The sequence below is a fragment of the Pollicipes pollicipes genome, unplaced genomic scaffold (genome assembly GCF_011947565.3).
Source record: "Pollicipes pollicipes isolate AB1234 unplaced genomic scaffold, Ppol_2.1 Scaffold_4295;HRSCAF=5057_pilon_pilon_pilon, whole genome shotgun sequence".
NCBI lineage: Eukaryota > Metazoa > Arthropoda > Thecostraca > Pollicipedomorpha > Pollicipedidae > Pollicipes > Pollicipes pollicipes.
In genome coordinates this window covers 6272386-6344238 of record NW_023596461.1, presented here as the reverse complement: position 1 = coordinate 6344238, position 71853 = coordinate 6272386, and the positions used below count along the sequence as shown (strand labels likewise).

At 52.7% G+C, this 71853-nt stretch overlaps 2 protein-coding genes across 2 annotated transcripts; one reads left to right on the top strand and one right to left on the bottom strand.

Moving 5' to 3' along the window:
* Nucleotides 1-7830: 7830 nt before the first annotated feature.
* LOC119096810 (enhancer of split mbeta protein) lies at nucleotides 7831-8914 on the bottom strand. The gene is made up of 2 exons (XM_037219755.1): nucleotides 8791-8914; nucleotides 7831-8646 (listed from the first exon to the last, which is right to left on the bottom strand). Exons 1-2 carry the CDS (start codon nucleotides 8857-8859, stop codon nucleotides 8017-8019), a joined length of 699 nt encoding a protein of 232 aa, XP_037075650.1. The 5' UTR covers nucleotides 8860-8914; the 3' UTR covers nucleotides 7831-8016.
* A 57042-nt stretch (nucleotides 8915-65956) lies between these two features.
* Nucleotides 65957-66898, top strand: LOC119097025 (uncharacterized). The gene is made up of 2 exons (XM_037220038.1): nucleotides 65957-66080; nucleotides 66315-66898. Exons 1-2 carry the CDS (start codon nucleotides 66024-66026, stop codon nucleotides 66681-66683), a joined length of 426 nt encoding a protein of 141 aa, XP_037075933.1. The 5' UTR covers nucleotides 65957-66023; the 3' UTR covers nucleotides 66684-66898.
* The last annotated feature ends 4955 nt before the right edge of the window (nucleotides 66899-71853 follow it).

Genomic DNA, 71853 nt, shown 5'->3' with positions numbered 1-71853 from the left:
GTCAATTTGTTCCGTATTTGTCTTTGCTCAACGTGCAATCTTATGCCCAGAGTTTGCTCTTTGACCCAGCCAAAAATTGATATCAGGCATTGTTAAAAGGCCCAGTCTCTGAAACAAGGGAGGCAGAAGCATGTAACGCTGGATCGAGAACGATGGGTCGCAACGACATGAAATGAATGGTTCGCTAGCGAATGGAATGGAACACAATCCTCGCAGTTGCATTTGTGGCATGCGGCTGGCATGTCAGCGTCTAGATCAGACTAACCTGCTTTCGGTTTACAACACCCTTGATACCATCTCCCCAAAACAACATATGTGGTATTTGTCACCTAAAAAATAGTGTGCATGTTCATTGTACATTATGTATATATATATATATATATATATATATATATATATATATATATATATATACATAATGTACAATGAACATGCACACTATTTATATATATATATATATATATATATATATATAACCGCATCAGCAACTACAGCTTTATATCATCTCCATGATATAGCAGAAAAAGAAATAAAAAATTTGAGGAAACGAGGTGCCCAGAGGACGATAAATCTTACTTATATTTGGTGAAGCAAGTGAAACGAGCATTCACTTGTCCGCGTTCTCCATACTACGGGAAAATGTAAGTAAACATTTGTACTTTCCCACACCGCATCCCTATGCTTCTTGGGGCTATGAGCCGGGCCCCACTGCTGATGCATCAAAGCTTCCTCAGAGGTCACTTTCGAAACTGTGTTATTTTGCTCATGTTGATTCAAAAGCATTCAAATTGTAAAAAAATAGCGTGAAAGGCAAGGTAGGGCTACCGTTTTTTTTTTAGTTTTGAAGTTGTGCTGGTAAACGCCGGATGGCATTGGCCAACATGTGCATTCAAAAGTGGTTTTCAAGACCCGATTTAGTACAAAAGAGCGAGGCTAATTTATACGGGGAATTTTCGAAAAACTCATGACTAGCAATAACGAAAAACGCAATGAATGGCTCGTGGCTTATACATCAAATAATGCACCGGCTTCAAAAATGGCATGCCAGTGATGTTCAGAAACTCACATGTACCGGTACGCATAGGTGCTTCGCAGCTTCGCTGACACGTGTACCATCATGTACCACAAGTATGTATCCGTAATATAAAAAAAACAATTTATACTTCTGATACGTAATTGCAATCATAATTACATCACATATAATTCTTATTGCATGTAGTGCAATGATAAATATCATGTCAATGCATTGAACTATGATTATGAAGAATTGTCTTTATGGATATAGCCAAATTTGGTGATTTCATATTACTGTTTGATTGTGTATTATCGTTGTTACGTACTACGATGACCAATTAAAAAAGGGTGCCCAAAAACATAAATGCTACACCGTGTTCGTCAGCTTTGTGCGCTGTATCATGATAGAACACAGCTTCGTCATTCGGACGCCTTAAACCGAACTCAGCTAGGAACAGAAACAGCACGTCATGCACACACATCAACGCGATCTCGTAATGCGTGCATCTCGCGGTCGACCGCTTCCGCCGCCTTGTTTGTCGGTGGGCGCCGCCGCGGCCGCGGGCGCGGGTCGGCCGGCGGTCGGGGGCGGCGCCTCTGAGGACGCCCGGCCCCCGCGGGCCAGTCGCCGCGGCGGCGGCGGCGGCACCGTGGGCGGGCGCCGCCGGTCGCCGCGCCGCGCCGACCAATTGCGCCCAATTGCGCCGCGTAACCGCGCGTTATTCGCGCCACCGACCGGCGAAAACCAACATTAGGGACGACGACGGCGCGCCGCTTGCTGGCGGCGGCGGCCGCAAAGGGTGACCTGGCCGGATGCTGGGCGCCGGCAGAGGTGTAATCTGGGCCTGCCGCCGGCCGCGCCGCGCCACGCTGCACCCTGTCGCAGGCAGCGAACGGCGTCCCGTGGGCAGGCGGCGAGCTTGGTGTCGGCCTGCTTTGGGACGTTCGCAGGCACGCGGGTGGGGTCGCGGGGCCGCAGGCACGGAAGAGCTCATGCAATAGGTTTGTCATACGAGAGCTGCTGGCCGCAGGGCGTTCTTGGATGCATTCTGGTGACCCGCGCCAGTTGGCAGATAAACGAGGGAAATTTTTTCTGGGGTCACCTTGGATGAGTCTCTAAATCCTCTCGGCGCCCTGTTTGAAAGCGTCAGGTTTGGTAACACTGGTGATCGGAATGCGTCTGTCAACACTAAAATGTTTTGTTCGGTGTCATGCGTCATGGGTTAAATAAATATGCGGCGGAATTTTGAAGCATTCCGCTCTTGTGTTTTTGTGCTGTGCCATCTTCTCTGTGATGCACACTGTCGATGCTGCAGCATCATGCAATGCATATTTATTACGCTCACAAGCTGGAAAGGTTCCTTATCGGATGGAGAGGATCCTAAATTTTCAGATGGATGAAATGTGCGCCTAATGTGCCCAAGTCTTCAAATGAATAGAGAAATTAACCTGTAGTGATAGCACGTTATCACCACTTCGCAACAACATATACCTTCAAGATACGAAACGGGCTCAACGCATTGTATAAACCATCCCTACCGAGCACTGAGCGCTGTCGCTTCGCTGTTGAACTCATTCCTCCCGAAGCACGCATGAGTGCTACACCAGTTTCTATCGATCGTGGAATTTTGATGGCAACAATTCATCCCCATTTCAGTTTCAAGATATGCTTTCCATTGCCCTGATCTGGTCTTGAAACAATCCACATCAATGATGGCAACGGTCAATGGCCGTTTTGCATAAATGTTAAAAATAACTGCTGATGTGCAGCTACACCATGGTAAGTTCAGTTATACCCGCATAGCTGTATGCCTAGCCTTCTGAGCCATTTGTGGACGGAGTGAAATATTCTTAAACACCTTACAAGCACGAAAATAATTAGGCACTACCTGGAAGCTGGGCGAAGGTGGCTATAAACTTGTTTACTTTCTATGATGCAGGAGCTATTATTTCAGTCAACGGATCTAGCAAGAGGTCAATACTGATCAGCTTTTGTACTTCACGAAAATTGCAATGTGCCAAAACACGGCAGTGGCGTTCGTAGATATAGCTCAGCAAGGCGGCATTGTTGGATAAGTGTTGCATTTCATTTTTTATCATTTGATAATGCGAAAGCTCCTGATTCTCCCCAAGAGAAACACGTTGGGATTTAGCAAACTATGCATGCATGTCATTCATGTCTTTGCATAACAGCAGAAGGATCGGAAATCCATTGAATGACAATATTGGTCCCTTTTGGCGACCTTGTAGGTGCTCTCAGCCATACTAAGGGGCTTGAGACAAACAGCACGTGCCAAATCTCTCGCAGAGGCGCCTCAGGCAGGGCAAGTGTCCCAGCATCCTCCACCACCACCAGGGTAGTCCCATCGGTTTGGGACTGGGTCAGCGGCGGGGCCATGCTGGGCTTGTGCAGGCTCACCGATAGGCCAATAGTTACATGTCAGGCGCTATGCTTTCTCGCACTCGGTAGCAGTTCTCAACATGTGGGCTTGACAACCATTCAGTTATAATACATATAATACTCCGATAACACACGCCCACTTGGGCAGGAGTGTATACTGCAATTCGCAGTGAGCGAGGACTCAGCCCAAAATCTTCACTAAAAATATTTCGAGCGCCGTAGGCATGCCAAATTTCTCACACAGCACCCTGCTAACATCGTATGATTTTGGTCTCAGTTTGCTGATTTTTACGCGTCTGCAGCGATTGATATGGTCAGCATTTATTCACACGCGAATTCATACACGTGATTAGCACTCCACCACTAGTGATTCGCCCCCCCCCCCCTTCAGCGATGTTGGTGACCCCCTCCCTCCGTCAATTGCGTTCCCGCGCCTTGCTCTGATGTCCATGTGTCTGCTGCAGGTTAAGTTGCAACACGTCCAGAGGAGAAATCGATGGCGCTGTAACCTGCACTGGGCCGCTCGGCGCCAAGCAGCAACACTGGTGCAATGGAGCAAAGCTCACGCCGGACCTATAAATCCAAAGCCCGCTGCTTTTCTATCGGGAGAGATCTGTCGCAATGCACCAGAGGTATCCCGATAATCTCGCGGCCTATCTTCGCAAAAAAGCGCGAGCTCTACCGCGACACGGCATCCCTCGTGCTGCGCTCGTGGGACTGTCGGCCACTTTTGCCAGACAGCCGGCCTGCACGCGGAGGTCGCAGGGCCAGATCTTACCTTCCGGGACACGGCGACGGCTTTCCGTCTGAGATAAGGGAGTCGGCGACCCCAGGGGCTCGGCGTGGCGATCTTGGCCGGTAGAGTCACACGACCTTCACCCCGGAGACAGCGGGTGGCTGCAGCACGACGCCTCCGTCACCACAGCCCGCTTCCCCCGAGCCTGCGTGGAACGAGTGCTGGAGTGCGAAAGCTTCGCATCAAATGAAGTGAGAATTGCGGCGGCAGCGACGTAATAGTTGTAAAGAAATGCTTGAAAAACGTATGCGTGCATTTGATTGCAAAGGACACTATCCACCATGAGCACTACCTGTACTACCGGGAGCGCGCTCACGCAACTGGTTGGCTTATTAATTTTTCAACGATGAGCTGTTTCAAAATATTTACGCACATATATAATCTGAAAAATCACGACACGCCGCTACGGGAGTTGAGCATCTTTAACCATATATTTATTTTCAATCACATGTTTCACTCGCATTGTCTGAGAAAAACATCACGGACTGAGGACCGCTCAAAGACGTTCAAAACCGTTCAAAAACTTGCTTTCTATCGCGAACGAAATCAGTGTTATAAAGAACACTTTAGCCAATGAGAAGCATGTCACCAACCATATAATTTTCACTCATAGTGCAATCAGACGTGTTTGATTGGGTTAGTAATACCAGCTTTCTCAAAATCCTTCTGAACAACTCTGGATGTTAAATTCAAGCAGTGGTTCTGACGGGAAAATGCGTACTATGTAATATTTGCAGCACACCACTTCACCGAAATAGTTGTGTACTAAATGGTAGGCGATCTGTTCACGCTGTCGTCAGGGAATCAGATATTATCATACATCATATCAGCTCAGCATCGCGCCAATTCAACTCGACGTTGTACTGTGGCTTTTAATTCTCTCCTATGGCGTGCAGCACAATGACTTTCTTCAAAGAGACCTTGACTTTGGGAAACATTATTTACGTTAGTTGTTCAGTGCATTTTGCGAGGAACATTAGTCACATACATAAGACAGAAGTAATAGCCTTATTCCTCGGAGAAAAGCAGGAGAATGGAGTGCTCAGTTTGTTCTCATGCAAGGCTGTGTTTACGTATCAGGCACATACCAGCAACATATCACGTGGTCTACTGGCGTATATACTCAAACTTCCACAATATCTCTCTCGCTACCTGTCGTACGCCACCCGCTGTGTCAATCTCGAACATTCATTTCTTCTGGCATTGTTCATGTCAATAAACGACAGAGTACGTTCTGGCCGCCATACTTCAGATGCTCTACGGCTCGGACCGTTGGTATTCGCAGTCAGTTTTTTTTTCTTTACCGTTAACGAGGTGGACGTAAAATTCCTTTGCGCAGTCGTTCAAACTGCGATACATATAACACTCGAATATCTTGTAGGCGCCAAGATCACCCATTACAGAAATTAACTATTAAAACATGATGACAAAAGGAAGCTGAGCGCCATGCCAAAACGCCTACAACGTGCCTTATGCTAAACAAATATTGCAATTAATTTACTTACCATGCCTTGTCAGTGCTGCTGTTGCACACTCAGTGCCTCTTTTAGACACGACTGGTCCTGAGGTTTCACCGCAGTATATTTTTGAAACATGCCCCAAAGGTGGCACAATCCTTTACAAAACGCAAAACAACGGGAATATTGACACTTTTATCCTGTTTTCCTCACTAAAACCCAACTCGTCGTTATGGCCGTAAGTTCTTCCATGTCCAGGAGAAACACTACTGTGATATCGAAATGTAGTGTTTTTGCTCAGAGGGTTCATATCAAAACGAACAAAAAATGAAAGGCTTTTAGCAAATGATGTGACTATTAATCTTAAAAATGCTAAACATACGTTCAACATTAATAATCGTAAAGAACGTGCCCCTGACACAGAACTAATGTCCAAAAGGCGACGGTAAAACATGCATCAACTTTCTTCTACATAATTAATAAGCCACACGCGGTTTCGGAAGGCCAGATTTTAACAATAATGTGCCCAGTGTTGGTACCTAAAGCTAAAGAAGCAGATCGGTTAAACTGACGTCAGCCTTAGTATACCTACAATAAAGGTCAGGCACCTTCAACACGTTGTGTAGTATATCTTCGAAGAACATTTTTAATAATGCCTTTCATCATTCCAGACTGCGCTGTTTTGATAAGACAAAAACTGCATCAATTCCGCATGAATACGAAATGAATATTCATGAACGCGCAGCAACTAGTAAAGACTCAACAAATGATCACACTAAATAAAACATGAGGCTCAGCGCTCCGTCTGAACCATATGAAATTGCCAGAAACTCCGGGTAATTCAGGTAGGCAATATAACGTGCAATTGCACGGTTTAGTGCACTGCAATTTACAGTATGCAACATCATCTAAACTAGCATTAAACCTCAGGTCCTTAAATACCCCTCTCATCGTTTGATCAAGATATCATCTGTGCCTAATGAGCACATGCGTTCCTTGCGCTTGCACTTCTTGCCTGATCACGCATCTGCATGGCACGCACCAACACACTTCGTCACGAGCAAGATCGCCACGAAATCCGTGCGCGACAACAAAAACAAATCGATGAAAAGATTCGCCGCAACCGCCGTCAAACGCATCCGGACGCGCGAGCCCCCGGCGCCTCCCCGCCCTCCATTATGCCGCCCGTCCCCCCTCCCCCCCGCCTGCGGTGGCGGCGGCCGCTCCCCGCGTGCGCGGCGGCGCGCCGCGCGCCCACCCGTCCCCAGCCAGCCGGCACCCGTGCGCCCGTCCCCAGCCGGCGGCGTGCGGCGCCCCTTCAAGACGGGCCGCCAGCCGCGGGCCACCTCATTAATATGAGCCTCTCGTGCGGGAACGTGCCGGGCGCCGGCGCCGAGCGTGGGAAGCGGCCGACTCGCCCGTTCTCAAGCCTTGGTTGTGACAAAAAACGGCTGCTCATATCTCAACTGTCAACACAACTCTTGGCATTACCGGGGCGCTAAGGCTCACCTCGCCAGCGTCTCGAGTCGTAATTTCGACCATCTCCGCGAATGTTAAACCCTCGAGTAGCCTCTACCGCGGACCTGCCTGGCGGGTGGCCGGCCCGTTGTCTAGCCGCGCGCCAGACCGGTTTTCCCGGCGCCCGTGGTAGAGGCTAAATGAGATTGTGTTTTGTTATCGCTAGCACGTGCGCGCCAATAGCTGCTTGGAGCCTAATGGTCCCCACCTGCCCGATTTTCTCACGGTTTGGACGGTGACGTCATCAATCCTTGAGACGTGAAACCCAAGGAGTAGATGATTCAGCGCGGCAGGAGCGGCGATCTTACGCCGTCCAGTGAGGGAACTTGGACCTAATGAGCGAGGGCGCGGGGGGCGATGCCAGCGCGACATGTAATTGCCTTCGAAAGCGATGAAATGCCCTTTCCCAGCGTGGGCAGGGGCAGATTAAGCGGCGGGTCAGGAAGGGTCAGCGGGTGGAGGTAATTAGGCCCACCCTGGGAGCATCGGGTGCTCATTTCCGACACGCCGCGCGGGCCAACCGCCGCCGCGGGAGACCGCGCCCCACGTGTCCCCCGGAGGCACAATTGAAGCACGTGCCCTCCATCCCTGTCACCGTCGCTTCGAGCGCAGCTACCAAATCCGCACCAGTCCACAAATACGTGTAACATCGAGACCATTTATTATTGGTCCCCAACGTGAACAAATATCACAGCTAAATAAGGCCACCGATCTGTACAACAGCCGCATAGGGGTGACAAAAACACATGAGCCTGGCGCACACTTAACATCGCGAAACTGCCAGCTCCACACAGTAATGACGGATCGCCCACCGGCGCGCCGTGGCCGGCTCACCACGGCCGCCACACCTTGTCCTCATCAGCGGACGCCGGCTCGGAGCGCGGCGAGGCGCGCGAGCTGACCTCCGACCCCGAGGGTGAGAGGTCGGAGTAGCTGGTCGGCGGAGACATCTCGCAGTGCACGCGCATCGGACGGTGCAGCGGGTGCGTGGCCGGGTGCGCCGTCGGGTGTCCGGCCGGGTGCCCGGGCGGCGTCAGCGGCGGCGTGATGAGGCGCGGCGCGCCGGCCGCGGGCGCCGGCGCTGGGAAGCCGCCGCTGTGGATGGCAGCCACCTTCTCCATGGCTTGCATGTACTTGGAGACGTGGCTCATAAGGCGGGACGAGACGCCGACGTCGGCCGCGGGCCCCGACGCCGCCAGGAACGTGCTGACCTGCGAGGCGCAGTGCGTGAAGCCGGCCATATACCGCTCGTGCAGCACGTTGGGGTTTAGCACGCCCAGCAGGTGGTTCTGCTTGAGCTTGCGCAGGTGGCGCACCGTCAGCTCCAGCACGTCCGCCTTCTCCAGCTTGGTGACGTTCTCGCCCTCGTTGGCCAGCGCGTTGACCATCAGGTCTTTCAGCTCGTCGAGGTACTTGTTGATGCGCGCGCGACGCTTGCGCTCCAGCATCGGCTTCATTACCTGCAGAGGGGCAGCCACGGGTTATCTCAAGTCAAACGTCGCAACCCCGCAAATGGCACGCGGCACCACACTGTCAGCGAAGGCCCGGTGGCCTCTGACGGACAAGGATGTAACAAGTGCTAGAACCACTGGAGTGCTATTTACCTTGCGATACTGGTACGTCCTGGACAGCGGCTGCTCCTGTTCTACTTCGATCGGCGTATTCGGCGCCATGACCCCCGTCGCTCAATGACAAGTTCTCCACGCCCAAACTCTCCCCACGCCTCACGTCAGCCAAATAACGAGCACTGGCGCACGGCTACCCATATATGTAACCTCGCGCGGCGAGACGAGCGAGCGTGCCGAGCCGGCGTGCCGAGGGGGCGGAGCCAGTTTGGCCGCGTGCCGACGGAGCGTGGGAAAGATTGAGTTCCCACATAATCTTGTGTATGCCTCGAGGCGGGCATGCCGCCGCGGCCGCGGCGGCAGCCTTCAGTGGTGGCGGCCCCCGCCGAGCATTCTGCAGCGAAATGTCGAAAGACAGACGATTGCAGCGACGCACAGAAACCAACCGCGCACCAACGGATAGGCCGTACAGTCTCCTACACGTAGGACTGCATCCCAGCGACGTGAATGGCCAGAGCACGGTGACAGCGACTTCAGACAACGGCGCTCGCTCGGTGGGGACCGCCGCCGGCGAGTAATTGCTGAGCACACGCTGGCGGCGGCGGGCGGCCAGCCGACGTGGGAACGCTGGCCGCGGATGCCTTCACACCGGGCGGATCTGATTAGCGGCCGGCGGGCGGGCGGCTAATGCGGCCCGACCGGCTCACGAGCGGGGCCCGGCCCGCCGCCGCCGCCGCCGCCGCGGCACGACGGCCGCCTATCGCCGCCGCCATCTCACGCAAGGCGCGCGCGCGGCGGCGGCGGCAGCGGCGGCGGCGCACGCGCGCGCGCGCGCCGGGCGGGCGGGCGGAGGCAGGTCGCCGGCAGGGTCGCGCCCGGCCGGCTGCGGCGGGCGGGGCGCGCGCTGCTGACGTTGGATGAGTCGATCGGTGCAGATTACCGCCGCCGCGCAACAATGGAGATAAATGAATGGGGGCGCCTAATTAAAACGGGGCGCCGGAAGCGGCCAGGGGCGGCGGCCGGTTCCCACGTTCGCAGCGTCACGGACCGCGCGCGCCATTGAGTCATTGTGCCGGCGGCGAGCGCGGTCGCTTGACGCCGAATTAACGGCCAGGTCGCGCCATTTGAGGGAGGCGGCCGCACGCGGTCGGCAGCGCTCCGCCAATTACGAGCGCACGCACAGCGGGTGGCGGCGACGGCGCGGCAGCATGCATTGTTGCAGATTGCGGGCTGGCGCGGCGCGGCCCATTACCGGGCGCTCGTGCATCGCACGTTCGTGCGGGGCGGGCCCCCCGTGGCGCCTCGCCCGAGCCACTGACGCGTCGCCGCCTCCGTGTCGGGTCGCGAACACGGACCGCGCTCTGCGGGGGAGGGCGGGGCACGCGCGACTGTGGCGGGGGCGGCGGACGGTGCGTGCGTGGGAAGACGGGGCGGGCTGGCCGGCCGGGGACGGGTGCTGCCTCTCACGCCCCTGTCCGGCTCCCACTTCCGTGAAAGGTAGTGCGGGCTGCTGATTTCTAAGAGGTCATGGTGGACAGAACGTGTTTCCAGGACGGGTTTGTCCTGGGAACTATTGCAGCCTATTCCCCTAATAATTTCAAGCTTGCAATGGTTGAACGCTCAAACCTGACGCATTGCTGTGGCGATCATGCAGAATGCTATGGAATCAATCATGCTAAATGTTAAAATGTTGAAAGAGAATATTCCAAGTGCTCACGCTGCATTTGTGAGAGTATTGGAAGACTCGGTCTCTGATGTTTCTTGAGTCTCCTGATCTCCGAGACTTTGAATTATTTGCATGTCCTGGTTTGGACCACACTACGAGACCTCGCTAACGAAAGATGTAAGCCACGTGCTGCATCATTTTTCTCAACCAGCCTCCAAGTTTTAATTTTGAAAAGATCTTCTCCTTCAGACTCTTACACCCCATAATACTTATTGGGGTTAAGTGGGCCTTCAAAGCGAGCTGGCGCTATCACCATTCCGATCCGGTCCCAGCGCGGTTGGTCGCACGTTTTCGGCTGGAAGTACAGCGCGTGACAGCTGGGCATGGTAAGTATTTCAGGTCAAACTTGCGTGATTGTGTGTGCGAGCAAAATGGAGCTTACATGTTGATAATATCATTACATTTTTGCCGGACGTTCTTGCCTCATTTACCCCTTGTGAGCTTGATATGCATAAATAATGCATATATGCGTCATGACATTTTACACGTGAGGATCGAGCATGTGTACGTCATCCAGACCGCCGGTTGAATGGAGGACACCTGCACGATGACAGTTTTTGGGTTTCTTATGCTCTTATCGTGGAAACTGTACGGGCTTTGCCAAAAATGCTGGGCAGTGTAATGGGTAGTATATGATCGGAAAGAACACGATTAAAAAAAAAATGTCAAGTGGCGATGGATGTAATAATAAGGCAAGAAAAATGTCATGGCGGAGCGCAAAACGAAGGACTGCGTGTTACTTCTGTGAATGTTTTGTTCGCAGCTGCATCAGGTTCCGCTGATGGGCAGGCCCGTAATATATCTATTGCAAAAATCGTACAAAGGCATGACAGGATGGGCAGTGCCAACTTTAACTGGCATAGCAGAGACCATCAGAAATGCATGCAATGTATTGTCACCGTAGCGACACTGTCTGCCTGACCCACAACCTCAACTTGTAAATGTGGTTGCGCAATTATGATTAGCAATGATTGAATTGATTAAAAATATATGTACGTTGTAGATGAAGTGTATATGCTTGATTCTCACCGCGGTGTGTATGTTTGATTCTCACCGCGGTGTGTATGTTTGATTCTCACCGCGGTGTGTATGTATGCATCGTTTGCCGCCCGTATTGCCTGTATTTTTAGTCTCACTGCGGTAAATATGTGTTTGACTCTCATTTACGTTTGATCCGGTCACCACTAGACTTTTTAAACGCTGGTTATTCCTGTCCGTCCATGAAGCAAGTTGAAATGTTCCAGACAATTAACATTATGTTAAATTAATTTCTGATGGTCTCTGCTATGTCAGTCAACACTAAAACTGCTCACCCTATCACACCTGCTGCATTTATGGACAGTGCCTATCAGGATTAATTTCCCTTTTTGCCTGAAAAGGTATGCCCTATTTCCCTATTTGCGTGGTGCATTTTATTCTACAGGCTCATGTTGATGTGTGATATCTGTATAAAATATATGTATGTGCGTGATGCTTGTGTGATATCCACATGTCTTCCCTAAAAACACATACAGCATAATGTTGCTAGCATTTCTCGGCCGCAAAAGCCCAGCATGCGTGACCCGTGACCCCGGAAGAGATCGGCGGGCTTCGGTCAGGTCAGGCGTGCCGGGTCGTCGGATCACAGGCCGCTTCTGTCTGACCCGCGACCCCGAGAGAGGCCGGCGGGCTTCGGTCAGATCAGGCGTGCCGGGTCGTCGGGTCACGGGCCGCGTCTGTTGACCCGTGACCCCGAGAGGCCGGCGGGCTTCGGTCAGGTCAGGCGTGCCGGGCCGTCGGATCACAGGCCGCGTCTGTCTGACCCGCGACCCCGAGAGGCCGGCGGGCTTCGGTCAGATCAGGCGTGCCGGGTCGTCGGGTCACGGGCCGCGTCTCTCTGACCCGTGACCCCGAGAGAGGCCGGCGGGCTTCGGTCAGGTCAGGCGTGCCGGGTCGTCGGGTCACAGGCCGCGTCTGTCTGACCCGCGACCCCGAGAGGCCGGCGGGCTTCGGTCAGATCAGGCGTGCCGGGCCGTCGGGTCACCGGCAGCGTCTGTCGACACAGGGAGTCTGGCGCGTGAGGCGATGACTCGGCAGGTCTCTCCTTTGTGTGCTGCCGGCCCACTGTGTCGGTCCGCCACTGAGCACGTGCAGTTTTTTCTCACCGCCTCTGTCGGCCGGGCACACGTTCCCAGGCCTGACTTCAAGGCAGCCGCCGCCGTCCGGGGGAGGGGGAATCAGCGCCTGCATGTTAGAGGGAAGCCGACGGGCTTTGCTTATCGTGCCGGGCCTGCCCCAGCTGGGTAATCCGCGGTCTGCTCCCACCGTCAGGCACCGCCGGCACCGGCGCGGTCGGCCGGCCTCCCCGCCCATGGCAGCACGGCCATCGTAAGGACCGCAGTGCCAGCCGGCAGGGCATGGGGCCAGGCCAGTCAGCCGCAGACCGCAACTGGAATCAAGAGGCCCATAGATGGACGAGTGTTGCGTCCTTCAAGGCCTCTTCGCCTTCCTCTCGTGCCAGGGCCCCTCCCATGTGGTGATGGAATCGTGTAAAGCTCGCTTAGGGTACTAGAGTATCTAATATTTATTTCTTAACAGATTTTTCATCCCCCTCCCCCTCCAATGAATCTTTTAAAGCCGTGCACCTGAATGAGCAAGCAGACAATCCGATTAAAAAATGGGGTAACAGGGCAACATTACCGCTGTATCCGGGTTTAAAGCAAGTGCCTGATCATCCATTAAAACTGCCTATATGTGCTAACACCGTGCAGTTCTATCAGGATTGGAAACTCTTGGAAGGAAACATTTAAGCTGCGATCAGAGCCGAACAGATTATGGGCAAGTAAGGTTTAGTAACGGACCCCGTCACAATAACTTTAATGTTTTCGTTTTGTGCCAAGACTTCAGGATAAGACGCGGAAACACACATGTTCGGGGGCCCGCATATACTAGATATGCCATAGGGCTCAAGAATATATGTCAATATTAAGACTTGATTAGAATACCGTGATTTGCATTACATCTTTAAGGAAGTGTACCGCATTTATGTGGGATTTTGAGCTGAAATAGCCATTTTGAAGATCATTCGGTGCAGTTCACAGTCCCGACCTTCTTACTAACTAAAGGTCTCTAGCTCCCGAGCTACATGCCCGCAAAGTTGTGTAGAATATTTTGTACGAACTATCTCAAGGTCATTCAGGCATGCATGACGCCAAAGTGACGCTATTCAAATTTCTGCCACCCCATTGGCCACGCGGCGTTTGGCAACAACAATATAATCATCGAGCCTTCCATATCTGGTATCGTGAGCTCCGCTTCCAAGCATATTGCACGTCAGCTGGCTAACAACGAATGTTGAGCAGGCTGTGGAATTTAACCAAGTTGGACACGGTTGCTGGTTATTACGGCACTGATACTTGCAATCGAATAACTTAAAAAAAGACGTTGTACCCGAGCATGTAGACTACAAGTAAACATCCGAAAATCATGGATGGATATGCGAGAACACCACGAGACATGACCAAAACACGAGCGCATAACGACATTTGACCCTGCGAATGAGTTCAGCACCGCCGTTGTCATCTCTCGCGGGTTAAAGTACTGCACATGGGTGCTCGGGTGGCAGTTTAGCACTGACTTGGCAGCACCTCGAAGCCAAGCACACGTTTCATGACACGATCAACCAAAGACATTTTGAGGAGCATGTTCACTAAATAGAGCAATTGTGTTGTCTGTAAAGTCTTTTCCAATTAAAAGTATAACATTAGCTATAAGTGAGCTTATTTCATCACATCTCATGCTTTCTTCACTATCTTCAATTGGGGTGCATTTCCTTTAACCCCAATCATGCAGGCCGCGCCATTTAAAAGGGTTTTAAATAAAATCTGCGGAATTATTAGTTCCCCAATACGGCCAACGATCAGGAGTCACAATAGCTGCCGATTTGTGGCTTCAGTTTGATCGCCCTGCCCCTACCCATTCCCACCCCATGCCCCTCCCTCCCGCCCGCCCCGCTCTCGACCTGTCAGCGGCATGTCGCCAGGCGCCACCGCGCCGGTCGGCAGCACCGCCCCGGGCGCTTCTGCGGCCGCCGCCGTCAAAGGCCGCGGCCAGCCAATCGCCGGCGCCGTACGTGCGCGCGCGGCCGGCCGGGGTCAAGGGGTCAGCGCGCGGCCGGCCGCCGCCGAGCCGGATGCCGCCGCGCCGCGCGCCGGCCGCCGCGCCGGCTGCTGACGTCACGCGTCCAGGCCGTGGGAACGGGCGCAGGTGCGGCCCGCCAGAATTCCTCGGCGGCCGCTGCGGCGGCGGCGTGGCACGCTCCGTGGGAGCGCGGGCACGTTCCGGTTTGGCGCGGTGACACATCCTGGACGGGGGGCGGGGGCCTGGGAGCGGCGGGGCACGTTCGCGGAGAGGGGGAGGGGCGGGAGGTGGAACGGACGGACGGTGGCACGCTTTGAGGGTGGGGCGGCACGCTCTGCGAGTGGGGGTTTTTGAATGAAGGGGAGGGTCGATTGATTCAGCAGTGGTGAGCAGCCGTCTGCCCAAAGGGCTGACAGCAAAAGATGGCGGAAAGATAAAAATTGGGCAGTTTTTAGGAAGATATGAAATTGACATCCCCGATTTACCTGTTGTGGCTGACAGCGGCCGCCGATGCCCGCGCACTCTGGCGACCGAACTACTTTTTGTCACCTCAGTTAAACACTCATTTAAACACTTATTCTTTGTCACGTTCCCAGTAAAAAACATGAAAATATTTCTGTTGGGATGCACTTTACAAATCACACGTGCAGTATCACTGCAACAGGCATTGTTTTCGCATTGGCAGAAGGGACATCAATGCCGGGATCGGGACCGTGTGGCCTCGGGACTGAAACGACTCCCGATTCCAGGACTCATGCCGTTCCAATCGTGGAATCCCGGCAGTGAAGACAAGCGGTTAAGCCTGACGGCTGGATTGAAAAAATCCTATTTTCCTATAATTTCAACATCCACCCACAGACACTAAGAACACCGTACAGACTGGTTGTCTCGAGGCAAGCCTGCAGACAGGCAGATTGGCAGACCTTTCTTAAGGCAGACTTAATGACTACCGCCGCGCTTATGTAACGGGCTAGGACGTGAAGACCGGCCTGGCCCGCAGCATCTCCAACCCCAACGTCTGATGGAGCTGGAGGCCCGACCTTTCGAATTTACCTGCCCTGACACCCAAACCCCGGGGGCGAGCCGAGCGCTCCACCGCGGCCGCCCGTGGCTGTATCCGCCTCAGAGCGTGCTCGCGGGGTGGCAGCGGCGGCTGACGCCCTGTTTACTGGGAACTGTCGGGGAGAGGCCGGCCATTGAGGCAGCGGGTTCCGTCTGCCGGTACTGCCGCGATGTGCCGCGGCTCGGTACCGATTGGAGCCACCGTCGCGATGTGCCGCAGCTCGGCACCGATTGCAGCCACCGTTTACCGTTTAAAATCGCGGTTCGGGGAATAAGGAATGCCTCTCCGATTACCTTTAGCATAGCATCTTTTGGGTCAAGGAGGAGCGTGGCGAAGTACGAGATATAGCAGGGAAGTCAGATGACAATATGAACGGGCAGCAAGGTTTCTAACGGGATCTGGAAGCCAATGAGTCGAGTCGCCTCGGTGGCCCTGCGCCTCAGCCAGCGCACCCCTGGGATTTTCGGACGGGTCTCGTCCCTAAGTTGATTTCAGACAGCAAGTCACAGCATGCGGTAGGCACCACGAGTATATTACCGATAGGGAACCGATGAGCATGCGCACGTCCACAAACCTTAGAAGCGACACCCAATACCACCGTTCAACGATCCCTGATTTCGCTTACCGTGGGGGTAGGGGGAGGGGCAGGTTGCTTCAAAAGGCGGACGGCAATCGTAAGCGAGTGCCATTTGCAGAAGTGCGATGTGAATCCTGCTTAACCAGTTCGTTAAACTAGTAGGAGCAGCGCTGTCGAAACCATAGAAGGGATTGGTTGTGGTTTGCGAATTTACATTGGCTATAAAAAGCGCCATCCAACACCCAATTTCCAGTCTTAATTAACTACGCACACGAGCGTTGACTTCTGAGCACTACTCTCTAACATGATGTCACGCTCGGTCTCGAGCGCTGTCGTCCGCCTGCGTGCTAATTGGTCTCAGCTGGGCTTGAGCTGACTGCCTACCCTTTCTTTTTTCCAGCGCCACTCTGCACGGATTTGAAGCGCCCACGACGTGCGTTTGGAGTACCTCTCTATCTACCTTGCCAGCGTCTTTCTACTCAGATTGCGACGCAAGCCTGTACTGATGCCTGTTGTCCCCGATCCTCCCTACCCGTGTGCGGGCGTCACACTGGGCTGGGAATTGGGGTTTTCCGTCCACATTTAAGTTTTGGGAAGCCCTTCGTTAGGATTTGGGGACGCTCCTACACCAAGGCTAGGTACGCTGCTCCACTTGAGATCCGGGGCGACCCTCCAACTAGGTTTGGCGTACCTCTCTACCTGGGCGTGAAGGCATCCCAACACTACGGTTTAGAGCCCACGCCTAGGCGTGGAGCCCTCTCCTTCCAAAACACATGTTTACCTAGCATTGGGGGCGTCTCTCTTTCCAGGAATGGGAACACCTATCTTTAATCTTAGCGTCTCTATGCTTACTTTAAAGTCACACTTTCACTTAGGCTTCAGGGCGCCGCGCTAGCCGGGTCATCGTCAATGGGACTTTACGACGCACTCAGCTGCTGAGGCCATATGGCGGCATCCGTCGCTCGCCCTGGCAGAAAGGGCGGTCACGGCAGGGTATCGAACCCCGTACCTCCGGCTTTCTAGACGCGCAGCGGTTTACCCAAACGCGTTTACCACTACACCAACGGCATCCCGGGTTTTTGCGGCGCTTATACTTCAAATGTCTCTGACGGGGCCTCTGGCCTTGAAAGGGCACCAAAGACGAGGGAGAGCCAACATTTACGGGCGCTAAAGAGAGGTCAGACCTTGAGGCCACTCGATTCGTCAGTGTTCCCGACTGATGCACGTCACACGTCATATTAACATGTGTCATGTGTCATGTGTCACGCGCATGTCATAATGGCGACATGTGCAAACCGCTTGTTGTCAGGCGACCCAGCGCAGAAGCCGAGATATGAGGTAGACACCAGAAATATAAATTTGTAACGAGGTACAATGTCGGCCCGTGTCCATATCTGCCTAAACGTGAAACAGGGCGGCAGTTTAAGGTTTGTCGACATCCTTACGAGGAAGGGCACACGCCACTTTTCGTGTTGAGTGTGGTGCTGAGTATGGCCACCTTAATCTTCCCAGAATATTGAAGACTGCCCGAGAGCATTTTCAAGGTCAGACGTGGTGTCAGCATCGTGCATATGCCGACTAACTAGGCGTGTTATTGTCAGCTACAGCACCGTCTGTTTATTGAAGTGTCACCTGCGAGGCCTGCCCAATACATGGCCGTCACATTCTGTTATGAAAGGGTGACAATGAAATAAACCTTACGGCCCACACGGGTCATTATTCTGGGCCTGTAGTATGTTCCTAAAGCTACTATTGTTTCGATAGACATGTTGCCGAAATATCGACCCAACTATATCTACATTCTTCCTGGTTTTTCTCCGAGGAATGAGGCTATTACAACTGTCTTATCCATGTTAAACGATTTCAGCAAACACATTTGTGATTTTTCAATTCATGTTTACATTTCATAACCTTTTAGATCCTGAGCCAGCAGCCACACACGATGAAAAATTTCATATTTTGATTTTCCTAGCAAGAATTTTAGGGCATAGACAACTCATGACAAACGTGGCCCATCCATCAAGAACTGTTGATAACATGAATAATTTTTTGCAAAAATCCCACGACAAACTCAATGCGAACATCTGTCTAAATAACGAAAGCTTAACTTGATTCGATCCAGCAATAGTTATGTGAATACTTAATATAAACACAGCAGAATAGATACTGTGCGTGGCTATCGGTATGACAGTAGGGTACATCTTAATTTCATCCTGACACACATAAGCTACATTTCAAAACAAATATCATTGGCAACGAAATGACTAGCAGCTATATTTACTTTCACTATACCAAGCCTTGACCACTGATTGGCGCAGATCCAGAGTTGATGGAGCATTTAGATGCACGGCCCTTGCCGAAATTGTATTGCTTGCAATGTGGAGAATGAGTGTTTTGCCAGCCGATGGCATACGCTTATAGCGTGCACATGATATATGTCTTGGTTATGTCCTTTATGATTCGGCGTGTACGTCTTACAGTGCTCGATTTTGTCTTCTGTCGTTTTGTCATCTCTTACGGGCCTACTATTTTGCTTATGGCTTGACATCTGTAGCCATCAAATGATGGGACGCCCTTCATCAGTGTACAATAATTATGATATTTTCTATATGGTGAAATACACACACACACACACATACATATATATATATATATATATATATATATATATATATATATATATATATATATATATATATATATACATCATAATAAATGGTAGCATTCTTGAAGAACAGTGCTATGGGTATCCTTGTGTTATTCACATCACACATGGCGTAGTATGAAAGTTTAGCTGGTAGAAAACATCATTGCGGCAAGAGATAGCTGTCTGTCAAGGGACTACTCAGACGCGTCCTTTCATGCATGCTGCTGCATTATGTAGCTATTTTAAGCGGCAAACACCAAGAGCTCAATTCTGCTCGTGAATCCAGCAGGCGACCTTGCAGCTATTTCGAAGCAGTCCCTTTCTCTGAGATGGATACTAGCAGCGCTAATATGTTCAAGGCTAGGTAAAAATAACATAAATAATGTTCTGTTCACCTTCCTGGAAGTGGATATTATTTTACCCACGTGTGCAATCGTGAGGAATGCTAAGATCGACCACATGTTGATAATAACATTGGATAAGGGGGTCAGGGCTCACGCAACAAGGGCTGCTTGGCGTGGGCTTTAATCCTAGAAATCCATTCAATTAAAAGGTTTAGACTAAATCTCCATAAAATATAACATATTTTTAAAAACTCTGTCTTCATGCAAGGCCCTGAGTATTTAAACGCCAGCAATGTTTAAAAAGAAAGTCTTCTGCGTACTGGCCTAAACAAGAGAGGCGAGGGAGATTCCTTGAGCATTTTGGGAATGGGCCCAACTCCTGGCCGTCTCCTTTTCCTTCTCAGGCTCAATTGCGTACTGGCGTAATGTTTGAAAGGTAATGAAGCACTATAGCGCATTTCATAACCCGGAATTGTTTAGCACTGCAGTCTGAGCAGTCTGAGTTTGGGTCTGGGCTTACCGTTGATGAATGAGCGTCTCAGAAACTGGGGATGCCAAACCAATCTCGAGCCATTTCCGTCCACGTATCGCGCCAGGCTTAATAGCCCCCCCCCCCCTTCCCCCAGCCGATCCTTTGCCAATGTTCGCAACGAATATTGTGTCACTAGTGTGTGGGAAATAAATCAATAGTAAGTTTCATAAACAAACATACAAAAGGTAGAGTCGTAGCTGGCCTTCACGTCGGTGATCGGTGAGCTTTCAAAACCCAGATTGATGCATTTTAAACACTAATGATGTGCATTTTGATAGTCCATCACCATTATCTCGCTCAAACAGCCTTTACGTTTTAAGTCGATGCCATTGTCATTTCTATCATTAAAAATATATGTACCGTGAATATTAACTCTGATATCGCGTGAAAACAAATTTTACGGACCTGCTAGAGCGCAACGAGCGGCTTTGCTTTCTCTAAGCAGGCTGCGCCAAACTTTTTTGCAGCACGGTTTCCGACAGCTTCAAGAAAGCTGTCTATACATGCGTGACCGATAGTGCACAATGAATCAGCTGCGGGCCGTCCCTGAGCACGAACCGATCCCAGACAACGCGAGCCGCTGCGCCGGTGGAGTGGGCGGAAGCCATCACCTGCAACGTGTCCGCCCCGAAGCTGGTTACCCAGCCAGACTCCTCCGCGAAAGAAATAGCTGGCGTTCTTTCCGCGCGCGCTACAAAAAGCCGGAGCTCGTGTCGGGAAAAGTGAGCACGCCCGCTGTCACGCCGCTCCTGATATTCATCGTTCACACGGTCTGCACCCGCCTGTACGGTCTGCTCCACAAATGATGCAGCGGCGATTTTTGCCGGTTGCCGGCGATAAGCATCGTGTCCGCTGGCTGAGCCGAACACCGGAGTAAAATTACCACCGGCTTAAAGTTCGACTCGGACGCCCTGCAGTGGCCGGCGGGGTCTTATCGCGTACTTTGCAGTCCGCTGCAGTTGAGCGACTGAGATGATTCATGACGTAAGGCGATAATGTGCTTAGCACGACGACCCAACACCGGCAGCTTAACGAGGGGCTGAAGCTGCGATCATCCATCCGGCACCTGGCTGGGAAGCGACAGCCTAATCGCGCAGCGCCGCCGCGACATGTCTGCGGCGAGCCGGGCGATGGAGGAGGACCGCCACCGGCGTCAGGGGCCGCTGCAGTGGCGGGTTAATTACTTCCGCGATGAGATTCCTGATTCCAGTCCGGCGCGTCGTCGTGGTTACCATGCCAGACATTGGGCTGTGCAGGGACGTGACAACATGAGCATCATTCCTTCGGTGTCAGCATATCGCAGGTCAGTTGTCCAGCTTTATTCCAGCATTCCTGCTTTATTTCCTGCACGTGGAGCTGCCAACTTCTCATCCGCTGATGCCTGTCCGAGTATAAGCCGGAAATGCATCACCTGAATGAAGGACGGCAACAGCGCGCCGTTTATGCAGCGGGGCTTTGACGTAGCTTCACCTCACGGTGCTGCGTCCTTCGCACGGCAGTGCTTGTAGCTTGTCACAAGTGGCGCCAGGAATCTACCTAGGCTACAGGCGCCCATCAAGCCTGTGACTAACGTGCCGCTTCCAAATCGTCGGCATTCGGCGTCGCGCCCCGAGCGCTGGCCGGCCTCAGCTCGTAAGCGGAGTGCTCCGGTTTATCCCGGCCGTCGGAAGGGGCCGTGTGGCAGGCTGCTTTGGGAGCACGCGTGGCCCAGATCAGTCGGCCTTGGCCTCGTCTGGTCCGTGGTGGCCTGGTCCGGACAGGGCGACGCGTGCTGTGCGTATTCACGCAGCCAGCGGCGGAAAGGCTCGCGTGCGCACATGTGTCCGGAGCCCCTCACGGTGTTCATTGCATCAAACTGAATGTTTCGGGAGCGTGGTTTCCAGCAGCAGATACCTCCGACTTTGCAGAAAGGGCTCTCATGCATGCATTTGGTTTCCACTACTTTAAAAGTTTTAAGGCGCATGAAATCGTGACGGACAATTCAACGCCCCTCTTCCCCATTCCGTTAAACATCTCAAAACGGCCCTGCTCACAGCGCCACGGCGCGCCACCGCACTGGCCGAAAACGAACGCTGAGAGTGGACCCCGACAGTGGCCGATCGCCCGAGCCGGACCCTACCGTACGGCCGGCGCAAACGGCGCACGGCCAGGCGCGTGCGGCGGCCCGCGCGACGGCGCCCCATAAACAGCGCTCTCGTTAGCTGAGCCGGTGATTAATCGCGAGCCAGCGGCGTGCCCTCCCGGGGCGTCGGTGCGCGCCGCCGCTGCCGCTGGCCGGCGCCCCCTCGGCGCTGTGGTGGGGCGCCGCCGCGGCAGCGGGCCGACCACCCAGCCGGAGAGGCACGGACTGCGTCAGCGCCAGACGGGCGGCCAGTGTCGCGTGCGCCGCAGACGCCCGGAACGGGTCAAGGTCGCGCGCGCCGGGAGATGGGAGGCGGCGAGGGCGAGCTGCGGGCGTGACAGGTCGGCGGTGGCGTGTGGGGGACGTCGCCGGGATCTGGGCTTCCCACGCTGACGCAGTCAGATTTGCTGGGAACGCGTGCACGTCCGTTCAGGAGACTCCCCGTGGTCACCGGTTTTGGACGAAGGCAACCGCAGTTTCCCATATAATTAGAGAGAACAAGAAATGCAAGTGGTTAGAGTTCCTGCGGTAATAATGGTTTCACACATCAGCTAGCCCCTGCATTGTTAAGGCGATAGATAGATTTGGTCACAGCTCTCTCCTTTGTCCAGAGTTAAATATTCATTATTCCGCCAATTCGGCAGGAGGTTCGCTGGACGCACATGCTAACATATATATTTCACAAGGCCGAACACTCGTCAGAAAAGACGTCAGCAAAGTAATCCGCGTGGAAACGCCAAAGCTCCTTGATTTCGCTATTTAAATATGCGCACGTCAAAAGTACCCGCTGGTTAAAGCTAAAAAGTGGGCGGGAACCTGTCACTTCTTCTCACAGCTTGCTGCCACGCGAGAATGGAGTGCACTATCATGCTATTGCCTTGCCATTCAGCATTTTCGATAAGCATCTTGCCTCGCATTTGGTCCAAATCACAAACATCTCGACATGCATTTCTGCGCAATTTGAAACAGCTTTTTCATGACAAACAGTGTGATGCAAAAAATAAGGCGGTTGGGCTCCGCATGATTAACAAAAATGTATCGTATGCACGTAATATTCACTGTACCTCTGTAGCCACCTGCACGATAGGAACACCTAACCACACGTTTCTACCCTCGGACCTCAAAACACTTTTGTGAAGCTAAAATTCACACCTGAGCCTGAAAGTGCTCCTTTATGGTATAAAATGGGCCACAGCGCTGCCAGATAAATTAACTGAAACATCTGAGGGGGACCCGACGGCCCCAATCATGATAAGCTTGTCGCCGTCCGTCACTGCTTTATGATCACTTCATCTGGTGTAGAACTGGAGTGCCGTGCTCTAGTCCATCACGTGAATACATCCTGACGATCTGCCCTTATCTCGGTAGGTAGTCCAACTCTGGCGCCTGTGACCCGTGTCACGTCGCGTCGCGTTTCTCCTGATCAGAGGCGCCCTTTCGATACGCCGCCACCTTATTGGACCACCCGTTTCAGGGAGCGTTTCTCCCAAACTGTGGTCTTCTTATCGTCGGTGTTGAACCAGCGGACATGTTCATGCCATGGTTTCCTCGGAGCAGGAGTCTCAGTCTGACAGTCTCAGTCTCATTCTCAGTCTCAGTCTGAGACTTTCCGGGAACTGCCAGTCGTGCTGAACTGCCGTCTTTCCGTTTCGCTCGCCATCCACCCCCCGCCGTTTCTCCCGAACGGAGGTGCCGCACACCATCCCGCATCCGCGCATCTACGAGCACCGTCGGCGCCGACCGAACTCTCCGAAGCAGCGGCGCCGGCGCTGACGGCGGCACTGGGACCGCCCGGCGGGCCGGCGCGGCCTCGTTCATCAAATCAGCGACCGATCGGCGCTTGTGCGGCGCGCGCGGCCGGCGGCGGCGGCGACGGCGGCGGTCGGCCGTGGAGACGGGCCAGGCGCCGGCCGTCCGGCCGCCGGCCGCCCAGCGCGCGGCGTAAACACCGGCCGCTGGCCGCCGCCGCCGGCTACCGTCCTGGCGCACCGCCGCCGCCGGACGTGGCGCGACTGGCGACGAGCTGGCGAGCTCCCGGTCACGGCGGATGGGAGGAGAGCGGCAGGGATCGAAGGGTGGTTCTTTGTTTGGTGCGTGTGGTGGACACTACAAGTGTCTTCGGATATCGGAAAATACGGCAGATGGGAGCGCAGGACGAAGCATCCGTTGGGTAATGCGCCCCATAGATTATTTCCGTAACTAATGGTTATGCACAAAGAGTGAGATCGTTTGATTAGTTTATCTGTTGTGTGTGGTGGGGTTTTTCACGGACTCTTGTCGCAGATAGAAGATGAGCAGCAGGAAGCAGAGCCTTTCGGCTTAATTTAGATTAGTACACTCAATCTCTCCTTTGCATTTTGCGTCATCACAGTATCACCATAAGATGCCAGTTAATGCAATGAAAACAAAATTACGTCATTTCTTATCATTCGACATCCGTATTGTCAGCTGAAAATACACACGTCGCAACGGCATAACTGAAAAACGAATGGAGGAAGGTGGGTAGCATAGATCTGGCAACAAGCCATTTGTTTTAATTTGCAACACTTCAGCTTGCATGAAAAAACGAGTGCATTACAGCGTTGGTGCGGAGGGAGACAGATTCCTGTCTCAAACGCTTTCCCCGCAGTGTGCTAGCGTCTCTTTCTACATCCTTACACATCGCACATATACCTTTCAATCACGCAAGCACTTCAAAGATACTTCTCAATAAACATGCAAGGTTACACAACTGGTTCAAATGGTGAATGATATTTCAGCTGAATTCCTTTGGGTCGTCAAAGACATTGTATTTTCCGGAAGATAATGCAGGCTTGTCCCACTCTGCGAGACCTTGTCAGGTAGCCAACGCAGCATTTAAGCGAGGGGACTTGTTTGTTGCGCCGCGTCTCAACCCGTTTGACAGTGACTACACGCACAAGGCCATCGTCACAGCAGCGCATGCCTTGCTTGCATCTGCACAAATGATGGCCGCACAAGAGCCGTTACTGTTTCCACTTCAGGCAGAGCAGACAATCTGGAAAACGGCGTGCGGTACGCCGCTGCGAGGCAGCTACTGTGGGCTTGACAATGTGCAGGGCCGAGTAGGGATGCGAACATTGGACCAGGGCCGCACTGTTCAGATGTTTAGGCTTGGACTCTTTCAAAACGTCGCTCCAACCCTGTCACTCCACGCGGTCCCATAATGTATCACTGTCAGAAATCAGCACACGCCAAATATTGCCCCGCAGCAGCGGGCGGCGGCGCCCTTCTGGGCCCTTCCGTGCCACGCGCTGCAGCCCACGGGCAGCAAGTGGAGGGCCGGCGGCGTGGACTGCTCCAGTTAATATTTATGCATGTGGATGTTCTTCGAAAGCACGTGGCTGCCGTGCAGCTATCTTCATTTGTTATTTCAAAGCACGTGCTGACAGTTAACGCGGGACCAGTAGCCGCCTGCGGTGGTGCCTTCACTGCACAGGTGTCTTATTTTTTCTGAGGCAAGCTAAACGTATTCATGCTCTTCGCTCTTAAATGGACCTCTACATCATGCAAGCTTGCTTTTACTGATTGTCAGTTATAAGATAGAAGGTGAAAGCAGTCATTACAGTTCACCGCGAAGAAGGACGAGCGGCTATCTTGATCTTGACCACTAGGGTACACACCATTACTGGGATGTTGTTGGGATGCTAGCAACAACAGCACCCCGAGGTCTGGCAGCATTACAACCTCCCACTTGACCAGCGCCGACAGGCCAGAGAGGAGGGAGGGCCTCAGCGTGCGGTCGTGCGGTCGCGGCACCTATGCCTGTCCGACGGGCGGGCTCCACCGTGCCGTCACCAGGCTCGAGACGGCCCCCGACCGGCTTAGCGCGCTGTCGCTGGGCCGGCCGTCTGACGAGACGGCCGCCGACCAGATAGATCCCCGCTGCTGGCAACAGAGCTGTCAGTCGAGCTGGCATCTTCGGGCATCCCTCCCAAAAACGCCCCAATCTCCTTCCACTCGGAGCATGTTTTCTTTCCTGCGCGACGCTGCTCCGAAGCTGACTGCTGAGCCTAAAATGGCAATCGCATGATCTGACGTCGGGAAACAGGTCCCGTTCCCGTGACTTAACGCCCTATAGCCAGAGCCGTCAGCCGCAAATGACATCAGGCTGACAGACAGCAACCTGAGCGCCAGCCTAAACCTGGACCTTAAGCCCGAGCCGGAGGGTGGGCCGCTGCTCGCACGTGCGCGGGTGGCTCGCCTGGTTGACCGCTGGTATGAACAGGAAGCGCGACCGAGCCCGCTCACTTCCTGGCTGGCCGGCACCCTTTCGGCCGCGTGCACGTGTGCCCGTCACACCGCTGCGGGCCGGGCCGGGCACAAAAGCGCTGGCCAGGCCACGTGCGGCCGCCCGCGGCCGCCCGCGCGCCGCCAGCAGGAAAGCCGGCGCGCCCCGCCCCGCCCGCTCGCTCGCGGCCCGCCCGTCCGCCCGGCCCGTGACAATGCCCGGAAAACGGGGCGCAGCCCCCCCCCCCCCGGCCGCCGAAATGTGACCTCCATGGCGCAGAACGGGAGGAAGGGTTGGGTTCAGAGGCCCGCTGACCTGCCGGCTTGTGAGCCCGGAGTGCGCTGGCCTGGGTCGTGCTGCGCGGCTGCCTGCCGATAGTCGCGATAATTGGCATGCAGACGTCTGGTAAGCCTAGTGACAAAGAAGATACAGATGCTGCATTTTCTTAAAGGTATTATCCAGGGCAAAGGCGCAGAGTTGGGTGCTTGCACTATCTCACGGGCTTAAAAAAGTCTGCTACATTGCCATAGCCAAGAAAGAATATCGCCTCTTTACTGAAGTGCTCTCCTTTGTGCGTAGTTAGCGAACGTAGACTGCGAATGACATAGTCTTATAAATGGCATAAATTTAACAATCGATTTCAGCTAGCTCCATACATGTTGAACTCACTATATTGTAAGAATCGTAAGGAAGAAATTGAGCGCGGAAGGATGCTACGATTTCTCACTGTTCTCTTCTGAGTTGAATGCATTAAATTTTGTGACCCATTAACTTCCTCTTGCCTCAATAACCTTGATTCTAATTCGGCTAAAAATAATGAGAGGACCCAGCAGGCAAGCACTTTAAAGTGCCGAAAGCGTTGGTCTGTATCAAATAAAGCTGCCACTTTTTATTTGGACTACGCTCACCCGTCCCGCACAACGATTTGAAAGCTCGCATCCGCCCCGCAAGGCAGGTGTCCTCCACCCCAAAAGCTCGCATGAGCCAATCAACCTTATTTTTCAGTCCAGGCACACGTACCCAGCCTTTTGATATTATTACTGCCCAAACAAGAGGCGTTGATAAAATTTAAAACGTATCCACCCCATCTTCGGAGTTTTTGTAATGGTTCACATTCAGGGACCTCTTATTAATTCCAGGTACTTCGCTTGAAAACAATGTTAGGGTCAGCACGAGAATCTCTAAATCTACACACATTCATTCCTACACCTGTTCTGTTGAACGATCACTTACTGTCACTGTTGCATTCCTGTTCGTTTCCATACCTGAAACTATGACTCCTTTTGAAGGGACCGCTGAAGAACCAACACATGCAATTCCTTGGCCCCAGGTGTAAATCATCTTTGTACAAGACAAAACCATATTGGTTCTTCAGAAGGCCAAGCCATCTACGCCTTGAAAGGCGAGAAATCAAACAGCTCCAAGCAGCATAAAAATTAAAAAAGCAAGACTGACTTAACATTTACCTCGGGTTATGTGACGACTACAGTCCTAAATATGCATATGTGTAAGCGTATGCAGGATAATGTAAACGAGGTTAATCAGCCAAATATTGTAGGTACTTCGAAATAGCCAAGTGGTCAATTTCACAAAGAAACACTGGCACATACAAGGAAAACTGGGCAGCTTCACACAACAGCACATTTTCTGGGAAGAATGTTCAAAATATTGCTCATGGCCACCAGGGAACGAAAGAACACTGTTTTCAGTTCCATAGCTAGCAATAGGTACTCAAACGCTAGCCGATTTTGCTTACCTGCATGCCGTATCGAGTCTTAGAGTTCAATTACAACACTTTCCTCTAATGCTGAATTTATAGTCCAAATGCCTTCAACATGGGTGTACACGTAACGCCTCATGCCGACCAGCCTCAACATCGTCACGCCACATGACAAGTAGCAAAAGGTGAGCGTAGCATTTGGTGACAGATAAGGGCGCCATAAATGACTCTTAATCCTATGTCTTACCCCCGTACAGGTGATGTTCCATTCGAATACGACTGGCAAATACGAAATCGCCTGTGCCTGTAGCCCCTTCGCCATCTTAAGGCCATCAAGACGCCTTGATCAGCCGACGACCAGCCGATTGCGCCGATTTCGTCCATCGATGAGTTAATTTTCAAACTTCGTAGGGATCGCTGCGATGCATTGGCAGTCGGTGTTTTTCTGTGGTTATCTTCCTGGAAAAATACTAAATCGGTGTATGTATATACTAGAAAGCATCACTACACAAATGTACATAAGTTGCAGATCAAGTCTGCGCTGCAGAAAACTGCATTAGTTTGCTCTTATGGATTTCCCAGACCTGCTTAACTTATCAAGTTATTGAGTGCTGGAGCTGGGACCCACTAAATGAATAGAAAGCCACACCTATGACAGAATTTTCCACTAATATGGGATTATTTCAGAACTGTTTTTGCCGTTTTCAGATTTCATCCTCCCGCAATGTTATAAGTGCACTTAACTGTAGATTTGACAGAAATTTAGCCCTGATAGTCCACTCTTGAAGGTAAAGCTTGACAAGAATGATATGCTCATGGGATTTGCATGCATTCTTTTATCTGGAAAACTTTCTAACATACTGCCATTTCCCTATCTTATCATTTGTGTGCAATCAAATATTTTCCTTTCCATTCGCATGTTTTTCCAAAAAGTGCCGGTTCATTTAGTATAAATTTGAGCTTAAGGAAACGCAAGTACGACACTTTAAGATGGATAATACCTGGCAATGCCTGCAATGCTGTCAGCAATACCCGCCAAAAGCCCCGTGGGCTTTTTAAATCCACGCCTTGTGGGCCTGAGAGCTCAAAAGCGGCAGCGCCAGCATCAAATCCTTGAAAAGAGCACACACAAAATGTCACACGTTTGCACATCACTATACAACCAGCAATGTTGGATCGAGTCACTCCTTCCTCCCTTCAGCGTGAAATTCCGATGCTGATGAGCTCGTGAAATGCTATTAAATGTACTACAAGCCATTGATAACCCAACTGACAGACGCAACGTACATTTGAGGCTTTAACGTAATGCTAAATGCAGGGGTGTGGATAAATGATGGTTGGTTCAAAGTTGGCCATGTTCAAAATCATGTTTAAAAAAAATGATGTCATGTTCAAAAGTTGGTCAAAATCATGGTTGGTCTTTAACATCTAAACCTCGAGGGACCCGTGTTTGAAGCGATATGCAACCAGCCATGACACACTTTTCAACGCCGATCTCCTCAGCTCGGTATTTGAATGACATTTTTGTGAATGGCATACTACGTTCGCGCCCAATCGACATGATTTTCGTGAAACATGGCTGATTCACCCCATTCACCTGGCCGTCTGCTCGAGTCGTGTATGAATGAGTCCGGCCTGTCAGCGGCCAGGACGCGTTTCATTCATTGTTCCGCGACAGCACGGGTGCGAGCCACGGGGATCGCGGAGCGCTGACGCCGTGACAAATCCTGCAGGAAATCGCCCCAAATGCGCGGAAAATTGGGCGCGGCCGGGCCTGTAGCAGCCGGCCCGGTCCTCCACGCAGGCGATTGCCTCGCTTGCCCTGCGCTACGGAAGCACAGCTGCAGGCGGCAGTAAAGCGATGACCGTCCCAACCGGCCGTGGAAAACGACAGGGGCGGAGTCGGACCGCCAGCCTCGTGCAGCCACCGGCGACTAAATGCGCACTCTCATCCCCACGTGAGGGGCGGCGGGGGGGGGGGGGCTGTCAGTGGGTGGCCGCCGCGGCCGGAAGCGAGCGGCGCTCCCACGGAGGACGAGCGGCCCAGCCCGCGTGCCACCGCCGGCCTCTGTCGTGCCCCATTCATTAGCTGGTATCAAATAAAATCAGCCGACTGGGCGCGGCCGACCTGGGCGGGTCGCTCGTTGGGTCAGAGTATCACATTAGGCTAATTAGGGCGTCTGAATCAAATTTTAATGCTGCCAAATTGCTCGGGCGGCCTTTATTTATTTGCGCACATTCGTGCCATTCGCCAGGTGCCGCGATGAAGGATGGGATCGTTTCAGCTTGCAGAGTGATTTTATGGGTGCATTTAGCGTTGCTCGCCGATGAATGGCACCTTTGGTCTCGATTATGAATGCCTGCGTTCGTTTTTGTCCAAGGACAACTAGCCATTCACCATTTGACGTAGTTGAATGATCTCCGCGCGAGAGCCGTCAGGCGAGCTCGATGCGAATACCGAACGGTTCTTTGTGGGCACTTTGTAGGGCATGCTTGCCTGATACACTCTGTGCCTTCCTCCGCATGAACTGCTTCTCGGAGGCAGTGCGCAAGTGGCTGGCTGCTGCTTTGCGATGCTCAAAGGTTTGTCTGGGCTGTAGGCGAATTTATTTATCCGCATGAACTTAACCACGGCCACGGGTGAGCATAGCTGTTTGCTGGATCAGCTGAAGGATCGGGATATCCAGATGGGCAGTGCATATGCGTCGCGGGAGGAGAGCTCGCTGCTCAGCGCAGCCTAAGTTTTGCTTGTTTAAGGTGCTGAGAATTAAAAACACTGCTTTTAATCACGGATTTTTCTATGGGATCGGACCACTGAATTATGCAGCCTTTTGACGTGTTCAGAGGGGAAAATGTGATCGAAGAGGTAGACCACTGCAGAGGTTTGGTAGTAATTTAGGATGAGTATATGTACTGTTTTGCGAGTTCGACTACTTCTCGAGCGCCTACAAATAAACATGCGAATGACCAAGCTGTTTAACCAGTCCATCTTCTTTAACTTAGCATTTTGTTTACCTTAGTACTGAGCGCGTGCTTGGCAATATCTATACTGCTGGGCAGAAGCTGTCCAAAAGCTCCAAATCCCTCCGTTTCACCATCTCTCTCCCCCCGTCAGTCATCTGTACAAGCCACAAAGGGAACCAAAGGGAATACAACTCACATTAAAAATGTGAGGGATACAGCCCTGAAGCCATTGTGGTCTAGCTAGAAACCTGGCAGGCTAACCGGAACGGACACTGAAGCCTTCATTTTCAGTAAGAGTGGGTGATGAATGTGAGCTTCCGAGGGCCGTTGCGGGCTTTAGATCAATTTTGATAAAATATGACCTATAAATCTCCCTGCACTTAGGTTGTTTCGTTTTTGCTCAGTGCTGTTTATTTTTCGCGCGTTAAGCTGCATGAAAATACATGCCATTTGAGCCGTGCGGTCACTTCGAAGCAGTTGTTAATAAATACTTCGGTGTTGAGCGGGTACTTACCTTTGGCGGTTCAGGAAATGTTGCATGCAGCGTGTGTTTCCTCCTGGATTTTGCACCTCGCCGGCCACAATGATGTCCTACAAAAAAGATCATTAGAAGAGTGCACGATCATCCTCATCCTTAGGAAAACTTCGTGGTTTATGCTCGAACGCCACAGCGCCGTTTGAGGCTTTGCGTATGTAAGCATTTGAAGACTCTTTTTGTTTTACCTAGCGGTACCTTGATAAAGCACCCTCTTGGCCATTGTCTTGCGCGGAAATATACGACCAAAACAACGTAATAACAATACGACTACGTAGTAATTGTGTGACCAATGTACGATTCTGGAAGTGTTAGATCGGTACAGCGTACCGATATCAAACTACGAGCAAATGAAAATGCGCAATGACGCAAGAACGCTATTTCAACTTACTCTAGCGCTAACACTTTGCGGAGTATACTGTTTGGAAAAAGCGCATCGGAAAGTGAATTACCTAAATTTGTTTGGAATATGGGTCAATGGCACATTTAAGATCAACTAGGTTCAAATGATGACCTCGTTTAACCTTTGACCTAATGTTCTGAAAAGCAATGTACCCTCAATTTTCTTTAAAACCTAGACTGACGTGCAAGTGAAACCAAAAGACTTGTTCAGAGTGAGCAAAGAAATGGAACCGTTCCTAAATCGGTCGCAAGTCGAACTTAAGCAAGGACGGCCCACGCACCGCGGCAGCCATGAGTCGAGCCGCCGGTATCGGGTGACCGGGGGCGATCGGCTCACTCCGTCGGGAACCGTGACCGAGGCCTTAAATCCATTCATTTCAATCTTAAAGACGGCCGTTTTGACATCCTTCCCAAACTCTAAAGCAATGTCTGAATACCGGATGCGTGCTAAGCGACCTTACGTACCTGTCGGCTCTCACGAGCCCGCAGACGGCAACGTCATGAGCTCTGAGTCCTCGCAGCACATCGATAACCATTATGTAAAGGTAAGCTGGAGCTCAACATGAGAAGACACGAACAACTGCTCTCAAGTTACATAATTGATTTCTAATCCTGGCCTGGAGCCGGAACAAAGCACTTTGAGTGCTGGCCCAGCGCGCCTGAGACCGCACACATGGAATTCGATGCAGAACGCACCTAATTTGACGTTGAGTCTAAGAAAACCAGGCCGGGCCCGAGAGAGGGCCAGTGAGTGTAGAGCTTATTGCCGGGAAGTCGGGAAATGAGCACCAACAGCTTTTTTCTGCTTTCAGCAAGTGCCACCAGGGACTGCTCAATATATGGAATCGGCTAAGATGAGTCGAAGAAAAACATGAGTAAATTGCTCGCATGGAGTAGGAGTATTGCGGCGAGTGCGGTGTAAATAATTTGTCATCATCAGGAACCCGATTTGTTTACTTGTTAAGTTGTCACAAATGTGCAGTGTCATACAGTACAGTGCTACAAATGTCCAGTGAGAGGAAAGAGCCCTCGATCAAAGAAGAGGCCCTGAGCGTTGAGTGTCTCGGTGCCTTAACTTATACGGTACCTTACCCTACCTTACCTTATACCTTATCGGTGCCTTACCTTACCTGAACGCCTGGCAACAGCACAAGGCCCTCCGAGCAAGTGGAAAGAACCCGAGACTTATATGAAGGGCCGCTGAGCAAATGAGTACCACAGCATATGGGGCCCCGAATGTCGAGTGCGCCAGAGCAGGTTAACAAATAGGGCCCCCGTCAAGAGTGTAGGACACTCCATTCAAATAGTAAGTACCCAAGATCCGATGTAGAGGCCCACCAACGATCCAGTAGTGTCCGAACAGCTCATTCAGAAGGGGTCCCCGACGGGAAGCGTAAGGCCCTCCATTTAAATAAGAAGTACACGAAACCCAGTGCGGAGGGTCCCCGAAAAATGGAAGTGTATCCGAGCAGGTTATCAGATGGTCCGGATAAGAGCGTAAGGACCCTTGAATTCAAACACCAAGACCCAATGTGCAGGCCTCCAAACAATCCAGTGCGGCCGAGGAAGCGAACAGATGGGGATGGAGAACTCTCTGGATCCGCCCCTGAAATCACCGACAGTTTTCACGAGAACTCCTCTCTCGAGGGTGTGGTAGAAACGGGAATAAATGGCATGCAGCTCGCTGAAAAAAGCTTCGTCATCCTCCGTTTCAAATCCTGATGCAATCCCATAATCCATGGACACAAGTTCCGGATCAACGGCAGGATCGAGCTCAGCCACGAAAGTGCGAGCCAGGATCGCGAGATCTTGATCTCGCCACTCATGATTGATTTGTGATTCATGATTCTCGCGACCGTGGTTCCATGGTGCACCTTGGAGCAAGAGCCGGCATTGGTGCATACGACTGGAGAAAGTTTGTCAGTTCATGTGAGAACAGTTCTGTTTCTTTGTCCATGCAAATCCTCAACAGTCGGGATTAGCATTTCCGACGCCCCGTTACATGTCTGCGTGTCTTAACTGGGTGCAATAATGATTATGGTGGCATTCGTGTGCAGTACTTCAACAGTCGGGAGGAGCATTTCCGACACCCCTGTCACATGTCTGCGTGTCTTAATTGGGTGCAGTAATGATAATGGTGGCATTCGTGTGCAGTACTTCGTACCGAAGAACTCAGCGCAAGCCCTGAAATGCGTTCAGTTTATTTTTCAGGTTGACAAGGACGCCGCGTTCGCGAACGAACAGCTCGCCGCTGCAGGGGGTCTGTCGAAAGCGCAACGGCTCAAGAGGGGACGAAGGAAATTGGGTGCTGTCTCGAAATTTGTACCGGAGCGTTTGTCCAGTGGCCACTGCCTTTTCCATAATCATCAGGCTTATCGCGCAAGATGCAGTCCAATGCTACCACTGAGAAGACCTCTATTGGGCGAGAAGCGACACGACTCAATACATGTACTCGTGGCGTGCTTCAAAACGGCTAATGATCTCGTTAAGCAAAATTATCTGCACTATCAGTGACAGTTACGCCCATTCAACATGCCGCAGTACACACTCGCGAGGGAAAAAGTGCTACCGATGCTGAAAAGTTTCCACCAAGTACAAAACAAGCTCATTGCATTACTTTTTGCTACCTGACCCAGCATAAAACAAACATAACTTCCTCAACCTGTCACCACAATGAGGATTTGGGCCATGAATGTGTCTTGCAATTCCCCTCGAACTTTCATGGGAAAGGCCCGCGCATCGAAGTTAATGGCACCGTTAAACGCCTGACAGAATATTAAAATATGTGATGCTCAGAGGACGATAAAATTATGACGTCACAAGATATGTGACGCAGCAGCACCAATCACATTGCGTGTTAGTGAGTATGTGCACCGTGGACGCAGTTTATGAAATGCTCCACGGAGCACAGCAGGCAGCTACAGCCGTCATCAACCCTGGGGAAGCATGTCCTAGTGGCTGTTATATCAATGAGCATAACTGCTCGAGCATTCAAAGTAACCCCCGTCAAGGATGACTGCAGCGCGAAGCATTGATTGCCATTTCTTAGCTGCACAAAACCTGCGGTGCAGAACAAACAACTAAGGATTTGAGCCTGCTTGTTATGCGCTTTTGTATTCACATCAGCTGCCATCAACAAATGATCAGTGGCATAACTTGCTATAAACGACTACTTACGAACTGATGATATATGACTGCTCACAATGTCGTTGAAATATGATTTGACCTATTTTCTACGGGACTTGGGATGGCTGAAAGGTACGTAAGGTTGATCGAAATGCATTCTTCATCTATGCAATGTCCCAGCGTCCCGCTCGGTCTCCAGGTCGCGGGACAGTTACCGACGGAGTGAGCCGATCTCGCCAGGTCACCTGACGCCGCCCGGCCGGCTCACGGCGCGCCGCCGGTCCTGACTCGTCGATATTGAAATTCAATTTGCATCCGATCTAAACGAAATCCCATCGATTTAGTCTGAGTCTGAACGACAGTTAACTGGTGTTCAATTGCATTTAGACGCTAAGAAAATCGAAGGCATCAGGTTTTCAGAAAGTGAGGTCAAAGGTTTAACTAAGTCACTATGTGTACCTTGTTGGTCTCGAATGTTACATTGAGCATTGTTAAAGAAAACAAAATTAGCTTTTTAACACATGTCGATTAAATATTCGGAACTTGTTTCCCAAACAGTCATCCGAGGAACGTAAGCTGGCCGAAGGTGAATGTAAACAAAACATAAGGTGACATAGCCAAGTGACTAGGTGCCACACTTTCAAAATTTGTGTCTCACACAAATAATCATACTTTATTCTGTCTATAAAACTTTCCGACTAAAATTGCCTTAAAAAAGATAATCTTCTCCATCTAGTTAATCCAAAAATGGTCATTTAAAAACGGCGCCTTGCCAACGTCATGCCATGGGGTTCGTGTGGGTAGCTCCGGCTCGGCTTTAGCCAGCGTTTGCATGAGTTTGGCTCAGCGCAGGCCACTGACGGCATCAGCCTGTCAGCGCGGCTCATCAGCGCCAGTCACACGTCAGCGCGGCTCCTCAGCGCCAGTCGCAGGTCGGCACGGCGCCGAACACCCGGGGGCGGAGGGGGGCGGCCGACCGGTTACTGACCGCACCGTCGGGAACGACGTGGCTGCCACGACCAGCGGCGGCTCCTGACGCCATGGCTCGCGTACGTCACCGGCCCAGTCACCAGCGGGCCGCGTGGGAGCTCCGACCGGTTGCTGACTGGTGCGTCGCCAGTGATGCGGTGTCGTGGTTAGCGGCGGGTCGTGACATCACGTCTCGCACACGTCACTGACCCCGTCACCGACGCGGCGGCGTGGGAGTCCCAGTGACTGTACTATGTGGGGATATCCGGACAACGTCGGGCGAAGTTAACATCCGGCTTACTGCTAAGGAGCTATTGTAAGCCAGATGTTTTTACTTCCTGTCGCTGTTTCATGAAGCCTGTTTTGGAAAATGACTGACTTCTCCGTATGATTCGATGAGCCTCCAAAACGCCTCTTACCACGGTGCAGTTCAGCTGAGTCATCAGTACTGTTGCCGTCATTGGGGCTTTGCGACGTCCTCGGCTGCTGAGGCGGCAAGGCGTCGCCTGCTGCTCACCTTATTAGAAAGGCCGGGGAATCGAAGAGCAATTAGTTCATATTTTATAGCATGTCGACGGATAGTAGCCGATTAATAAGCCTGAAAAAGACGTCAAAGAGCGTGTGCCGCTGAACTAGCCAGGATGTGGCTGGAGCATGAGGTAAATGTTCAAATATCGAGGACGTCTTACACTCAGCAATGAAAGCCAGAGTTTCTCGAGACGTTGGTAGACCTAGTTTTACCGGAGGATTGAGACTAATGCGAGGCAATAACAGCACGAGTGGAACAATGGCATAAATTACCATCCCCGTCTGGTACGTTGGCGTTTATGAATGTCCGGTGTGCACACTAACACGCCAACTACCCGATACACGACCTATATAGATAGATAGATAGCCCAAACTACTCCGCCTGTTCAGAGTTCTGTTTGCACATTTGTGGATGTGGGCTGTAAAGGCTTCGCGTTCTTTAAATTTGTGTGTTATTTGTCCTTTGTTCACTACTGACATATTTTTCCACTTGCAGTCGGAGCCTGCAGTGTTTGCGTGATCGAGTCCAATCGTATCCACCAATTCTGATCACCAGCCACATACCAGTTCACCTCTTTACAATTTTCAAATCTAACCGGTCATATCTGCAAGCAAAAATATTTCAGGGCATAATCCGTATAATCCATCGCATTTCCACCCGGCTTAGCATAGCATGTCAAATTTGGCACAGATGGGCACATTTCCTGCTTCGTGAATCATCTATGGACTGTTCATCCCGTTTTGATTCATTTTCATGAGCCCGGTTTCTAATCCAATCCAATCATAATCCGGCTCGTTCGAAGGCCGTCCGATACAGTCCAGTCTAATCTGTCAAAGGCTCTGAGCCATACCAATGCCACAATTCGCAGCTGCAGCCACAGCTTCATGGGGAGAGGGGAGGGGGGGGGGGGGCATGCCCACCGTAATAGTCTTCTCCAATTGCTTTGCGAGAGAAATGCTGCGGCGGCAGAGCAACAGGGGGACATGTGGAAGCCTGTCATGTCCAGCACTGTCAGCACGAGACTACAGAGCTGGCAGTGCACAGAGCACAGTACTGGCAGTGCTGTCATCTCCCGCACTGCCAGCACGAGGCTACAGAGCTGGCCGGTCAGGAGGGCTGAACTGGCTCGAGAGCCGCCCGCGGCGCGGGCCCTTCAGCCTGCCCTCGATGCCCACGCTCTGGAATGTACATGGCTGTAGCCCGAAGGTCGGGCGTGTACGACATTCCAGATGCAGATTGGGCGGCATCCCCGGGCAGAAGCAGCGCCATTGACCTGGTGTTGGCCGCCATCAAAACCCCCGCAAGTCGCCTGCCCTGGGCGTCATACGTGCCCGCAGTGCAGAACGGCGGTGCCCCGCAAACAACGATCGTAACCATGGTGACCGCAGAAGAAGCGACGCTGGAACCCTGATGTGCTGAACCGGCGCACGCTTACGTCACTGGGACAGCTCTGATACCCGGACAAGAGACTTAGACAAGACATCTTGACATTCGCCACACGCCTCCACTAAATAATCATCATACCTGCTCTCACTGGTTTGCTTTTTATCGGCGCTGGTCGCGGCCACGTGACCAGACGACCCCTGGCGACAGCACGCGCGCCTCGCAGGGTGGCATCGGCGCCGGCCGGCCGTCACGGACCCCCATACCGGGCGAGTGGCGGCATGTCTGGCGCGACGCCGCGGTGGGCTTATCCGGCGATGTCTGCAGTTTCGAGCGCCAACTTCAGACGACGGGCGGCCGCCGCGGCTATCGCTCGCAGTATCTATGCATGAGCGGTGGCGGTGCCGTTAGCCGGCACGTGGCGTCCCGGGAAGGCCCGAGCTGCCGCGCTGGCTGCGGCCGCCGCCGGATTTCTCGGAGCGGCGGCGGGGCGAGCGGCGCCCGCGGGATTCCAGAGCTGCGGTCGGCGAGTCGGCCGGTGACTCGGTCAAGACGGTGGCCAGGATCGCTTGCAGGTCCGTGTTTCGGGCGTGGATGGCATGTTGCCTCCCGCGACTGCAGCACGGCCTCTGCTGTCGTGGGGCGGGCCAGGCAAGCCCCTGCCAGCTTTGAGATATTGGCCGGCCCGCCTATATGCTTTGCATGGAAAGGAACGCCTTAGTACATCTGTGGCTTCCCCACTTTCAGCTGGCAGCGAAGCAAGCCCCTGGGCCTTGGGCGGCTGCATAAGGGAGCGCTGATTCACTAGATGGCTCAAAGCCCCCACGCCAGCATGCTCAACATCGCGTTCGAACCGTGAGGTTCCCGTCTTTGACAGTCGACCACTCACCACCAATCAAGCTATGCGTCGAGCGCGCCACTACCGGCTGCAGTCCAGTCGCCCTCCCCTCAAGCTGACCCGCAGTGCGCACCGACGACCGACGACGACCGCAGAAGCCGCCGACGGCGACGTCGGGGCGGGGCCTGGCGTCGTTCCCACGGTCGGGCGCCCTCCGAGCGCGCGCCATTTTGCGGCGGCGCGCAGCCCGCCGGGCCGGTATGCCGCCGCTCCCGCAATCGGTCGCGATATACGGCCGTATCGCGCCTGAAGAGGGCGGCGCCGCGGCCGGCGCGCGCCCGCGGGCCCAACGGCGGGTCGCCGCGCGCTGGCCGCGCCCGCCGGCGGCCGTAAAGCGCCGGCCGGCATGCACCGTGTCAGACTGCGGGCTCGCAAACGTTATTTGTGATCACTTGTCCGCTCTGGCGGCAGATAAGCGTCGTGCTCACGCTACCGCCTTACGCTGGAGTGGCGCCGCCGGCTCGTGGCCGAGCTCGGTGCCGCCGATGGCGCCGCCGCCACCGCCACCGCCCTACGTCGCCGCGCGCGCACTGTAATTAACGAGAAATTTACAGCAGTGGCGCCGATATTATCTTAATTGCCGTCGGCGAGCTGCACAGACGCCGCCGGCTAATTAATTGAGACCTCCGTGGGCGAAATGTGCGGGTGTAGACTTTCGGCGGGTTAACGGCGGGGATGATCTGAGGCGGCCCAGTTTCCAGTGGGGTATGAAATTAATTGCCGGGTGTAATGAGTTCTGCGATAGAAAATGACTGGCAAAATAATCGATGGCAAGAGTGGGCCTCGCCCTAAGAGCGCTCACTTACGCAAATAATTCACCGCCGGACCAATAAGCTCGGAGCGTCGGCTCTGTGCAGGCCAGCAGCTTACTGCCAACAAAATAAGCTTCTTCGCATTACTGCTTATGGTCACACATGCAGCTTATCTAGTGGCAGTTAACAGATAGTAGACTACATTAGTTACACATGTCTCCGTCCAAAATACGACCATTTGTCCACCTTCCAACCAGTTGCAGCATATAGGAATCACACGGAGGTTGAACTCGTTAGCAGCCTGCGAATCCCGACGGTCTTCCGTTCCGGTGCTTTCATTCGGCAGGCTCGCAGTGCGTCGAGGTCTCGTGGGCATCGCCAATGATGGAAAGATGCGGGTTTGAGCTAACATTTCCCCCATATGACGCGCCGCATGCCTGTACCATACCGGCTCCCCTCAACACACGTTTTTGCTTGGCGAGTGGCAGATACGCCGATACAGATCAGTCTATGTTCAGCCGCTGCCGAGATCGTTCCGGAGTCACTGCATAGGGATGAGATCATAGGCTCGCCTGAGCCCGACAGTGAACGGCATCACACTCGCTGGTATTGCAGCGCTTTGGCCATGGAGTTTGCGTCGCCGTCTCCGCGAAATGCCGGGCGCTTTCGCGAAACAGTTTGGCAATGTCACCCGCCATGTCGGCTCGGCAGCCGGTGTGATTGTTCGAACGGCATTTAAGGCAGCCGTTTTTTTATTCATCCATTTAAGGCGCAATCCGACGGTTGCGGGTACTGGGCTGTAAACACGCCTCGTTGTACCGAGGCACCCGTGTGCCACGACGCAAAACACTATTGATAATGCAATCTGTGGACTGCCATGCCATTCAAAAAGCGCACACTATCGGGGGAAAGTGGGTCCTTTTTTATGAGGAGCTCCGATGCGTCCACTGCAGTCACTGCACACACCTGCGCACCGACCCAATGGCGCACGCAGGGGGTCGGGGGTGGGGGTGGAGGGGGGGGGGGGGGGCAGGACTCCAACCTAGGATTGTTGGACGCTTACGTATCATTCAACACGGCTGTTGCCGGCTCTCAGGAGAACGTAAGGACAGAACGGATGAACGCAAATGGCGTAAACGATCTAGATTTCGCTTCTGATTCCGCCCATGTACAGTCGAGCCGCTGCAACAGCTGTGCTTTAAGCTGCATGCAGTGTTGAGGGGTCCGAGAGCCTCTCAGGCGCCTAGTGCAAGGTGCGTGAGGCGTCACGCCACGTGACGCCTGACGCCTCAGGCAAAAGGTGCGCGAGGCGTCACGCCTCACGCACCTTTGTCAACACGCAAACAGCACGGAGTACACAGCACGGAGCACAGCAACACAGCATGGAATGCGTTCAGGCCTGAGCGTGGCGCAGAAGGCTTCCGGGGCGCACTCAAATACAGCACACGTCAGAGTCTGGGTGGTGGTCAGAGTCCAGACTGTGGCAGGACAGCGTCAGCGATGCTGGTGCACTGCCATTGGTGAGCTGAGTCCCTCACCACTTCATGGATGGGTCCTGAGCGTATGGTGCGTGGGCTTAGTCTTTGTGAGCAGGAGCGGCTTCCCGCTCGCATTTTCAGGAAGCGGCAGTCCGACAGCCTCTGGCCACAAGAAGCGGCAGTCCGACAGCCCCTGATCACAAGAAGCGGCAGTCCGACAGCCGCTGTTCTCCGATCTTGTTTGTGTCGTGCATCTGTGCCATTGGTGAGCTGAGTCCCTCACCACTTCATGGATGGGTCCTGAGCGTATGGTGCGTGGGCTTAGTCTTTGTGAGCAGGAGCGGCTTCCCGCTCGCATTTTCAGGAAGCGGCAGTCCGACAGCCTCTGGCCACAAGAAGCGGCAGTCCGACAGCCCCTGATCACAAGAAGCGGCAGTCCGACAGCCGCTGTTCTCCGATCTTGTTTGTGTCGTGCATCTGTCCCTGCAAGCCATTGTTTGCTCATGCTTTCAGAGCCCGCGAGGGCTGCCTGGTAGTCGTCAGCGCCTTACGCCAGGACGCCTGAGGCCAGCTCGTGCCTGGCCCACGGCCTGGATCGCCATACAGCCGAATGGACCCCGCGCGGGCGCTGGCGAGCGAAGGAAGCGTCTCACAGCTGCCTCGTCACTGCTCGAACGAGTTCGCCTCCCCCGCCGCCGCCTTTCGAGCTCACACAAAGGTGCCACACGGCCTCTGACAATCCGCGGCGCCGCCGACGGCCGCCCGGCCGCCAAAGCCCCTGTCCCGCATACGTAAATCCGGCCTAATCGGCCCTCGCCGGCAAGACGTCACGTTCGCTCGGCGGCGGCAGCTGGGTTCCCACGCTCGTCGCGGTCGGCACGCCAGGCCACGCCGCGCGGCGAGACGAGTGGGCGTGCCGGCCGCGGCTCAGGAGTTGCACCTGGCTCGTGGCACGCACGTGGGGTATATAGCGGGAACTCCCACGCGCGGCTCACAGACCGCTGCTTGAGACGGTGCGCGGCACACGCAGCGAGTGCAAGCGTTCTTGGGCTGGGAGAGCTCTCATTTCTCGCACGGTCATGCGCCAACCGAATAACCCCCAGCTGAAGCCGATCGCGGCATCGCTCGCTGCGACGTCACCCATGGTGAGCTGGCGCTACGGTTCCGTCCGGGAAAAATGCAGCTTCCAGCAACTTCCACGAGACCTGTTCTTTCGTCCGATGATTCAGACCAATGATTCAATCACCGTTCAATGATTCGCAGGCCGGCGGAGCCCGTCTTACGCCCGCAGGCATGCAAAGCCGTCCAGCCAGTTATCGCCGGCACGTAAAGCCGTCAGTGGCGACCCTCGTGACACCAGACTTATCCAGTGGCGGCCCGGTTTCAGCGCTGTCGCCGCCGCCGCCGCCGCCTGCTGCCCAGCGTCCGGATCAACCTGAACCTGCTGTGGGACGAGCTGCGCGACGTCTTCTCGACCGGCGCTCCGACGCGGCCCGACATCTACCGGCAGACGGGCGAAGCTGAGGCGCCGCCGGGCCGGCCGCACGAGCTGCGCGAGCTGCCCGGTCGGCTGGGGGCGGCATAAGCTCCGCCCGAGCCAGGGGCGCACGCAGGGAGCGGCACGGGTCAACGAACATCAAATCTGCTCTACCCATTGGGTCAGTCATCACGCAAGCCTTTACATCTACGTGCGTGTTAGACGTTCGCCGGCTTAGAGTGGACTAGAAGTGTGATAACACTCTTCGTCAGTGCCCCGCCCCGCCCTTGGCTCTATCTCACGCCCACGTACGTCTTTCACGCCGGAACTGGGCTGTCGAAGGCTGTGATTGGACAAGAGCGGGCTGACGTGGCTTTCTTTGCCGCGCTGCGCCGCAACGCCGCGCGACGCGGGCCGACTGTAGCTGCTGGTCACGACGCCGCCGCGCCGCCATGTTGACCGTGTTGTGATGTTAATGATTGTGGCCCCGGGATGCGCAGCGCTCTCAACTCGCCAAATATGCTTTACATGTCCCGCTTTAGGGAATAACGGTTTTAATATACTGAACAGAAGTGCTTTGTTTTTCTTTCCCAAAACAACCCAGTAACGTTTAGTTTGGGCGTGGCGGCATGACTGTACCTGTTGTGTTCGCGGACCACTTTCAAATAAAACGGCCAAGAGCCAGTTTGATTTCGAAAGAAATGAAGCGCATACCATTGCGAGCAAGATACGACATGAACGGCTTATGGCTGATCCAACGTTCAATCATAGAGAGAGTCACGTTCAATAGACAGCACGGATGCCCGAAGGTCGATCAAGTCCATGGGCACCAATGCCCAAACCTTAAGAGAGAAACTTGTTTTTCACAGCTCACAGGGCGTGGAAAGGCATGCAAGGCTGGTGGCATGCCAAGCTGCAATATAAAGTACCTGTTGACAAACGGGAGCGTGTGCAGGCGGGTGCGACTCTTCTGAGCTGAAATCTTCTTTGTCAACTTGAGCCACATGGCCACTGTTTTTCAGATTTAGTCCGAACTTTTTGAATGAACGAATTTCCGGGATCGGAGCTCAGCCAAGCAGAGCTTATCGTGTGAGGCCTGACTCATGTAATCCGATCGCGAAATTCCACATCAACGGCAGAATTCGGTGTCGAAAGTTTCACGTGCCGCAATGCTCGGCGCCGTCCGTCCTGCTCTCTGGCGTCTCCTGACCATTAGCGTGGACGATGCCGCCGACCGCAGGCCATGCCTATCAAGGACAAATAGCGAGCGCCCAAAGCGGCCCCATCCCCGCCCCGCCACAGATGGGGGGATCAGGAGACCGGCGCTCTAGCCAACTGAGCTGTCTGGACAGGCTGTCACGCTCTGTACGAGTGTCAGCTTGGCAGACACTGATTGAAGCCGCATGCATTTTGCAGTGTCGATGGATGATACATACAAGAAGCAGCATTTTTTAAAGCTATACAAAAAAAATTAAAAGCATTCGTCTGGGGGCTGGTTAATCAGATGCTGTTTGTTTCCCTGTGACAGTACAAAATGTTCCACAATAACTTTGCCTCTGGTGATATGCCTCTGTGATCCATTCTGTCTCTGTTGATCTTTTCTGGTGATGCCTCATAACCACTTAAACAATATAAATATTCTTGGGAGTGTGAATGCAGATCCAAGATACAACAAAAAATGGATTTTAATCAATTTGAGTAGTGCATGGCAGTAATTACGCAAGTAGGCGTGGCAGTAATTACGCATTCAATAGCACATACGTTGGAGAAAGCAAAGCGAATTAAAAATGCTATTTCATATTTATCAACAATATTGTTTTCATAGAGCAGCGTGTCTAATGAATTTTCTTCCGTCGGAGAGGGTACTTCAAATCGACTGACCAGAATAAGTACTTGAAAGCTAGTATTACCAATAAACTCGTGTTGCAAAATGCAAGCGCAATTCTTCAAGACTTGTGCTACTTACTGGTGAGAGCTTGATGGTGGTGCTGGCAGTGACCACAAAACTATAGGCCGTCAAGAGCGTGAGTGGCCGGGCCCTGCCGCTTGTCAGGCTTGTTCAATAAAGTGAGAAAATATACTTTTATGGAGCGTTAATTCAGTAGTCATTTGCATCGCTTCTGTGTTCCAAGACAGCTTCACCTGCCGACGCTCAATTAAGTTAAATTAGCTTTAACTCTGGTAATTAACAATAATGCTACTGATTTCACCATACACCAATGCTAAGAGGCAGTGGCGCCGGGAAATTATACTTAGTTATATAGCTCCTCATCTCAAGAAATATTGCACACGAAGCCGTAAAATTACTTTGAAGCAGATGCAAACGTAATGGGAAGGAAATTAACTCTTCACGCCGCTGGACGACGCGGCGACTTGCCGCTTCTGGAGCCGGCGCACACTTCACTGAGGTATAAACGCACTCAGTAATGTTACTGCGCATTACCACATACATTATGCAAATGAATAAAGACGTTAAATGTCGGAAAAAGCCACACGAGACGGGGTCCCGGTAACGTGGTGGTGAGGCTGTACGTTTGAGAGACCAGAGGTAGGGCGTTTATTGCCCGGCAGTGTCCGCCCTTCCTGTCAGGGGTGACAGGCAGGTGACGTCATATAGCCTCTGCAACTGTGTGCGTCGTAAAATTCCAGTGATGAGAAAAACGACGACCTTAAGAGAAGCAGCTGGTTTCTGAGGATCATCAAAACGCTGCTTATGTGATTGATTTGCTTGAAGTACAAACCATTTTACAAAGGCAGACGTTATTACGGCTGTATTTTTGACCCAGATGATGCAACCATGATTCATAAGTTGCCAGCAAAAGCATTGTTTATCCTTACTTCCCGTGCAAAAATGCTGCCCAGACCTAATAATCTCCAACACAAATATGTTCTGAATGCCCGCCTGTGTTGCAGCATTAAATGATATCCATTGACAGACTGTCTCTCATTTGGCTAACAATGAAGTCAATGGTGTCGACATGTCATGTATGGTCTCCTTGTCCTATGCTGGCTCGAAAAGTTCTCTTCCTGTTTCTCATGATTTCCTTGCCTGTGCCGGCTCAAGAAGCTCTCTTCATGTTTCTCACGATTTCCGCGGCATGTTTCGTCACCTGCTGCAATCATCGTAGTTCGCGCTACTCTCGCTAGATGGCTGCACACGCTCTGTTTTGGGTGGCGCCTGGGGTTGCGGCCACATACTGTGCCGCCAGTCATGTAAGACTTGCGGTACGGCGATAATGAATTGTTACTCCATGCACAAAGACAAAATGCTTATTCTCTCAAGCTTGGCGACGCTGTCGCTTTCTTTCCGGGCCCAGCCGTCTCTCGTGAAATTGTCCCGAGATCGCTTTTGATTTGGCGCCTGAGTAGTCAGCACATAAACAGAATACTCAAACACGCCCGCGCCGGAACATGGAATTCATACTTGCTAATGTGGATTTTCTAAAAGGCTGCTCTTCCCCTCCCGCGAAAACAGAACTAAATGCATGGGTTGCAGTTTTCTTGTTGCATACAATCAGCTGTATCCTTTCCTTTTCTGACATGTCACCACACGTAGATAACACCATTAGAAGCTATGACAAAAATTAACCCGTCACTCCCTCATCTCAAGACTTGCATCATAGTGATGATGGTAATTTTGCATTTATCCAAAGACGGACAACTTGCGGCGCAATTTTACTGACACTGGCCACACACATTGTGGAATTAAGGCGCTTCGAACAATGAGTGGACGCTTTCTGGTCACACCACTCCATTGCGTTAGAAATACTGCAATGCTTTCATCGTGTTATATACGAATCATCTCTCGTATTTTCATCGTTTGACAGTTTGGATGCTGCGGATAGTCATTGTTCAGAAAAACTCATGGTATGACAATACAGCTCCCGGCAGTTAGTAGAGTGGGACCACCCGATGCGATTTTCGTGACAGAGCTCTGAGCTATGATACCTCGGAACTATGATTGACACAGGCGTATGCGCCGAGATAGCAGCCGGGTGGACCATAGGTCATCCATCTTGCATCAGCGTCAGGGATTTGCAGACACTAGGTGGCTTTTTGGTATATACTTATTAAAGTGCTGATATACAAGATTGAGGCACTGTATGCGGCATGCAAGGCAATATTGCTAGAAAAAAACTCGTCTTTATTATTCTGTGCCAATCATCATGTCTTAATGTTTGTGGTAGAGCTTATAAATGCTACTGAGAGCACATCGCCTGAATATTATGCAACCAACAAGCTGTCAACAGCTTGCTGAAATATCATGCAATCAAATGTTGTGTTAATTATGTTGGCTCTTTTCCGTACGTCAATTAAACAAAAAATGGACCCCATGTTTTACAGCTTGAACAATAATAGTTCTGGGAACCTTGTGTTTTGGAAGCCCGCAGAAACCCGTCATGTTGTCAGCAATACCCACTAAAAGCCCTGCGGGCTAATCTTTCCCACGCTTGTCGAGCCTGGCGGGCCCGGCGGGTTTGCTCACGAGTGGCAGCTCTAGCGTGGGTGCTGGACTGGGCTGGGCTGGGCTGGACTGCGTTAGCTAGGCTGGGTGCTGAGCGTGAGATCACGAGGCGCATCAGAGCGTGCAGCGCCTGACCTCCGACGTCAGGTTGAATGCGTGCAGGAAGTAAACAGACGACACAACAATGCGACGAGAGTGCACATGTGAAGATGTACAAAGCGGGGCCTGATATTTTCCCGCCATGCCGGGTTGCTTCGATGCTGAGTTGCCGCCCGTAAGTGTCTCTGACAGTGATAAATCACGCTTTCGGAACAACTGCTCCAGGGCATGTGATTGGGTTGACATGCTCTATGCTTCTCTGTCGTGATTTGCGCTGGCACCCAGGACAAAAAGTAAGAACGTATGCACGGAAGAAGGAACGTTAAGAACCAAGTAAGAACGCTTAGAACACGCTTCATGCTGAGCCTGATACTTACATAGCCTATGGTTTACCGGCATTCCAATAAAGCGTGACGGGACGGCTCGCAAATATAAGCATCCGAGTAAATTCAGCGAGGCGTGACTGCGTCCTCTTCACCCCCACACCTTCCGCGCGGCAACCAGTGCTTGGCTCGCACCGGTCCTCGCGTGCTGACGGGTCCGTGACAGCGTCATTACCCGCCCTCTCGCGCCGCTGGTCGGCACATGTCTGCTGAGCAGGCCCGCTTCCCACGGCCAGTGTCACCGGCTGCCGCCCGTCGGCCGCCTGACAGCGTCTCCAGCCGCCCGGGGGCCTGTGTGCCGCCTGTCTTTGTCGTCATCGTGCCGGCAGTGTCGGCGGTCCCTCATTCATCACTGTCCACGGGCGAGGAGCGTGGGGCGGGGGCGCACATGTGCACGTGTCGCCGTGGGAGCGCCGCGCCGCCGCCGGCGCCGCGGTGTCGTGTGGCGTCGCTGACGGCGCGTCGGCGAGCCTGGCGCGGTACGACGATCCGCCGCGGCCCGTGGGGTCCCCGTCGCCGGTGGCATGTGGGACGCGACGGGGTCCACGGGCCGGGTGTCTGGCCGAACATGACACCGTGGCGGAGGCGTGCCACGACTCGCCGCGGCGCAGCAGGGGCCGGCGGGGAGATGGTGCTGACCTGTTGGATTGTCTCCCCCGCGCTCCCCCCCCCCGCACAGGTAGCAATGCCTCCTCGGTCGGACACCACTTCCCACGGGAAAGTGTCCGAATACAGAGGAGAAGAATTGAAAAGAATAAGCGGCTGGAACCTGCTAAGCAACGGTGGTGTACCTCAACTGCCGGATCTACTAACATCACTCAATCGCAAAATATTACAATCAGGCTAATTTCATTCGAAATTAGGGTGACCACCGCTGCACCCGGCGTCGAGCATTTTCCGGCGCCGTCTGCAACCCAAGGAAAGGCCAAGACTTACTTAAACAGACAGGCAAAAGTGCAGACGGCCTCCAGCGCTGGTCCCTGTCACCGTTTCTTAAAGCCGATAGGATGCCGTCCGTAAATCCCGCTACGTTTGGGGGTAGGAGAGTTTTACGGAAGGCTGAGACGAGGCATTAGTGTCACGGATGTAATGCTTGTTCGGGCTGTTATCCTCGTCTGGTATGTTAGCATGTACACATGTTCAACGGGAAGGGAGGGGTTTTGATGGAGCATTATCGAAGCGTAACAAGAGTAAAGGATGATAGCATAAATGTACGGCGAGTTGTGGTTGCAAATCATGCTAAAATCTTTAGAAACAAAACTTTAAAGCCTGATAATATTGGTTTCATTTGATGACAAGTGGCACACGCGTCATTTATTTCGCATCTCTACCTCAATTAGAGGCAAAACGAATACTTTGGGGAAGCGTTACACTAAATACAGCGTAACCAGCGGAAGGGGAGGCTTTGTTTGATCAACGCCACAAATGGATACCCAGCGGGATGGGGTTAAAATAACCATATAAATGCAACGCAATTTATCGATCCCTCTAGAAACTCTACAAAGTTAAAGAAAGTTCAGAGCGACAGGACGTTTTGCCAACAATGCCAGGCGCCAGCGAACTGAACCAACTGGTCATTCATTGATTGTCGGCAAGCGAAGGCATTCGCGCAGAGGGACAGGATGTTTTATTACCAATACGAGGCACCAGTTAACTGAACCGTCTGGTCATTCAGTGATTGTCGGTAAGCAAATGTCTGTTTCGAGCTTTCGAGGCATACCGACAAGTGGACCATTTGCTAGACGTCAAATGAAGTCAGCGTACATTCGAGGTTTGGCGTTTTATGCAAAAGCACGGTCAGAGAACCACAAATGAAAAAAAATCATCAAAATTGCATGCCAACTTTGCAACTTCAGCCCACCTGTGCAGTTAAAATTCATGACGGCAGTTTTAACAGGGACACGCGCCATTTGATGGATTTCAGGCCAGCTCACTGCGCCTCAGACGATCAGAATCATCCCCATTCATGGCCGTTCATAATAAATTTGGTCTTTCAGCGTTGCGTCATGATTCTACCACAACATCAGCAGGGACGCAGAACAGGTCCGCAGCCCATCTCACATCATCCTGTAAATCTCAATCAGCGCCGCACATTACCCGGCACTGGGTCTTTTGGTGCGACGCCTCGCGAGACGCCGCCGAAAATAAACTACCGGGCTGAATGGCCGCGCAACAGCCGACCCATCGCAATTCAGAGCGATTCCTCACGTCTTGGTGACTTCCTATGGTTCAGTGCTGTGACGAATGCAGTACGTGCGGGTCTTTAGGCGGCGTGCGGAGGTCAGCACGGCGCGCCAGCGTCTATTCTCGGGAGGCAACGGAGCACGCGGTCGCGGCGTCCCCTCCGGTCGGCTTCATGCCCGCATTCAGGTTGACTCGGGCCCAGCCTTTCAGCTGACCAGCTCAGCGTCGGCACACAACTGGGACGCTCTTTTGGCGTTTTCCCGAAATCTTCCTCTTGGAATCGAGTGTGACGAAATGACCGCGCCCGCGCCAAAGATGCCGATCAAACACTGAATAGCAAATGGGATAATGAAAGGGACGGGCTGGTCGTTACGTGAGCCAGCCGAGAGAAAGACGGCGAAAATGGATAAAGGGTGTTATTGAAACCACACGGCGAAACGCACGCGAACCCCGAGCCGCTCACAATGGCCCTGCCCTATTGTGCTTTCTACCCCTTTGTAAAACATTCAGCCCCAATTTGATACACTTAAGCCTCCGTGAAGCACATTAAACCCTCTTAGTATCGGAAAATACTCGAGGAGAAAGACCTTTGTGCCGGTTGGTCAGGTCTGAATGCGTCGCCGGCGCTTAGAAAGGCCGCGACTATCGGTTCGCAGCGCGGCTTTGATGATTTTCGCGGCAATGCGCCACAGATGTTGGTCGCGGCCGCCGGCTCGGCACCTAGCCGCAGCGAACGGATTGTTATCGAGGCTCAGCTCATCGACCATAAGTGATTTGTGTAGCGAGCGGCGCCGCGCGAGCAGCCAGCACCTGGCGGACACGGCCGCGGCCCGTCCCGGCTGCGGGGGCGGCCCGCCGGTGGCTGAGTAATCCGCGTGGGGGCCCGGGCCTCTGAGGCGCCTTTTGATGTGTGCCCAAACGCGCGGAAGAGGATGTGTTTTGCACGTCGCGTGGGTGATTCAGGCGTTATCGACAACGAACACGATTTTAGCACAGCGTTTTCTTGATAGTGATGATGTAAGGCATGCCGATCATTTATCTTAGCGTTTTCAGACTAGCGTGCTGACTGTCATGCGATGTACAACCATCCGGCTCTGCCAGACGCAACACGGAACAGACAGTAAAGATGATCAAGCCCAATTGAGCGGCTTTAAACGGAACAGACTGCTATTCTGGTCAGCAATGAATCTCATCGAAGATTAGAATGTGGTATTGCAGCTGGTGAGACCCGCAGACAAGGAAGTGCTTTCACTACTTGGCCGGGCTTAAGTCTATGCCGTTGGGTGCTACGTATGGGCGCGACTAAGCCAGTCAGGCATAAAGGTCCCGACGAAATACAGCTTCACCTTAGCCCTTTCAACGCTAGCGTTATTAGACAGATACCTGATTTGTTACGGAGTTTAAAACACACGAAAGCTAGATAAATAGGTGCGAAACCCATGGAATTTCGTCAGGTCTATCGTGCTGACCGATAACGTTGATTCCGGACGCGTTTCTGTTTCGTCATTGAATGCTCATTCGCCAGTTGACGTTTGTAATGCTTCCTGATGTGGTTCCGCTGGACCAAATCCACACAAAAAAAAATACAAAGAGGCTCATGATGATCAAGCAAAAGGTTTCAATTGCAAAATTTACCAACTTTTGAGAAGCACTGACAGCAAACGATGGGATTTTATGATGGGTCCTTTCTGCTATCCTATTTTTCGTGCATTTCATATTTAGTCCCGAAATAGTTTCGTACTTAATCATGTTACATGAAAACGTGTCTTAAAATGAATACTTACCATTGGGTTACCTTTCCCTCTAATATATATATATATATATATATATATATAATATATTATATATATATATATTATATATATATATATATATTATATATATATATATTATATATAATATATATATGTATATGTATCTATATGTATATGCATATATATATGTGTATATATATATATATATATATATATATATATATAAGCATATACACTTTCCTCTCATAGTTTTATCACATAAACACTGTTCATCCCATGACGTGTATCATTTGCATGCTGCACACTATACTAGTCCATGTGCCACCACCACAGGGTTGGGTGGTAGGGGTCCGGTGTCTGAACCCCAATAACGCTTGGTCACATCGGGCTAATGGTACAGGCCAGGGGACTCATGCGGTTTTTGCCCCTTCCCCGCCAGGTTCGAGCACAGTTTTTCACCACGACACTGTTGAAGATAATTCCGCAATATATTTTTCAGGAAACGTATTTCAGCTTTAAATGCCATTCGCTGCCTCGAGCAATAACATGCGGCGCCAAACAACGATAATTTGTCACCACGTCAGCGGAAGGCCGGGTGGATATGTACGGTGAGCAGCTAAGACGATGTTTTTGGTGTCAGGGCAATGCAGCATTGGTCGCCAGTTGATACGTTAGGTACTATACCGCCCAGTATTTATGGGATTTGTGGTCCGTTCTCAACGCGTGGGTATCGCAAAAGCGGGAGAAGTGCTTGGTCTCGCCCCTCCCCCAAAACAGAAATAGCTCTTCGTGGCACATCCTGTAGCCCCTTCGGTCGCAAATCTTGGCTCCCAACCGCCCTGGGCTACTGTTTTTTTCTAACTTATTACGAACGGAAGCATTTAGCACGGCTAAGCACCGCATTCAACTTACCTTTTACGTCCTGAGAAGCACATAAGATTTTTCCACCCCCGCAACTTATCAACCCATCAACACCGCGTGGAAATATGCTGACAAAAATGACTGTTTAAATTGTTCACATCGTGCATGCTTATTGAGAAATAATGCCTTTAAATGGTCGGAATTCTGAGCTCTTTTTGTGTGTGCAAAATATACACGTTCGCATCACAGCAAAGTCGGAGGCCAAATACAACGCAGGATGAGTCGACAAAGTGACACAAATATGGCAAATCATGTATTACGAGTATACTTTCTCTCAATGGGTCCTATCGGCAATGAGTTAATTGATGTGCATGTAAGCTGCAGCGAAATCAGTGAGCAAACAGTTTATATATGTAGTAGTCCTCACAGGTCTTAAAAGGGTCCAGGGCCCGTCCCCAAAATAGTAGAGCGCAAACATATTCAACGATGAAAAATCCTTTTTCCAAGAAACGGTCGTGAACATTCACGTCAATGTTTGCTCTGGAACGAGCAGACTTCTGATGAAAAGTCTGGTTTTAAGGACCCAACAAACCCCAAACAACCGAATCATCGTTTGTACCTTCGAACTTAAGTACTCTTGACCAAAATGAACCAAAACACTGTCGCTTTCAACGCATTTAATGAGAAAACATTTTTTTACGGACCCAATCCATTTATCACGTTTGAAGGAGCCTCGCTTGTATCGTGCACGCACATTTGCAGGAGCCCTTAGGCCCATCGCTCCGTTTGTTTTGCGCAACACAGACCCCATCCAGCCCAGCCCTCAAGAAACCGGTTTCTATCCGCTGCTGGCGCGTCAGAGTACCGCTGGGGACAGCGCGCTGTCCGCCGCCAGCAGCGCAGTCCACGATACAGCGACGCGCGGAGCATTCAACCACCTCCGCCGCCATCTGGCCGCCGGCTCAAAGACGCAAGGCCGCCTCATCTCTCGCCGCGTCACTTGGCGCACAAAGGGTCAGGCGCGCCGAGAGGCTCCCCGCACCTCCCCCACAAAACCCGGCCGGCCGGCGGCCGCCCCGTCCCCGCCCCCCGCACCCCCGTCCGCCCGCCGCGCCCGGCGCCCTCTGTTGTCGCAACAAAGGCCATTATCGCGCGCGCCTTACGCCGAGTGATTTGGTGCCACCACTGCACGCAGTCAGGGGAAATCGCGCGCGTTGTTGCCGCGACTTGGCGGCCGGGAATGGCGCGTTCTGAGGCACGGAGAGGGGTGAGAGCGCAGAGCGGGTGTCGTTGGAGGCATCGGCCCGGTGGAGTGCGCAGCCTACAGGCCTGGGCCGGAGCGGCGACCCCGGGGTGCCAGTGGGCTGAACGAGGGCCAGGAAACTGCGCATTACATGCTACCATCCGCCCTTACTTGCCCCCTCGTCGCTTCGTTCTGAACCCTCGCAACGTCCCACCTCAGTGGTAGGACGTTGCGAGGGTTCACCGCCGCTAGGCCACCTGAGGCCGTTAGCCATGAGCCGGCTCACCGCCCACCCCTCCGAAAGCCCACACACAGCTTGGAGAGGGCTCCCTGTGTGGGGTGACGCTCGTAAGCGGAGGGTTCCCACGATGACCGCAGCATTGTCTCGCAGCTCACCTGTCTCCTTAAGCTCATGGCCCTGAAATGGTCGTTACTGGCCGGAAGGGCTCTCACCCAAACAAGACCAGAAGTCGTGCGTTTGCACGATGGTGTGAATCACGGCCTCGCGTCATTACCACAGGACAAGGAGACGCTGCAGGTGGTTACTCAAGGCCTTTGCCGCTGATGGTGAGTGTAGGGCTGTTAAGGCACGTGCCAGACCGTAACGCACATGAAGCACCCCACGCCGAACGCGTGGATTGGGAGCTGTGAAAGGACAGCGTTATGCAAGGTGTCGTAGTATCCTCGATGCTGTAATGTAGCTTTGTAGGATATCATCCTTTGCCAGGTAGTATATTCTGATGTAACAGACGAGGGGCCGAAAACAGGATTAATATGTTTGGCTTTGCAGCACTTACATGACTTCAGGATATGGATTCCTATAGTGCTAAATTAACCACAAAGCACATTATACTGACTCCTTTTTGACCCTACTCCTATGGCACCAGCATGGGCGTTTTAATCTACCACACATTTCCTGTAAGATGTCCTCTCCGTTTCTTTCTCCGTGTATTTTTTTCAGCGCAGTAATAGCAGATTATGTCAAGGTTAAATGCATCTGTAGATATATGGCGTTATCAGTGAATACCAGAGACCAAAGATCAACACCATACTGTCAATAAGTCAAGGCGCATCTTTTTAACCTTAACAGATACAACTGAAGATATTTACAAAACTGTGCAAAAGCAATACTCCTCAATCGGTCTGTTGCAAAAAACGACTGTTTTTCGTTGATTCACCGGTACTAACATGGCGTCTAAAGGCTTCTACAGCTCTCTCAATGGTACGTCTAATCGAGAGTGCTCTGCCATCTATTTTCATTACTCCTTAACTGGGAGTTGCCAAGTGATAAACGCGCTACACTGCTCTAAATCCTCGCAATCGCAATCCCAGTCGCAATCACAACGGCAATCGCAATCCTTGCATTCTGTCTGTGTACATGCTGATTGTAGCGAAAGAATAGACAGATTTGTCGGTGTTCTGGCAGAACATGCGTTTTGTGGTAAACATTTATCATCCATGCATTAACTGCATGCTTCCATGCTTTTACTAATGTTGTGTAAGACCCACTAAAAGCCAAACACGGTCCAAATGGGGATGTACACTTGTCAAGATGTCACGATCACAAGTTTGTCACACTTTTTTGGCTGCCTCGCAAGCTCCCCTTGCCACGACCAAAAAATAATCTAGCGGTGTATCTACGTCAGGTCATTTGGTATGGCTGTTCTTCGTCACTTTGATCAGTGTGACCGACATCTTCCTCCAATTATTGAGGGCGTGTCACGTTGGTTCCCTCTTCGCCATGTCATAGATTCAGCTTTTTATGCTGGTTCTATCTGGCAGCCAATTGTCAACCCGTTGCCGATCTGTTCGCTTGTTTATCTGCGTGTCCGCCCACCTATTAGAGTGACGCCGTAGGACTAAACACACGTGCGTTCGTACCTCTGAGCGATGGCCCATCCAGTTTTGTGCCCGCGTCCCGTCTTCATCGTTCTGTTACTGCACTGGCCGGTTTTTGTTGCCGTTTGGCTCAAGGCACGCATTAAATCACAGGGGGACAGCAGACCTTGAAGACAGGCAGCCTAACATGACAAGACATCGATGACATCTGGTGGCAGGATTAGCGTAAAATGCCATTCGAAGCCAGCGAGCTCATTGTCTACGTTCCTTGCTAAGTACAAGCAACTTATCACTTGAAAGAGCTCCATAGTCTTTCAAGCTTGACGCTCTTGTCACTTTGTAACCCACACTGATTGCTTCCGGCCATCGTAACTTGTCTTACCTTTGTTTAATCTTCCTCAATTCTTGTAAGCTCAGTCTGATCGGTGAGAAACCATTCATTTCCTTATGGTTCCTTAAACACTGCTACCTAGGGCGAGGATGGCCTTGTCAACGCACAGCTTTTCAATAGCAGCCAAAACCGAAAAAAGTGCGTCTGCCGCGAAATCGATCTTCATTTCTTACGTGTCCCTTCACGGTGGGGTCTATAATGGGCATTCCAACCCGCACCCAATTTTCGACGTTTCCCACGCTCCATGCCCAGGCTGGTTACCTAATGGCCAAGCCAACGTTTACAAACACGGGGCGCGCACCACTCACAAGACGTGCCGGCTGCTGCGTCTTGTCACGCCCAGTGACTACAAACACACGCGGCGGGGGCGGCGGGGCGTGGAGCGGGCCGGCGCCCGCCCTCCTCCTCATTAGGGCGACCTGCCCCAACAGCTCCCCGCACGCAGCGACGCGTGAAACAGTGCGCGCGTCGCGCGCTCGTTAGGCCGGCGCTCGCCAAGATATGCGACACGCCAACTCGACGCGGCACGGCCCCGGCCCAGGGGGTCTCAAACCGGCCGCCAGCCGGCCGCCGCGATCCGAGTGGGTGGGCGGCGGGCGTGCCGGCGCGTGAGGCGAGCAGCGGGAAGAAGTGGTGCGCTCTTACAGGTCGCCAAGCGTGTGGAGAGGCGACGGTCAGAGAAAGGGTCACCAACAGCACTCAACGTCAGGCTGTGGTTCGAAGTTTCTTCGCACCTTTCTATCAGGTGAGCGCCCACGTAAGTGTCGTGCATTGCGGCATGTCTGTACACCAGCATGTCGTCTGCGAGTACCCGTTTCAAGCCACCGGTGCCACAAGCAATGTTAGCGTTCAAACGCGAGCTTCGCGCGCACCACCCACCGCCCCAGGTGACGTTCCGTCCCGAGTCACTCGCCCGGCCCATTTGAGAGCTCCCGCGTCGTCGGCGACGGCCGTCGCATCTGGCCGTCACCCGTCGGTGGCGACGCCGAGGCCGCCGACGCCAACGGGTGAAGACGTCGCCTGAGAGGGGGGGGGGACACAGTGACAGGGGGCGACTGTGCCCGGGCGAGAGCGTGTCCACGGGTGTCCGTTACCAGAAGCCGCCGAGAAATGGGCTGCACGCGCAGACGTGTCTCGGCGCATGCGCCGACAGCAGATGGATGGCCCGCTCCCGCAGACGGCCGTGGGGAAGAGAGGGTGAGCTGTTGTAATCGGATACCAGCCAGAAAAAGTGAGAGTGCTTCTTCATTTTCCAGCAGGCTGCTAGACGAACAATTCATTCGCCAAATGACGTTGCGGAATGTCACGAGGCTACACCATTAGTGAGAGCCTCCTGACCACAGCATTGCCTCTACATAGTTAAATGGCGCATTCAATTCAGCAGAGCATTGCAGTTAAAACAGAATATCACGCAGTCTGTTGTTTTCAAAGCAATGTCAACGATTCCCATGTCTCAAGAAATCTCTAGCATTTCGGGAAAGACATGTGACCCAACATGAAGAGCGTACAGGGCACTATGATTATGCAGCGCAAGTGAACATTCTCTCACAAGGGTATCCGTTTTCCAACGCGCATTCGCCTGGGACCGAGTTGTCACACGCCGGGCGAGGGATCCGACGACACGGTCGGACGCGCGTGACAACCCTGAGAGCTGGAGCGACCACGAGCCGGCGCTGCTGACACTGGTCGTTGTCACTGTTGTTCATGCACGTAAGCATTTGGTAGAGGAAATAAAGCAATGCAGTCAACCGACAGAAAACTGCGTAACCGACGAACAAGTCAAACTAATGTAATCTCAATCATCTCACACCGCGCTGTACCTGCCACAAAGGACTTGGTCGCGGGTGTGACAGGAAAACGTGCTTGCAATTATCGCAATTATCTATGCACGAGTTAGCACAAATGTCAACTAGAACAGTAGATATGTACGCCATGTACATGGCTCAGCAGAGGACAAATCGGTGTCGCTAGAATGTAGTGAAAAACACGATAGGGTCTTGCTTCGAGGAACCAGAAGTTGACTCATTCCCTTCAGAAGCAAATGGGCATGGAATGTATTTCGTTGTGTTCCGGAACGAAGAATTAACAACTGTAGAACTGCATTAACCTTACTTTCTCGCTTCTTTCGAATGCTCTGTCGTGTTCTTCTTGTCCTGTGATATAAAAATGATGCCTCAACGATGCTGGCCATGTCATACAATGTTTGTGCCGACCACATGGCCAAGATAAGGATTAAGGACTGGATGTGAGCAGCGAGCAGACTTATTGTCGAAAAATGACATTGAAGCCTCAGGTGCAATGCATTTTTGCAGCTAGAGTCTCTGGTGGCGCGATGCGCAAGAGAGTTCGGAAAATAGATTATCTTCAATCTGTTTTGTAATGTCTCATCTGATTTGGTAAAAACAACTCCGAGGGAAGAGTCGAGTTCTTGTTTGAGCCAATCTATATATGTATAGGGTCTTTACCGAACGTCCCCAAGAAATGACTTATGCGGATGCATGTTTTTGCAGCATGAAAAGTGCAAATAAAAAACGAGGGAAATAACGCATGTCGCCAGTCAAAATCAAATTACCTGTCAAAAGACGATTATTGGAAAAATTTACTAAGCACTTAACATGTTTCTTGGAAATGTTCTCTTAAAAACACAGTTCAGGGACAGGTAACTGCGCACCGTGCGAAACACAGTGTACCTAAAATAAACACACAGACACAGTGCAAGAAAGAACTGGCAACGAAGCTCTTGTATATCGTCAGTCGACACTTAAATGAAAGCGCAGCAATTTAAAAAATCTACTCCGCACGCTGCGTGTTTCTTGGAACTGTCCTTTTAGAAGAACTCTGATGGGGAAGCTTAGGTCGAGCCACTCGAAAGTGTTCAAAATATGCACCGGTGTAACATAGTAAGAAAGCGAATTACAGGCGTGGGATCGCGATAGCAGGGTCGCGAAAGGGTCGCGACAGCACTATTTCTGTGCGCTCTCATGTGCCTTGCAATTTTGTCTTTAAAAAATCCTTACATATCACACACGTCCAAACATTTCGGTGGTTCTTAGTAAAGCAGTGACCCGTGGCGTGATCAGATAAGTGAATGATGCCAGTTTAGCCCTTTCCTGCTAACAATGACCACCACCATCCATTGTGTTGCGAAGTTTACGAGGAAAGAGCATTTTTGACCTTCCAGGCAGTTCTGGCTGAGGGGAGGGAGGAAAAAAGACCGCGGGCTTTCGACGACTCGAAAATCTGTCATAAGCACACTTCCCAAGCAGCATCAGGAGAAGATACAGGCTATGTCGTGCGGAATCTGGCGGTTTTGACCTAGGCTGTTCTTGATGTCACACGATATGTGAAACAAAAAGCACAATAAAAATTGGCGGCTTTACTCGTCGCACCTCACAGCGCAAGGCCGCCTACGCACAGGGAGGCGTATGGGTAGCAGTGTGATTGCGTGTCGTTGTGTCAGTCGAATTACTTCGCTGCCGCGTTGTTGCGACCGTTACATACCGAATTCATGTCGCAGTTTACATGAAGGTATTCGCCGCGCGGAGAACGTACGGCAGAGACATCCTTCAGTGCAGCTCGTTCATAGTCGGCAGCAGGCCGACGAACGGGAACGGCTTCTGCTCCGGCGGAAATCCGCGAATTTGCAGCGGGTCGCGTTTTAGGCTGTCGTGCTTGAAGTGCTGTGTAACACACAAACCTTTTGGGTGGATGCTGGTCACCATGGAATGGGCTTCACTCCTGTGTCATTTTTCGTCCCCATATCGCTCAGTTTAGACGATAGCATGCTGTATTCGAATTAGTTTCGAAAAACGCGGCCTCGGTAGCATGCCGATCGATTGCCAGCGTCGCTATGAGTCGGACAGTGTTGGGTTGCATGAATTATTTGCAAACGATACATGCGCTTCCGTCGTGCAATTGGTTTCCGGGGGCTTGAATGCCGGACTGCCGATGTCTGACACCAGCCCTGAAAATTTTAAAAATGACAGAGATCTGTGCCTTTTGCACGAGCGCGCACGCTCCACCGCACGCGCCACCGCACGCGCCACCGCACGCATTGACACGCACTGTCGCCAGGATCATCGGCCATTCTATCCCGAAGCTAAATGACCTGATTTCGTTTCGCTGCGATGGTCCTTAGTTGCCAACACAGAAGCTCGGCTTCGCCCGCCATTTGATCGCTTTTGGAATTTGCGGACTTGACGTTTATTTTCTTGAGGACGTTTATCATATCGAGCTGATGGGACACTTATACACGTCGCGCTAAGTAACGTCACGTCTTACCAAGATGCATTGAACCATGGGATCTGCGACCCCGATAACTTTTCAAAAGCACAACAGTGCATTTGCTCCAAGCTTTAAAAAAAACGTCGCAGCGTCGCCGGATTTTTGGTGTAGTTTATAAGAAAGACCATACTGTTAAATTGGTCCTTGAATTCGCGCATGTAATTTCGAGCTGCGTTGTTCTCCTTTCTAGCGCTGCGTTGAAATTTCCTTCGCTTGATAAATCAAGCGCACAACCGGATTTCTTCCTAGCTAGTCGTCTATCTGACACGAATGCAGGGCCCGGAAAGATCCCGATACACACCACATTGACGTCACTGTTGTCATGGGCTTTACTGCTTTCGTGACACATTAATTGCGTCACTTATGCGCGCTGTGAACTGTAAACAGTCCCATGCGTGCTTCTGATAAGATATCAGAGCACCTTTCTAAAAAGCTGCGTAAATATATGACGTCATGTCCCGTGTGATTCATACACGATAAGATCAACGGTTAGACCCTCCACCCGCGTGGCTCCCTCTTCCAACGTAATGTAGAAGAGTGGTTGACCTGACAATGGGCTGGCTTCTGATACAATGGCCCTTGATTGGTCCCTTTGTCCATACTTACGGTTTTTAATACACCCGCAATGCGTGCCTCATTGGCGCTTTAGTTAACAAACAGGGTACCGTCAGCTTTTTCGATGCGTCAGTTTTCTACCTGCTTGTAGAAACTATACATTCACATATAGCGATGAGTGTCGTCGTGACCATTCCGTAGATCAGAATGGCTTCACTCATCGGTTTTACCTGCCGGCTGTGGGTATCCTACTGTCGTTGAATCTTATCTAACCCATGTTTCGGGCTTGCGTCTACCACACCAATCACAAATTTACCGTTGCGCTGAAACCGACGCATAACTACTCCCCGAATGTGCTTCGAGTGTTCATCTTGACTCATTCCAGCATTCTGACGCTTGTTGCCCGATTTTCCAGATCACCACAATGCAGACAATCCCGGCATGGCCGCACACATTGGCCATGCGGTCCCTTCTCCTCCGCGCGCAGCTGCTTCCGGTTGGCCATTATCTCTCCGAGGCAGGTCAGTCCGGCCCTGTCTCCGCCAAGCTCGACCAAATTGAATGAAAACAATATCCTATCGGCGTCGCTTATCCCCGGCGCCGTCCCATTTTGGCGTCCATTTGCGCCGGGCGAAATCTTGATGAGGGATTACGCCATTGTCGCGACTCCTTCCGCCGCCTACCTGATCCGCGCCCGCCGACCCCTGCGCCCACTCGTGCCCCTCCTGACCCCCGGCCGCCATTCACCGGCGGCCGACTCGCCCGAGCGTGAGCGCGCCTCGTTTAGATGTTATCCGAACACGGCACCGAATCACAAAAACCTTTTAAACGCGGCCGCACGGCGCGCGGCTTTCTCGGCGCACACGTGGTCGGCGCGGTGGAAAACACGCCGCCGCCGCCGCCGCTTGTGCGGGGTGCTTTGTGCGGCGCTGCCAAATCTTTGGGAAACATCGTCCCGACGGGCTGGGCAGGCCGCGTATTGTGGGCTGGCCGCCAGCCGTGAGAGGTCGCCACCGTCGGAGATTAGCGGCCCCCGGCCGTGTTTGTGTGTGTTGGCGACTCTCTCCCCTCTGGTCCCCTCTCTCTCTCTCTCTCTCTCTCTCTCCCTCTCTCTCTCTTTCTCAATCTCTCTCGGTCGGGTCTGCTCTCTGCAAACACGCCCTCCCTCTGGTGGTCTTTTCGCCGGCGTCGCCGACTACCGTTTTGAACCCAGCTCTCTTCATCCCTCGTCGCTCTATCTTCCCCTCTCTTCTTCTGTCTTTTCCTTATTGTCTCTCCTCTTTTTCCCTGGCCTTCTTCCTTCCTCTTGCCCTCCTGCCTCTTCCGCTCTCGCTCCCCTCTCTCTCTCTCTCTCTCTCTCTCTCTCTCTTTCCTCGCTTGGCTTGCTCTTGAGTTTGTGTGTTTGTGTGGGCGTGTTTGTGTGCGGCTAATCTGGAGCGGTTCGTGGGCATGTAAATCAGCGGAGGCGGTCTCTTCCCTGCCGGTGGCCGTCCTCTCCTAGGCCCCGGCTTTTGTCCGCCAGCAATTGTTTGGAAGCTACTCGAAGGCGATTTCCAGGAAAATCGCCTGAATAGCCGTTGTGCCCGCTTCCGGATCGCGATTTTCGGACCATAGACGCCGAAAGGAATCCAATTTCCTGTGCAGCTGGTCGCTGTGTCGCCTTCGGGTCGCCTTTTACCGCGCTCGCTGATCGACGTCGCAAAACGCCTGAGAGGTTTCGTCGAGTCTCTGCGCCGTTGTGAGGCTTTGTGCTTTGAGAGCGAATAGTGCGCTGGGCAACGTGTTGTGATTCAAAGTCCTCAAAAGCCAGGCTTGTCAGACAACTTCCTCGGACCCGACAGATTGGAAGTACGGGTATAGTCCAAAATAGCCGGCGGCGCACAAGGATCGGTCGCGTATATTACCAAAACATGGCATGGTCAATCCAATCTGGACCAATGGACAAAGCGTGATTTTTGGCGTAAACATCGGGTAGGTTTATTGCCGAAGTCACTGCTGGATATTTGGGCCGTTGTTGTTAATGGACTTTCGGTGCTCGCTCTCGGCAGTATTTTTAGCCGTGCTACCGAAGCTGTGAAATTATATTGCATTGCACACTTAAAGCCTCATTCAAATTAATCCTTTTCTGGATTTTGAGTTGACACAGAAAGTTCACAGAGAAAGCAGGCATTCAAAATACTTTTGCCAACACGAGCACACTCGGCATGACAGAATAAATGTGTTAAATATGTTCGGTCAGTTTAAGTTATCATTCGCTCCGTCTGCGGCCCTGCTCGTGATCACCAGGGGTGTGTTCGCAACGACCCGGACGACAAAGAATCCATGCCGTCGACGTCATTCATGACCTAACGTTCCATAGATTCCGCGTGTTTTGGTGTTCGCTGCGATCCATACGGCAAAAATCCTAGGTGAAATCGCGCTGAATCATTCCCGGCTGCGCATTATTTTTTTCTGCCACTTGATCGAAGTGAGACGGAAATGGCGCAACAGGCTCAGTTATAAAGAAATCGATTTGCGCACCCAGCACTGACGATCGGTAAAGAAAAAGTGTGTTTTGCGCCAAAAACAGCATGATGCGTAGTTTCCACCGTGGGAAGCACGCGTAATAAGTGCGAACGTGAATGTTAGTGTCTCGCATGCACGGCTACTAGCTTAAAAGTTACGAGGATGTAAACAGAAAATGTATCAAGGACTCTACGTGATTTCACGTAGACTAGAATATTCCTGGTGCGCTGCGAATACATCCCAAGGAATGCGGCTGTCACGCGTCACGCGCCTGTGGTGCGCGTCGACCCGTGATAATGTCACGACCTTGTCACAAACCAACGCAAAAATGTAAGGCGCTTACGTTGACCGTGCTTCCTACCCTTGCATTCGTAACGAGCCTCAGCACATGACACCACAATGGCGTGGACGACCCAAAGCCGTCCCAGACTGGATTCTGGCGGAGCACAGGCACGGGCACCGGGATAGGCCCGGGGTCTCCCCCCCCCCCCCCACTCCTCCCTCAGCACCACATTCGTATTATTTCCCCATGGGTGATCCCTGACAGAAAGTAAAAAAAAACTGGTATAATGGCTTCTGATTGAGCGCTGCCCCCCCCCCTCCCCCCTAAGGGAACCTGACTGAATCTTCCTTTACTTGATAATAGGGAACAAAGGCAAAACAGCCTCATTCTGAAGTGCATACACCATTTATCAGAAGGTGGACTTACAGAGGGCAAAGTTTGCCATAACCATCAAGCCAGTTCTTTATGAAAATGGGGTGATCTACCGCCGATCTGACCACATCAATAGCAATATAAATATCATTAAGCTTTTGCATTTACTTTCAGTTTTCAGAGCAATAATTCGTAAAGGATCACGGGCCGTGATTTCGGGAGCAGAAAACCCGCACGCTGCACGCATCAGCACTGATTCGGCCGCGACCGCAAGCCTTCAGCCGCACTCGCGGGTCACACGCTTTCGGTTAAATGGCGTAGCCCTTGCGCTATGAGAAGGGGCCTCAAAGGACCCAATACGATTTTTTCCAGAATTAACTGTGAATGGTCTCTAGCACGGTGCTGAAATTTTGGCTAGCTGAGTCTATATCATTATTACATACGCTGTTAACAGGTAAAATGTTTTGAGGAGGCTGAAAGCCACTCGTAGGACGAAGGTGAAAGAAAGCGGCCGTAGAACAACGGCCAGGGTGGTGTTTGGAAGCTGTCACTCCTTTTTGACGATTGCATATTTCGTTTCGCATCATGGGACAACCGGAGTGAGATTCGACCCGCCGGTTAGACATTCGATGCTAAGTGCACACGTCGGAGAGCTGAATAACGGAATTGACGGGGGCAGATCCAAAAAAGTGTCCGACGACAATGGCTCAGGTTTTGATCTGGACAGTTTTTAACGAACTATTTATTGAAAAAAGAGTAGCTGTGACATCCCAGCAGAGCTTAATAGCTCCAGAGGTAGCTGTGCAAAGTCATACGGGCGCCATCAGGTACAGAAAGATAACCGAATAGTGACATTGGTTGCGAATTCTACCTACGTATCATGACGCAACACCAAGCGTGCGGTTTTCCCAGCAAGCTCGTGCGACTAACATTCACCACAAATCAGAGGATTGCCGCATTATGCTGTGGGATAGAGGGGCAAAGCCTTTTTTTGCATTGCGGCGCTTTGCTGAATATCAATTTCTTGTATTTTCCTATCCATATTTTCAACATCCTGCCTCTGCCACTGATTCCAACATAGCTTGCATGCACAAATGCATTTGCGTGGTCGTAGTCAAAGCTTTAAAATGAAAGTGGAGGATATTTCAACGCTTGTTCAGATGAAACAGGAAGACTGAGTTCGTCCAATTGCTGTCCTCCTGACTGTGCCTCAGATGTTCCACAATGTTTTTGGTCAATACAAAAGTTCGCTCAGATCAAAAGCTTTTGCTCGAGACGTCATGCGTCAGAGCCAGCCTAAGAGGTTCTATAATCTCAGAGACCATCTCGGTCCTTCGCGTGGAATTCGGGCGAAAGTTCACCGCTTGAAAAAAGGGTCGGCCTGTTCGTATTACGCACCACAATAAGCTGAATGTGAAATGTGCGCAGCAAGGGCAGCATGGCCCACCCGAGCCCCTATCCCTACCGCTGGGGATGAAAGGTCATTCTTGTTTCATCAGCGTCATCCGGATAGCGACCGAGTCCAGATGACACACCAGATAAGCAGAGCCCTGTCTTCCGACACTTCCATCCAACAGCCTGTCGTCATAGTCCGAACGAATCTGCTGTCTCATCAGCGACGAAACTGACCGGGACGGCGGGCCTAACGATGCCCTCCAGATCGGTCACCGCCTCCTGGCAGCCCCGTGTACACCGGCCACACTGATCGGCCAACCCAACCCTCCCTGTTTGCCTTCGCGTGTCTGGAGCGTGCGCCTGGCAGGGCGTCGCGTGACGTTCCCACACTCGCGAGCAGTGAGAGGGCTGTTTTGGTCGCCCGAGAGCATCTAGTGCGCAGCTCAGCTTCCAAAGAGACCCCCTGAAAACTAACCTGATCAACAGGAGCCGGCGTAGAAGGCTGCGCGCCCGGCTGCCAGAAACCAAACACCCCATTTCCCTTGTCATAGCCCCATTGAGCCACCATCTCCCCAATAAATATCCCATTGGGTTAGCATTCTGTAAAGCGAGGACTTTATCCGCGCACAAAGCACTCGATACGATGGCCGTAACCCGCCCTTAGCCATGCGTGCTAATTTTTCGGGCGTCCTACCCTAAACTTCTGCGGAATGCAGTCTCTTTACTACGGCGTCCTAACCCCAATAATTACCCACCGTCCGCCGTCACGTGACCGGCGGCTCGACCAATGGCGGCCGGCGCTCGAGCAGCTGCGCGCGCGCTGTTTGCGGTGCACATATGGTCAGCGAATTCCCGCGCCGTGGGAGCGGCCGCGACGACGGCGTTCCCACGGAGCCCGTGCCGCGCACGCACCTGCCCCCGGCACGTCACGTGCCCGCTGACGTCACGCGGCCGCAGCCTATAAGAGCGCGCGCCGGGCACGTGGCCGACATAATCACCCGAACTTTCGAGAGGGGCAGACGTGAGGCGCTGAGAACAGACGGACAGATGGAGAACGCGGGGAACGGGAAGAAGCAGGCTTCTGGAGCTCACCTCGTTAAGAAGGTACGTTCTGTTTTAGTGATGATTGTGCTTTGTTGCGGATGGGGTGATTAAGCACGCTTGTCGCATCTTAACATCATTCTGGCCCGTGATATGCGTCGGACGCGTATTTGTGAAAGTAAACGGATCACTTACGTTCTTCGTGGACGTTAATATGATCATGCTGTCGCACTTATGCCATGATCACCCGTTGCCTTTGATTGGGTGAGAGACTGACGTCCGCCTCTCCCTCCCCAGGTGATGAAACCGCTGCTGCGTCTGCTGCACCGGCGTCGCTGCCAGCAGAAGCTGAAGGCGCTGGAAGAGGGCTACGTGCCCGTGGGCCAGGTCACCGTCTGGCAGGCGGACGTCTCGGCCGAGATCGACGACAACAGCGTCAACGAGGCGCTCGAGGCGCGGCTGAAAGAGCTGATCGCCGCCTCGCCACATGCCGAGGTCAGCCGGGGTCAGCTGCAGGTCAAGGTCACTGGCACGCTGACCCTGCAGCCGGTGCGACGCGTCCGCTTCGAGGACGAGCTCTGCCACCCGAGCGCAGCAGGCGTCACCAGGCGGCAGCAGGCGCAGGCGCAGCGGCCCACCGTCTACAGGAAGGCGCAGCTGCTGTGAGGAGGCGGCGGGGCGGACCGGCGGTGCAGCTGTGATACGAGATGTAGATATGTCTTATTTTCTGGCTACCTCAGGGCTTTCACAGATGCTGTCTGCGATGTAAACACAAGCTCGGAATGAGCTCAATCGCTTTGTGATACGTGTGCCTTTCGTGTGGTTTGCGTGTGCGCTTGGGGCGATGATAAACATGTGATAATATAATTAATGCACTATGATTCTTCCTATTTCTTTCGACGGGCTGACGGAACAAAGCGAAATCAAACAAAAGTGCGGCTCATTGCCAAAATGTGGTGCCAAGGATGACACATACTACTCACGATGGGGCTGTTAGCTGAACAAGACCCGACGTGCATGTAAAATACCCACATGCGAACGCATGCATTAACGCGCGCACTTGCCGCTTGGCTAATGCGGCCATCGCTTACGCAAATGACTGGGACCCCAGGCAAGGTGAAACTATCCACCTGGATTTGAGCTGCGCCCGGCGGTGCCGGCGGATGGTGCGTAATGGGGGGCGGATGGTGCGCAGTTCGGAGCGGGCGCCGTCGAGAAACTCATCACTGCTCAAACTAAGCGACAAAGACCATGGCACAGCCCACCCAGAACTTCGGGGAGGGGATGTGGTCATCACCGGTGCATAGTCACTAGACCACTGCAAGAATAATTGCACCTTGCGTAGTCGGATGAGCAAGAGATGATGACATAGTTACTGATTACCGCTGAAAGCATGCCTCCGGGTTTTCTCGTGGCGTATGTGAAATGTTTAAACTTCTTTTGGGGGATGGGTAGGGAGGCAGTTGGGAGCTGCAGTTTCTAGAACATTTCAGTAATTTTTTCTAGGCATGCAATGAGGTAACTACCAAAAGAGTAAACAAATTATGCACAATATCGAGACACACGAAAGGCCACATCTGGCCGAGGCAGATGACGCTCAGGTGGGGGTGGTTGTTAATGGTAATGGGTGCGCATGCATGGGACATTTAATAATCTGCCGCTTGCTGTGTTATTCAGATCTATTTTACAATGCTTATGGAAATTTCGACACGCATCGGCTTTTATTGATCTGATTTGGCTTGCATCCCCGACCCCAATAGCTTTCCGGAACATCTTTATTCTTTAGGTCATCTGGCAAAGCACGTCGCTGAGCTCGGTCATATTGCTTTTCATTTAGGTACTGTTACTTGGTCACACCAGCGTCATGTAAACACTTGCTTACCAAGCACGAGGTACCGGGCATTTCATGCACTAGTACCCCCAGGAATAATCAGCATACCATACATAATGCTCGACATACCAATCACGCTGAAAGAAATGCGTGGAAAGGGACAACCATCAGTCGGCGGTGCGACTGACGTTTCCTCTTTTGCAATCCTGCCCACGTCACTACCTGAGAGGTCAAGTGAGCGCATTGGAGAACTCCGGGAGGGGGCGGTGTGCTCCACGCTACGAGAGCGGTCTGCCGCATCCCGTCCGCAGGCATCCCAAAATAGGCGTCTGTCACCAGTCACTCTCGGTCACAATCCATCACGGCTGCATCACTGGTTTCGGTGACTTGGTTCTTCCCGAAGTCGACACGTCAAGACGCGTCCGGGACTCTGCAGACGGGGGTGGGGTGGGGTACGGGGGGTTGGGGGGTTGGGCGATGGCGCCAGCGAGCCACCTGCGCCGCAAATCAGAGCCTAGGTGGCACTGCGCCTCCGCCGCATTATTCCCGGTACGGACGTAGGTCCCAGAAGACAACGGCGCCGGCGCCGCTCGTGATCCCTTTGTCTGGTGGGAGGGGGAGGGGAGGAGGGGGGGGGGGGGGCGCTGTCCCTCGCCCAGCCCCCGCGGAGGGACGGGCGGGCGCGGAATCGATTTGACGCCCTCGCTGGGAGGAGACGGCGCCCGCCCCCTGGCGGCCGAAACAATAACTGCCACAATGGTGTCATTTCTGGCGCCTGTGTTTCGCTGCGACGGACGCAGGTCGTGAGCACAAAGGACGCGCCGCCGTTGGACCCCGTGAAAGCCGTTTTGACAGGGGTTAGATTGGCTGTGCGGCCTTTTATGGATGTTAGCGACGTGTACGGTGCCGGGCGTTTGTCTCAGACCAGGTCAGACAGAGGGAGGAGCCACAGGACAAAGCGCATGGAAGGGAGAAAATGAAAAGAAACAAAAAGTAAAACTAAGGTAGGCAAGAATGTTTTGTTGGAAGCTAGTTTCGCGGCTGGAATTCTTGTGTTATTTCCAAGGCACAACGAACTATTGTTGTTCCAAAAGGTACATTTTGTATTCTTTTGTGTCCTTTTGAGAGACGTGACGTCTATACTCACCCCGCTTTGCAGTCACACCTTAAGCCCAGTACCTGTCTTGGCAATGACTGAGTTACTGTCAACTTCCAGATGCTCACCAAGGCGAAATACTCGTGTTTGCTGGTCTGCGCTATTGTATCATGCTCAACGTCGTCATTGGGGCTTTACGACGCACTCAGCTGCTGAGACTAGATGGTGTTGACTGGCTGCCTCTCATGGTATCTGTTGACCATGTTGACATCTACCATGTTGACTGCCTCTCACCCTGACAGAAAGAGCGGGCACCGCGGGGAATCGAGCCTCGTACCTCGGGTTTCCCAGACGCGCAGTGACTAACCCAGACGCGTTAACCACTACACTTTCGGCACCACCTGCAACGAGCTCGCTGAAACATTTGGCGTCTGCCATGAATCGCATGATACCACGCAAAGATATTCTTGAGGTATCTATGAGGTATCGATACGCACCACACTTAATCCCTGAAGACGAGTCATGAACGTCTGCAAGTTTGTCCATCCACTTCATGTTCGCTGATGGGAACGCTCAAAAGCCATGGGCTCAACCGTCTAGCGCGCGGCTACGTTACGTCAGACTTGATCGTTTGATTGTTTAACCCAATTCGCTGAACTAAACTGATCAATCATGTTCTCAGTAATAATTTGGTGTCGTGTCTTACCAAAGGCCGGAACGTCTTGGGATTGCACAGCTTAGATTGATATGCTCACAAACTTAAAGCGCGCGAGACTCGTGCATCCGTGTCACGACACCTCCATGTGCTCCAGGTCAAGCCAAGTCCCAGGTCTCCTGATCACAATCTGTCCGCGTGGTTCACAACGCAGCGTGTCCGGTGGGACGTCCACTCCACTGATCAGCGTATCCACGTCGCGCGTCACGCAGTGCGTCTTGCAAATAAGTGCAGTACATCAACAAAGAGGCTCACCATAAGACGTGCACTCCAAATGACAGATTGCTGCAGTCGCATTTGCAGCTCTAATGAGCCTCTTCTTCCGCTCCGTCCCCTCGCCTTCGTCACGTCGTCCCTGCCGACAATCGTTAGCGGCGCCAGTCAGCAGAAACGGCAGCCGGCGGCGACTGTGTCGTGATTCACAGCCGTACAAAACCGGTGGCACCACGGCGCCGCCCCTTCGTTACTCAACACACGCCAAGCGGCGATTAGCCGCGCGCTGTGGCCGCCGGCGGACGTCTGAGACACCGCTCCCGCCGGAGGTGTGCGTGACAGCAGTGCGTGCGCTCCACCAGTGGCCGCGGCAGCACGGCGCGCGCGCGCCGACGACCCCGCTCCCGTATCTCCGGACCGTTCGGTGACCGGTGGCGGCGGCGGCGGCGGCGGCGGGCGCCCGGGGCGGGCCGTCATCTGCGCGGAGGCCGCCGCGCTGTCTGACGACGACCCCGCCTCCGGGGCCGATACCGTCGGACGGGCCGATGGCGGCCGCGTCGGGAATGTCGCCGCCGCGCCGTCAGCGTCTGATTGGCGCGCGGGACGCTCACATCTCGACCGCGGCGGCCGCGGCCGCTCCACCGGCATTCCGACGCCGACATATCGTTGCCGCATCGAGATGATATCGCTCGTCAAAACGCAGGTCGCCGGGCCCCGTCGGACCGCGTCGACACCGCGCCGGAATGTTATCGGCCGCGCGGCGGCGTCGGCGACGCGCATTCCGGCGGTGCGGCGCACCTGACGGCGGCTGCCGCGCGGCGCGCCCGACGCTCGCCCGCAGGGAGCCACCTGCCGCCGCCGCCGCCGCCGGCGCCGCCGTCGGGCGGACGGGTCGGGCGGCACCTGGGGCGACAGGTGACGGCCGCGCGCCGCGCATACCTCCAGGGGCAGGGGAAGGGGGGTCGGCAGCCGCGGGCACTGACCGGGCGCTTCGCCGGAGCACGCGCGGAGGAATGCGCCGGACGCCGTCACCCGTGTAATTGCCCGTGTGGACGCCCGACGCCGCGTGCGCGCGGCTGGCGCGTCCGTGCCGCCTGCCCATCAAAGGGTGCTACCGGCGTTGTGTGGTGATGGGTACGGGCGGGACAGCAGGCGCGCCGCCTCCCAGCCTGCTGGCGCATTCCACCGGTATTTAGCCACGGATGAGTTCAGCTCTGGAATTTTATCTTTCGCGATGGTGCTGATGCCTGCTCGAAGGAGAATATGCGCGGTAGATTATGGAATATTTTGACGTTAACGGATATTCTCTGGTCGTGCGTCGAACAAAAGCTCACCCAGCCCGGGAATTCCCCACATCAAGCTCTACAAGCCAGCAGAAAAAAATATGTTTGTTTAGAGCCCATTCAACCACTACGGACAATTCTGGACTATGATGAACACAACTGATATCGTATTTTTTCTCTAACATTTATATTCCAAGGGCCAATTATCTTGCTCGACGGGTTTCATGTGTGGTCTGTCTGATTGATGCCAATGCCGTAACCATGAAAACGATGAGTGCGATGGTCTCTACGTCAGGATATGATACCGTATAATTAAGTCAATACCAAGCAATTACAAGCTGCTAAATCAAAGGGCCGGCGTTTCAGCCGGGCTGAGGCACATTATGAAGAAAATTCAATCTCATTGGTGGCCCCGGGCATGTATCGAATCTTGTAATATAGCTATTTAGTCGCTTCATTTAACTTATGCCGCTGAATTCTGGCAAGCTCAAGGCCGTTGGTGATTACTTGTCATGATATACGACAGCCAAAGCATTTATTCCTTGATTATCCTAGCTTCAAGTATTTTTTTTGCCGATTGCTCGGAGCGTTTATTTACAGAGGTCAAGGAAATCTGCTTGAAATACGTACAAAAGCGTTGACGCTGTTGTTGCTGTCTGGTATCAACACAACGGAACTATGCCAAGGACGGGCTATGT

Coding starts and splice junctions, on each gene's coding strand:
- LOC119096810 (XM_037219755.1), bottom strand. CDS start 8,859: ATGGCGCCGAATACGCCGATCGAAGTAGAACAGGAGCAGCCGCTGTCC. Junction 8,647..8,790: donor GGACGTACCAGTATCGCAAG/GTAAATAGCACT, acceptor GCCCCTCTGCAG/GTAATGAAGCCGATGCTGGA.
- LOC119097025 (XM_037220038.1), top strand. CDS start 66,024: ATGGAGAACGCGGGGAACGGGAAGAAGCAGGCTTCTGGAGCTCACCTC. Junction 66,081..66,314: donor GAGCTCACCTCGTTAAGAAG/GTACGTTCTGTT, acceptor CTCCCTCCCCAG/GTGATGAAACCGCTGCTGCG.